Raw genomic sequence first — 72089 nt, 5'->3', positions numbered from 1 at the left:
AAAAGATTGTATATGCTTCACCCCATGTACAGTGCATTGTACACAGTAAACATTCGATAAGCGTTTGTAGAATGAGTCAGTGAATATACATTTGGAAATCTCTGACATGCCATCAAAACATTTCCCAGCCTTCTCTAGAGGGTGTGAAGCTAATGTAAACGTGAGCAGAAAACTCAGCAAATGTCAACAGGCTATAAATAATCACTTGGTCTATCAGTGCAGGGAATTTACATATACAGACATTTCCTTTGATGAATGCTACAGCTCATCATGAAAAGGAACATGAATTTAGAAAAATTAAACAACAGAACTAATACAGTGAAAAAACATGGGTTTTGGATCAAAAGCCTGGCTTCCCATCTCAGCTCTGCCAGTTTCCTCAGACACACTATGAATATTTCTGAGCGTCTGTTTCCTCATTTTGAAACAGGCTTAATAACATCTCCCTCACACGATTATTGTGTGGGGCAAATGAGATAATGTCTGCACAGTGTCTTTGGACACATAATAGGCACTTATACTGTCACTTCTATCATTTTCTTTTGTAATTCATGAGAGTACTATTAAGGTTTTTGCTTTTTTTTTTCTTTGAGATGGAGTTTTGCTCTTGTTGCCCAGGCTGGAGTGCAGTAGTGCCATCTCAGCTCACTACAACCTCCGCCTCCCCGGTTCAAGTGATTCTCCTGCCTCAGCCTCCCGAGTAGCTTAGATTACAGGTGCATGCCACCATGCCCAGCTAATTTTTGTATTTTTAGTGTAGAGACTGGGTTTTGCCATATTGGCCAGAGTGGTCTCAAACTCCTGACTTCATGTGATCCACCCGCCTTGGCCCCCCAAAGTGCTGGGAGTACAAGTGTGAGCCACTGCGCCCAGCCCAAGTTTTACTTTTTTTTTTTTTTTTTTTGAGACAGAGTCTTGCTCAGTTGCCTAGCGTGGAGTGCAGTGGCACAATCTCGGCTCACTGCAAGCTCCGCCTCCCGGGTTTACGCCATTCTCCTGCCTCAGCCTCCTGAGTAGCTGGGACTACAGGCGCCCGTCACCTCGCCCGGCTAGTTTTTTTTTTTTTTTGTATTTTTTAGTAGAGACGGGGTTTCACCGTGTTAGCCAGGATGGTCTTGATCTCCTGACCTCGTGCTCCGCCCGTCTTGACCTCCCAAAGTGCTGAGATTACAGGCTTGAGCCACCGCACCCGGCCAGTTTTACTTTTTAAGAATCGACAAGTCTCTGAATTGATCCAAATATAAGATTCTCGATATGCGGATTACAAATCTAGAAACTTTAAAAAAAAATTATATTAAATTTATTTTGGATAGCTGATAGCTCTTAAACTCTGATCTAAACAGTAACAGGACTCTGCCCAGGTGGAATCCTTTGACGATGATCTCAAGACGATGAGAAAAGAATAAGATGCGGTCCCTTTTATCAGGAATCCAATTTGGTGCAGGATGAGGGACACACATGTGAGAATTTGAATACAACAGGGTAGGTGAGTGTAGCACAGAACTATGGGCAGCGTGAGAAAGGGTTCGTAGGTGGAGGTCAGTAAGGTTGGGAGAACTGTGGATGGTATCTCAGAGACTGTAACATTTGAACTACTTTAGAAATGTATTTCGACTTTGTTCTACCTGTATAGAAATGTTGGATGTGAATACCAAAAAATGTGATTTATTCCAGGCCCCGGTTGGCCTTGCCTTTGACCCCAAAATGCTCAGTTGTTGCCCTGATTTCTTGCACATGCTTCAGGCCTCCTTCCATAGCCGTGTTGGCCTGTGCTTTACCTTTAGTGTGTCACAGCCCTTACTGATGATATGTGGAGGGCTGCTGCCTTGCTTCTCTTACTCCCAACAAGTGAGTATGCCTCACAAAATCTAGTTTAATAAGGTTTCTTCTTCAAAACTGACCCTAGATAAATCTCATTTATCTGTCATCTGTCCCTGGGATGTGTCAACTCAGATACTAGCACAAATCTGTGGCCAAGGTGGTCTCACTCCTGCAAAGTAAGGTTGACTAAACTAACTCAGAAAAATTGCATCAAGGAACAAAAAGTCCAGGGCTAACAGTTATTGCTTATTGATAATATATAAACAATAACTATGGTGGGGGGGGCGCAGGCTATTCTTAGTTCCTAGTGTGTTTTAGGCAATATTATGTGGACATTTAAATATATATACATTTCATTTGATTCTTACCACACCATTAAACAGTATTATTACCCATTTTACAGGTGACAAAGGTTGTGCAGAGGTAGAATCAGGAACTGAACAGAAAGGTCTTTCTGATTCCAAGGTTCATGCACTTAGTTCTTAACCATGATACCTGCCTTCAGGATCTTATTCAGTCTCCTACCTCTCATATCATATTTTATAGAATTTGTCAGAACTTTTTGATGGCCAATTTATGCCTCTCTCAACAGTTCCATAGTTTTGAGACTCTTCTGTTCCATACTTGCTGAAATTTATGAGTGTAGGGCTTCTTGTCACTCAAATTTCTCCTTCAAGTTCCTCTGTATTTGAGGATCTTAAATTCTTTCCTAGTCTCTTGAGTAAAACCAGCAATGCCTATATACGCACACTTAATAATATACATATTTTGATAATTGAATACTCCATATAGAGAGTGGACCATTATACTCTGAGCATCTTGAGGGCAGTGACTGGAAGAAGGGCAAGAAAGAAAGAAGGAGGGCTAAATCACTGTGGAGGCATGGGAGTTCCATCCCTGTGGTTAATTCACTGCTAGGCTAATTTTGCCTCTCATGTTTAGATACTTCATTGACTCACCATTTGAGTCAAGTATTTTAGTTCTCAGAGTGGCATTACAGTTTAAATGCTTTAAAATGCTTTGAAAGAAAACCCTACTCAAAGAGTTTGACTCATAATACAGGGAAGCCTAGAAGTAGGAGTAGTACTCATCAAAATATAAGAGACAGATACTCCATGGTATTTAAGTGAGTCAGACACTCCAAGGTATTTCCAAGGACCCAGTTAACTTCTGTCTCTCTGCTCTGACTTCCACAGAATCAGCTCTATCCTAACGTCAGCTGCCATTGTGGAAGCAAAGATGGTTGCTGCAGGTCTAACCTTCATATCTGCAAACCACACAGTGCAGAAGGGGACAGAACATTTTGTTCCAACAGTTTCCTCAGAAGCCTTTAGATTTCTCCTCTTATGTGTCACTGATCTAAATGAGGTCATATGCCCTTTCTTAAGCTACTTTCTGTCCAGCTTGGCCAGAGGAGTGCCATGAGTGGATTGGCTTATGTCTGAGTTATCTGAACCATTTAGACAACCTAGACGTAAGGAGAACAGGACTTTCCCGATTGGTCTGGACTAGCATGTGCCCAGTCCTTAGCTGAGGAGAATGTCATCTTATCCCAGATTCTTCTGGGTTAAGAAGAAGCTTTGAGAAGGAGGAACTTAGGAAGGAGGAAGAGGGGAGCAGACACTGAGTGGACCGCCAACAACCAACAGTATCCACTTAAATAATAATAAACAAATTCACCACCACAATACAAGAAAATAATTATCGAGTCAATACTCTCGATAACTCAAATGTGAGTCTATCTCTAGGAAGAGCATATTGAAATTCTCAACATGTCTACCAGCATTTTGTTCGTGGTATATGCTTTTTATACATGTAGTCCAATTCTCTCAAGTTTTTTAGAGGAACAAATCCCTTCTGTTCTCCTTTTGGATTCTTCCCAGCAATGAGCAAAATATCTATCATTATTGACAAAGGAGAATTTTTATATAAACTTCATTTTTAGTTTGAATTGCCATTCATTCATTTGTCAAATATTTTTGAGCACTTAAAATGTCCCTGAAGTTGGGCTAGAGTCATGAGGGAGATAGACAGAGAAGATACAGTGACTGAGTTTGAAGAGCTTATAATTTAGTAAGGTTGAGAAGACGTGTTTTTAAATGCAGGTGGTCCCTAATTTACACTGGTTCAGACTTAATGCTTTTTCAACTTTACTGTGGTACAAAAGTAATTTGCATTCAGTAGAAACTAAAAGTGCCCATACAACCATTATTTTTGTCACTTTCAGTATAGTATTCAATCAGTTATATGACATATTCAATACTTTATTATAAAATAGGTTTTGTATTAGATGATTTTTCACAACTGTAGGCTAATGTGTTCTGAGCATCTTTAAGGTAGGCCAGGATAAGCTGTAATGTTTGTAGGTTAAGCATATTAAGTGCATTTTCAACTTATATTTTCAACTTATGATGAGTTAATTGGGACATAACTCCTTCACGAGTCAAGGAGCATCTATAATGGATTTAAAGCAGAATTGGCATATGTCTTAATGTAAGTACAAAGTACTCTAAAAGTCCATAAGCAGACAGGTAATTTCTGGCCATCTGCACTAAACAGAATTTGGAAGAGTAATCTTTCTGAATCTGCATGCTAACCAACGAAAAAGGAGGCATAGACTCATTGATGAGCCTATGTGGCTAAAGGAATCAGCTTAATGAGAAATTCTGGGTTCAGTCTGCCTTGAGAATAGTGGGATTGGGAGGTGGGATGTACATGGAAGTAGTTACAGTGAATGGATATATTAGGCTCTAACTAGGGAAATAGAAACCACTCTTTGTATTTAAAAAGCGTAAAGCTGGTGCCAAGCCTTGTTCATACAGTAATCAAGAGGTGAGATGCCTAATGTGAACAGTAATTGAACGTGCATGTAAGCATAGCTTAGAAGTGAGGGGCAGAAGGCAGGTGTGGGGTGATGGGGACCAAAGGCCTCAGTCATGAAGGAAAATCTGGTATCTTAGAGGACCTATCTAGAGAGAGCTGGAGACAAGGAGGTGATGCAGCTTCTTCTGGAGGTGCTGCCCAAGACAAGGGGAGGGGAAGAAATACCTCAGTTTCTCCTTCCTTCTCCCCAGTCTCCCTCCTGTGTTCATTGGTCCAACCTGCCCGAATCCAAGTAATGTGGGGGCTGTCGGCTCAGCTGCTTGTGGTATGGGGCAGAAGAGGGGAAAGTTGGGAAGTCGAGGAGTGGCCCTCAGGGTAAACAGAAATGGCATGGCAGGAAAGTGCAAAGCCAAGCCACTAAGCCTCTGCCAATAGTGACCTCTGTAATAGATGACTGAGGCCATTTCACTGCTCTAAAGAGGGTAAAGGCATAGATCATCATGACTGGAGGCTGCATTCATGGAGCGAAGTAAGATGAGCTGGAGAGAAAGGCTCCTCCGTAATTGTTTAAATTAAACAGCAGCTGAGGAAAACTGATGCCCCCTTTCAGGAGGCAGATGTCACTATGGAAGAGCCTGGAACTGGAGCCAGAGGCTCACAACTTCTCAAAGAAACCAGTTGATGGAACTGGTCCAAACACAACAGCCACTGCACGATCTCATATACAGCCTTTTTTTTTTTTTTTTTAAGGTGGAGTCTCTCTTTGTTACCCAGGCTCGAGTGCAGTGGTGTGATCTCAGCTCACTGCAACCTCCACCTCCCAGGTTCAAGTGATTCTCCTGCCTCAGCTCCCCAAGCAGCTGGGATTACAGGTACCTGCCACCATACCCGGCTAATTTTTATATTTTTTAGTAGAGACAGGGTTTCACCATGTTGGCCAGGCTCGTCTCGAACTCCTGACCTGAAGTGATCCACCTACCTTGGCCTCCCAAAGTGCTGGGATTACAGCTGTGAGCCACCATACCCAGCCTCATTTCTGTGTCAAAAGATAAAAGCATATTGTACTATTTACATTTAATCACATACTTATGGAGTCCAGATTAGGTGGAGTTTCCATGTCACAGTTTCCCATTTCCCATTGAATCAAGCCAATGACTACATTTCTCATTTAGGGCATAATCTAAGGTCTCAAAAGCAGCTCTCCTACCATGACGAGATAGGGCAAGTGTTCAAATACAGCTAGAATATCAAGCACAATCCGAAAGGCCAAACCGTATTGTCTAAGTCTGGCCATATTTCATAAGAATGGTTGCTATAAATACAGTGGTAAGACTGGACTAGGGCAAGAACAGATGATGCAATGCCTATAAAACAACCCAAGGGAATACAAATGAGTGCACATATCAGTGTCCGAACCCCAACAATTGAACAGCTGTGTGCCTTCTCATCCTTGTCCTCGCCTAATCATTCAGGCTCTTCCTGTGTTTCTTATCACTCCAGTGCTTTTAAGCCTCATCCAAAGATTAGTCTATTTCAACAGATTCTTTCAAATGGCTACACTTGGTATAATGTCTTCAGAGAAGATGAATGCTTCTTCAAAACAATAACACTGCTTTTGGGGATGATTGTAACTACCTAATGACAGATCAGTCATATGACTGACTACATACCCCAACTCCCCTCTTACGTTGGCAACGCAAAGAGAAATAAAGGAGGCTTTTCAGCGTATACTTCATAAGCTATAACTCATATGAGATGAAACCCCTATTTATTCATCTCTTTTAGTAGCATGCATTTGTAAGTTGCCTGCTCTGTGGTTTATAAATTATTTTAAACTCTTATGCCACTGCTAAAAAATATAAATGTGTGTGTTAATGTTGTAGACTAGAACTATGCTGCTGATAATACAAGGGAAATTTAACTAGCTTATAAATGTTAAAATGTAAATGCAAAGGAAGTCTTGCTATTCATCTTCTCTGCAATATTCAGACATTCATGAAATTGAAAGTTAATGTACCAGGGACTTTCATTATCTGACCCATTCCATCCTATCTATTAGATTCACAAAGCACTGGAGACAGAGGACCAATATGTCACCAACACAGGACTGGAAAGGTCACAAAAACGAAGCATCAATAAAGCACTACTTCTGAATTAAATTTCACAGTGCTCAGCAGAAAATATGTTCCATGGACTAAGAATATTTGTAAAAATGGTACTGATAGCTAGACACAAATTGAAGAAAATAGAAAAGTATTTCTTGATTGAAAAAATTATGCTAAAACTATGTTTACATATACAGGAAAAAAAGTACTATTTTATACGCCTAATAAGGAATAAAAAGAACTCTGCATTGGAACCACAACAACGTTTTACAGTCACAGAATTCACCAGAAAATGATACTGTCCTGCAAAAATACTCTTCTCTGTTTCCTTAAGCATTTATAGAAGGATATTACAAAGGGCTTCTCAAATCAATGTGTTTTTTGATACCTTTCCATAAACATAGTCTAACGTATGATTTAGAGTTTATCATAATTTGGCTATTTTTACTGTCTGAAATACACAATTTTAGTTCCCTTAATATGAACTAATCCATCCAAATCCATGATTTCTTTTAGCTCCCCAAATTTGGAATAATTCTGAATACTCAATTTTTCAACAAGCATATTTTTGAGATTTGCTGTCAACATTGTAATCATAAATAGGTGCCACAAAGAAGAAGAAATAAGTATAAAATGGGGCTCTAAATTAGCTGCAGGTACAGGCAAATATGTAAGAGCATAAAGAGCCACACAGCCTCACTGAATGGTCAATGAGTTCTACAAAGTTACAGGAGGTCTCCAGAGGGGACGGTTATCATGGCCCGCTGGGGATGAATTGTCAACCAGTGGTTCGCAGGCACTGGGATTTCAGTTTCAGAAGATTTGAGGGACTGGTATTGAGTTGCTACTTTATTAAGAAAAGTAAAAACAACAAATCTGCTATTTAAAACCACTGTATTTTATTTCCATAAAGGAAATTCTAGCACCAAAAATTAAAGAGAACATTATCTGAGAACAAAAATTATCAGACAAGTTGAGCTTAGTGACTAGCTCACAACATTCTTATCATTTTTTCTTTTATTCTGGGGAAAATTCTTTTACAAAATAGGATTTGGGAGCCTTGGGTTTAATGCTTAGTGTGTATCGTAGTACAGAAGTGATAGAAGACAGTATTCCTGGCCATAGGAACTTACACTCTAGAGGAGGAAGCAGCAAATATTGATGTGATAAAGTAATTAGGTAGTGAAAAGGTTTTTTCTGTTTTGTTTTTTTTTTTTTTTTTGAGACGGAGTCTCGCTCTGTGGCCCAGGCTGGAGTGCAGTGGCGCGATCTCTGCTCAATGCAAGCTCCGCCTCCCAGGTTCACGCCATTCTCCTGCCTCAGCCTCCCCAGTAGCTGGGACTACAGGCGCCTGCCACCACGCCCAGCTAATTTTTTGTACTTTTAGTAGAGACGGGGTTTCACCGTGGTCTCAATCTCCAGACCTCATGATCCGCCCACCTCGGCCTCCCAAAGTGCTGGGATTACAGGCGTGAGCCACCGCGCCCGGACGGTAGTGAAAAGTATTAACGATGCAATAGATGAAATACAAAAGTAAGTAGAGTCATCAGAGAGCCTAGTGATCGAGGTCTGGAATGAGGTGTGACTTCTCTAGAGAGGAGGAAGGAAGGGACATTTAAGCAGAGGGGGGATGCACAGTCGATGGTAGTCTAGAAAGAATCAAGCTAATGAATGGGGTGGACCATCAGGAGACTAGACAGATTGCAGGGATAGTTTTGTGGGTAGAATATTGCGAGAATTCTCCTAAATGCACTCTTGTCAGTAAAATCAATTGGAGTTAAGTACACATAAAAAGACAAGGACATTCACATCGTTTTTATTTTTTATAGCTCTGTCAATAAAAGGAAACAAATATCAGTTTAGATAACAATATGAGTAAAATTAAATATGAACACTCATGCCTGTCCATAATAATATTAAAAGATAACTTGGGTAGCATTAAATTAAAAAAAGAAATACGCACACTCTTAAGAAAGGGCAAAAATTCTTACAATTGAAAGTAATCTTTATACCTAATTTTTTTTATAAGTCCCACAGGCATTTATTAACAACGATTGCTTTCATCCTATGTATTATGTTTTTCTTCCTTTTTTCATGCCTGAATTATTTTCTCTTCCTTGCTTTTTCTACCATATCACACAATTTAAAATATTTTAATATTAGCCTACTGATTTGGCAATTGAGATGCCACTAAAACTTAAAAAAAAAAAAAAAGGAGTAACTTCTTGAAAAATGTGGTGTAAGATCATTTCTTTTAGATTTTAACAAAAAGAGATTAAAATCATAGTTCTTTGAAATAAAGGAAGACACAGCCAGATATTCTACCAAATCAAGAGTCTTGCTCCGACAGTCAAAATGTCATTGAGCTACATAATGCATGATGCCTTAAATGACTTGGTCCATTAAATTTAAAAAAAAAAATTCAGCTGAGCAATTCAGTGTACACATTCAATAATTGCTGTCCTAAGTGATCACGTCCTTTCTGGATCTTCAACATGTAGTTAGTTGATAACAAACACTCTGAAACATCCACCAGTTTTCCCCTAACTTGCCTTGGGAATGAAGATCTTGTAAGATATTTTAAAAATAACTCTTTCTCTGTTTCCCTGAACACAGGGCTGCCACGTTTCCCAAGCCTACGGGTCTGTTTTAAATTCAAATGGAATCCGAGGATCTTGACAGAAAGGACCCCAGAGAGGACTTGTCCAATTGACAACAGAGAATCCAATAAGTCTTTTCATCTTAAGCCGTGAGACGTTATGTTGGGAGAAAAAGAGAAAAGCAGGAGCAGAGGGAATGCTAATAACTTGAGCAGGTTTGGGGTGGAAAGTCTTTTTTCTATTCCTCGCCATTCACATATGCTCCAATATACCACGAAAATTTTTCAGTTAATAAATGTGGTGGTACAAACAGGAAGAGAAGTTTTAGCTTCCCAATGCGACCTTTTTAATGGATTTGGAGCTTTGATAGTTTTATTCCATAATAAATATCTTTTTTTTGTTTTATTCTTAAGATAAAAACAATTTGCATTCACCTTTGACTTTTGTGACTTATGGTTTATTTCAAGACTAGGTATGCAATCAGATCTAGATATTTTTAACTTTATCTTCACACCAGACCAAAAGTGAACATTTTCTACATTTCGACAGGAACCTCTGTTCCTCTTACATGTGCCAGGGGCTGAAGCTTTTATGTTTGTAAGATGTATGTAACTTCATACTTGAATAATTCCTTGGTACGTAGACTGTATATTCCATTGGGAAAGTGCTTTGTAAAGGTTAGAAGAGGTAACAATAGCGTGGAAAAATTGCCTAGCAAGAATCTATTTAACATGTTTCTTGTTATTATTCCCAGTGACTGTTAGTCTGGTTTAATTAGATCTTCCTGACAAAATTCATTGCAGAAAATCCTGTATTAGTGAAGAAAAAATAAATGCAGCTCATTCATAACCTATTAGTTATTTTGCTATTAAGCAAATAGAATAATTTTTTCCTTTGTTTCTTTTCCCTTATCTAGAAGACTAATGTTACAAGTAGTAAAAGGGGAACATATGAAAGCAGGTAGAAAACAAATAAACAAAGTTCCCCAATCTGCCTGTCTCTTATTAGCAACATCCTCTGCTTATGACAAAAGAAGTGCAAATTAAAAGAGCTTATTTGGGGGGCTGGGCATGGTGGCTTATGCCTGTAATCCCAGCACTTTGGGACGCTGAGGCAGGCGGATCACTTGAGGTCGGGAGTTCGAGACCAGCCTAACATGGTGAAACCCCATCTCTACTAAAAATGCAAAAATGAGCTGGGCCTAGTGGCACACACCTGTAATCCCAGCTACCAAGGAGGCTGAGGCATGAAAATTGCTTGAACCCGGGAAGTGGAGGTTGCAGTGAGCCAAGATTGCACCACTGCACTCCAAACTGGGCAACAGAGTAAGATTCACTTCAAAAAAAAAAAAAAAAAAAAAAAGGAAAAAAGAAAGAAAGAGCTTATTGGGAGGGAGTAGAAGATAAAAATAGTCCAAAGCATCTCCCATCCTTTCTCTCCAATTCTATTGCCACTGTTGTAAATTCAGGCCCTAATTTTTTTTTTCTTTCCAATATTAACAAATCACTTCTAACCCCAGAGATCTCTTTGGCCTCACTCTTGCAACGAATCCACTTTCCACCCAGCATCTGGAGTGAGCATCCTCACACACAGATTTATCATGCTTTTCTCACGCTTGAAAGTCTTCAATCGTGTCCCATTACCTATGAAATAATGAACACAGGTATAATAGAGCATCCCAGGACCCCGATTATCTGGCATCTATTTAGATCACCAACCTTATTATGTTTCAACTCCCCTTCCTGGCACAGCCCATCTTCACCCAAAGTTCCAGCTGCCTGTGTAGAACCATCTGCAGTTCCTCAGAATGGAAACCACACAGGCAGTTTTGCAGCTGTGAGTATGAATTCACATGGCTGCCTTGACCTGAAGTGTTGCCATCTCCATGTCTATCCACCTGGAGAACACCTGGAAATCATAGGGCTCTTGGTAGACCACTGGGAAATGCTGCCCTATTGATCTAAATGTGCATGCATGCACACATGCACATACTACATAAACACATGTAATATTCATGTATATGCATATATATTCATGTATACGTGCACACAAACTTTGGTGCCAAATTATTATCTACCAGATTTTAGCAAAAATAAGCAGTCATTTCAGAAAAAAATCCTGAGAAAATTTGCCTCTCCCCTTAGTAGGTTGAATTGTAAAGTCAGGTACTGAAACTGAGACTACGCCATGCATGAAGCCCATTGTTTGTGAATTAGGAGAGGACCACTGGTCTAACTTAGCGTAGAACAACCCTCTATCCAGGGGGCAGAGCCTATGAGCCCCAGAGCTTCTCCTCGCATTCTCAGGCACAGTTGCCAGGTCACACACAGAAAACAGCTGGAGGCAGGGGCCCTATCACCGGACTACATTTGCTGCACTGGCTTGAGTTTTAAATATCCAGTTTATTCGAACACTGAGAGTAATTAACCATATTAGCAACTACTTCCTATGTTAAACAGGACTTCCATTTGACCTAAACTTACCTCTCTGAAGTTGCAAGTAGAGTTGGTTCCCTTGTAATAACATTCCAGGATTAGATGAACAAATGTGTGTTCACTATATTCATGTTCCTTGTTGGTTTTAGACTTTGATCGTAGCTCCTTGAGACTCCATATTGAAGGGGTAAAGCCCTAATGGTTTCATCTCTCCTCTTCTGGGATGCCTGGCCGGCTCCTATTCACTTGAGCGTTCTGGCTCCTTTTATAGTGCCTTTCTGTTTTCAGCTTCCCTGGGCTTTAAGGCTGTTATCTTCCTTTGAACTTCAGTGGCCCAAATTGCACAAAATCTCCCAGGTGTGGCCAAACTCTGCCGCGTTAGTCAGTGTTCTCCAGAGGGACAGAACTAATAGGACAGATGTATATATAAAAGGGAGTTTATTAAGGAGTATTAACTCACACCATCACAAGGTGAGGTCCTATAATAGGCTGTTTGCAAGCTGAGAGCAAGGAAGCCAGTTTGAGTCCGAAAGCTGAAGAACTTGGAGTTCAATGTTTGAGGGCAGGAAGCATCCAGCACGGGAGGACGATGTAGTAGGTTCAGGAGTTAAACCAGTCTAGTCTCTCCACGTTCTTCTGTCTGCTTTTATTCTGGCTGCACTGGCAGCTGATTAGATTGTGCCCACCCAGATTGAGGGTGGGTCTGCCCTTCCCAGCCCACTGACTCAAATGTTAATTAATCTCCTTTGACAACACCCTCACAGACACACCCAGGAACAATACTTTGCATCCTTCAATCCAATCCAGTTGACATTCAGTATTAACCATCACACCTGCTTTTTTTGCAAGAGCAGGGCCAAGGTTTATTTTGGGTTACCAGCCTTCCCGATTATTCACATGGAGCATTTCTTTGCCATTTTAGGAAAAGAATTCGTATGGTCCATTTTAATTCAGTTCAACACAAGAAATATTAATTGAGCAATGATCATGAGTTTAACACCCTCATAACTATACTTAAACAATGGTTAAAATCCATCATTTTATAAGGTTAGCAGAGACAGGGGTATAGAATGTCATGTTAGGTCAGGCAGAATTTAGGAAATCAGCAATTCTGTTAGTTTCAAAACTTCCTATAATTCGGGAAGCATTTTCTTCTAATACAAGCTCATTAGAGCACTCATAATATAAAAGCAGAGTTGTTCTAGTAGAAATAGCTGTTCCAGAGACAAGAACCCTTCCCGAGAGCCTTTGCCACTGCATAGACAGATGCATTCACAGAACACTGAGTTTCAAAATCTTGGCTCGGGCTCCACTATTTAATTTAGAAAAGCAACTGAGGTTAGATGAGGTGGAAGACCAAGATTGTCTGACTCCTGGTCCAATACAGGTTCCGCTCTATTGCTTGTACTTTCCCCTCATTGAAATTCACCTGTGATTTTTTTTTTTGCCCATCCCTTGTAGTGACATTTTTCTCAGTTAACTTACTGAGTTTATCATTTCACTATGCCTATATTTATTATTCCTTCCTTGTTCCCTTCCATTTTCCCTTCCTTCCTTCCTTCCTTCATTCCTTCCTTCCTTCCTTTCCTTCCTTCCTTCCTCTTTCTGTGTATATGTGTGTGCAAGGCACAAGATTTTCGCACCTTCCTGTATTTAACTTTCCAAGGCCTTAAGCTGGCAGAAGCCTGACCTCACAGGCTTCTAACTTATGCTTCTACTCAATCAGACAAAGCAATCTCTATTTGCACTCTGAGCTAATTTGTCATAAATGTATTCTGAATGCATTTACTTGTTCTAATTCCTTTAACCTAACTAATTTACCTATATTCCCTTCCCTGATCAAGGAAGATGATCTGATTAGGGTTTCTGTGAAAGCAGCCCTGTGGTCTCTAAAAGTCCCTTTGATATCCTTGCGGGTGTAGGATGATTGGCATTCATAATAGTGCCCATTCAGCTCCTCTGTAGGACGTGAGCAGCCTCTGAGGCTGCTGCAAAACCCACTGCTGCATGTTTTGAGACCTGCCAGGAACAGCGACATGCCAGCATACCTGCAACAACAAGAGCACGGTCCTGATGGATGAGGATACATATAACAGTGGATAGGACCATAATAACACCACAGTGGTGACCCTAGATGATCTCTTGCAGGGCAACAGCACACTCATCCCACATGGCCTTACTTACAAATGTAGTATGACACACATGAATGATGATCAAAGGAAGAACCTGGGCCACTTTCATTTAAGAATTGTCAACTTTTTAATGCTGAAAGTTAATATAATAGAGAGACTAGACACCAGATCAGAAATATGAAAACGAATTCTCACTTCATCCTCGTCATGCTTTGTTATTGGATCTGGTGCTCTTCCGAGGAGTAAAGTATACAGGAGGAGGTTGAAGAAGCATTAGTAGAATATTCTGTAGCGTTAGAGGCTCCCAGGATTGATGCTGCCCTTTTAAAGAGAACCTGCTGAGCTTGGCCAGACATTGTGACACGTCTTTTTCTCACAGTTTTGCATGATCACAAATGGTTATTCTGGAAATGCTGACCATTGAGGGTTACTTCACCACACTCTAGGGTCAAATGAGGAGAGCACGGAGAGAAGGAAAAGAGGCTAAAAATTGCTCTAATTTCCTGATTCAATGCATTGTGACTACCAAACTCAATAGAAAGCTCTTCACTGCAAGGCCCAAGGGGCCACCTGTCTTTCTAAAATGCCCATTAACTATAGTAATACCACAACTCTCAACACACATATTTAAAAGAGACTCGTAGCATATTCTTCAAGTTCTATGTTCCTTGAACAAAAATGTTGCCATGGAAACCTCTACCATAAGGCAGGTGTAGTTCTGCAAAGGACTATGGGCTGTGAAATCAGGTTCCCATGGCAACATTTTTGTTCAAAGCCTGAAGAATCTTAAATACATGTGCCAATACATATTATTACCCAGCAGGAAGCACAGGTGGGATTAATAAAGTCTAATATTTGCTCACCTAAAAGTTATAATCGTGGTAAAAGTAAATGAATTAAAATCAGTTCCTATGGATAGCTTATATAAACAGAGTTTGGAGTTGTAACACTTTCACATGAGTGAGTAAATCTATGTGAAGTACTAGTAGATGACTTTCTTTCATTAAATTCACAAGGGAGAGAAATCTTCACAAAAATTATGGGATTTTAAAATTCTGAAATATATCTCCAGCTCATAATTCATTGATGAGATTAAATCACTCAAGCTTACCAAAGGAAATTAAGATCATAATACCAACCTGTAATAGAACCAATTCTTATGGTGACCAAACAGTAAAAGAAAAAATGCCAGGTTGATTCATCTACGTTATATGAGCTCGTGCTGATAAAATGTGCCAGCTGGAATATTTATGATAATTGCCATTTCTGTAGCCTCAAAACATCCATATAAATATGCCAAGAACCAAACTAAGGAAAGCTTTTCCCTTTATCTTTTACAAATAATCCAGAAAATAATAATCATTCATTATAATAATGTATTTTAGAAAGTGTGTAGAGAAGATACACTACAAAATGCAAAGATATGACTACACGGAACTAAGTTTTTTTGTTGTCATTGTTGTTTGTTTGTTTGTTTTTGAGACGGAGTCTCACTCTGTCCTCCAGGCTGGAGTGCAGTGGTGCAATCTCGGCTGACTGCAACATCTACCTCCCAGGTTCAAGCTATTCTCCTGCCTCAGCCTCCCTAGTACTGGGACTACAGGTATGCAATCACGCCTGGCTAATTTTTTGTATTTTTAGTAGAGACAGGGTTTCATTATCTTGGCCAGGCTGGTCTCGAACTTCTGTGACCTCAGATGATTCACCTACCTCGGCCTCCTAAAGTGCTGGGACTACAGGCTTGAGCCACCACACCCAGTCCTGAGTAAGTTTTTAAAGAGAGAACTTTCTTATTCATTGCCACTTTACATCTACTAGTCCCATAAAACTTCAAAACAAAATTAATAAACACTACAGCGCACAATCTAAGAGGTCAGAGACTGCACTCACCATTGCTTTGCATGATGCCTGGAACACACTAGGCACTCAGTAAATATGCACTGAATGAATGAATGAATAAATGAAGCACATTAGTAATTTAAGTAACAAATAATCTTAGGTTACTAAAGGTGTCTTTCACAAAATTATTGTATATAAGTAAAACTGGGGTGATTTAAATGAACTTTCTCCATTAAATTTTAAATTTACACTTAAAATTCAGAAACACTTTATCAACCTTTTTGATTGTTTTGTAATTAGTATTGATTCCCAAACCTTTGGCAATTTTTCCTCTTTTTTTTTTCCCCAGCCATTTAACCAAGTGGTTAATGATCCGCAATCAAACATTTAAATGCACTGGGAGAGCTGAGCACATCAAGGGGCCCTGAGGACCTTTTTATAAAGTAAAAAATCCACTTTTTAAAATGCAATTAAACAATTCCTAGTTTACTTGTTTTGTGTCATTTTCTCTCCGTTAGGTTTTTAGAGTGGCATGCCTGTAAACATTTGCATATTGAACTCATCGTTTAAAAACATTTAAGCCAAACTTCATGGAATTGATCATAGTTCCCCTAAGATGCTAAAAATATAGTCTTTAGAATGTGACCACAGTTATCAAATTTATGCCCACAATTTCATGCATTAGAATTAGGTTCTTAAGACAGATCAGTTTATCACAACTTTCCAAAGCAATATGCCAGCTGCAACTTAAAGATAGAATTTAAAAGCTGGCAGACTACTCCGAGTTGCTAAAGACTTCCAGGTACCCAAGTGTTGAAGATGGCCAGGCTCTGAGCACTGAGGAAATCCATTTGGCTCAGGGGATGGTCTGCATTCTCCTCCATCTCTGCTTCACTGAGAGGTCTTGGGTAAGTCAGAGTCCTTTCTGAGCCTCAACTCTTCACAATTTCATAATTCCATAATTCAAATGGAAATTCATGATTTCAAATGGAAATTCATGATTTCAAATGGAAATATAAGTCTCAATGAAGACAGGTTTGATGAGAATCAAATGAGATGAGGTACGTAAAAAGTATACCCTGGAACTGTATTTACCTCTAAATATATAAATGTAAGTTAATGTTGTTGGCATTACTGTTTTATTAAAAGCTCCTAAAAATTAAATAAGCTAAGAAATAATTAAATGCTTATGGTGGAAAAAGAAGAGATAAAATAGCATTTAGCGTTAGCTTACATCTGTTTCTCCTTAGCCTCACATTCAGTTCTTGTAGTGCCTAATTCTCTTCTTTATTTTTTGGTACTTTTTAAATTTAATTATTTTATTTGATTTTACTTTAAGTTCCGGCATACATGTGCAGCATGTGCAGGTTTGTTACATAGGTATACGTACGCCATGGTGGTTTGCTGTCATTATTTTCTAAAAGGTAGGTATCCAGGTACGAGACTGCAGGTTCTGTTCCTGGTATTTAAACCCTGAAGAGTTACAATTATATTTTTAGATTTTGTGTTTTTTTATGCCACTGGAGTTAAAATGCAGTATTACTAAAGAGTTAAAGCAATTCCAATAGTTCTTAATTTTAGGAATCTCTTAAGTCCTGGGAGAATTTTGTTGGGGGTGACATGATACCCTTGGAGGAGTAGTTAGGAAACTTAAAGTTCTCCCAAAGCTTACTACAGGCAAATACTTGTAGTATTTTTCAGAAATCTGCCAAAGAAATATTAAGTTGTTAAAGAAATCCAACTTTATTATTTCCATCAAATCAAAAAAAATAGCAAAACATAAATAAGTCAAGCACACAAGGATATATGCTGGCTTGTATTTAAATAATATTCTAGGCCGGGCTTGGTGGCTCATGCCTGTAATCCCGGCACTTTGGGAGACCGAGGCAGGTGGATCACTTGAGGTCAGGAGTTCGAGACCAGCCTGGCCAACATGGTGAAACCCCGTCTCTACCAAAAATATAAAAAATTAGCCGGGTGCGGTGGTGGGCACCTGTAATCCCAGCTACTAGGGAGACTGAGGCAGAAGAATTGCTTGAACCCGGGCGGCGGAGGTTACGGTGAGCTGAGATCATGCCACTATACTCCAGCCTTGTTGACAGAGTGAGACTCTGTCTCAATAAATAAATAAATAAAATAAATAATATTCTAGATCAGGCCACATTAATGGCTTTGCATTCAGTCACTCACTTGGAGTACATTCACTGCAGTGTTTCTTAAACCTGGGGGCACGAAGGATGAGAGGGATAATTGCTGGTTTTGCAAATCCTGGGAAATATTTAAAATTGCATCACCCGAATGACTTCTTATAACCAAGGGTTGACACATAAATAAAATTATCCAAAGTTTTTAGAGAGAAAACTCCCAAGAGTATTGAAGTCTGACAGGGTGGCATAGCATTGAGAAATTCAGAACACCCTGCAATGGTCATGAGCACCATATTTATGTTGTGACTCGGATAGACCAACTTTATATACGTAATTTATACCAGGTATAGAAGTAAACATGCAATTGAGAATTTTCCACATCTGGTATTTTAAAATAAATATTATATTTTGAGGTGATCTATTAAACTAGCATATCAAAACAAATAGTGATTTAAATTCCCATTCACCATTAAAGGAATAATAACCAAGACAACGATGATGGTTCAAATAATTGAGAATAATTGTCAAATAATAATATACTCAAAATTGGAAGACCCAAATTGGCAAGTGGAAACAGATTGTTAAACATTGTAAGAATTACACCAGTTTGGACAAAACATCACCTGTCACGTTACAATAATGTCAGTGCCAACTGGATTGATCATATAAACTGGTATGCACTTAACATGTATATTTGGTCTGGTCTCACTGTAGAAGAGTTTGTCTATAGGTGTTCATACCTAGTTAGTTTAAGGTTATGGACATGGTGCAAACCAATAATATTAGATAATGCATTTTTGAGTTAACAGTAAAGATGCTCAATTTTTTTCTTCTTTAACTTTAAAAAATATGTTTCTATTACTTCATTCTGAAAAAAATATCTAGACATTGCACTAGGCCCTAGGGATATAAAGACATCTAATACCTGAACAGACTCTTCTCTGGAGGAACATGTGGTCTGGGGCTGGAAATGGGGACATACTTATAAAATACAATGTGGTAGGAAAAAGTCAGAGTCTCACAGAGCCTTTTTCAGTTTTGTAGCAACCAAATGAACAAAAGTTAATGCCGTTTTTAAAGCCACTAACAAGTATACTGCAGGGTAACTTGCCCAATCATCTTCTGTTTTACTAGAAAACTAAAGTGAAAACTGCAATCCGTCTGCTGTAGAACACACCAGAGCATAATCTCAAACTGATTACAGACTTGTAGAATTGTATCAGCATCGATTTACAAGGCAGAACCCCGCAGCATGTCAGTGTGGTGCTGCTTCTTAAAAGTAGCACTTGGCTCTCCTATTTGATTCTGGGGCAAAACCGTGAGAGCTTTTGTTTGCTGCCTTTGTGACAATCAGGTTGCTGCTTGGAGCCTTCAGAGGTTTCACTGCAGAACCACGTGGAGGGGTCTTGCAGGACACTGGGGTTCTTCACTGAGCTAAAATGCCGTTAAGGGTGTAACATCATCTAATGGCTGCCTACATTGCAAAATGGTATTTCCAGTCTTACAAAGATATCTACTCAAAAACAAAAAGTAACTTTATATCACATCCACGGAAGAAGACTATGTGTTAATTTTTACATTACAAGAAAATTATAGAATATAAATGTTTTTAGATCAAAATATGTCAAGCTTCCTAGACTGGTATGATTAAGTCATACAATATTGCATCTGTTGCTTAAGAGACATTTGGTTCATTTGTTACTCATTCATTCTTTAATAAAAATGCCTATTTACTGAGTCCCTACTGTTTACCTGGCACTGCAGTTAGATGCACAAGGAAAAATGCATTAACTGATAACTAGAACTTTAATAAAACTTCACACATTAAGAAAAAGAAGAGTCCTAATTCCAAATGAGATACTTTTTTAGTTACAGAAATCTCTTGCTGTTTCCTAACCAAATCAGTTAAAAGATGCCCATGCTTTGCCAGATTTTAGTTGACAAAAGTAATAATTGAGGTGGCCACAGAGCGAGCCCATTGTGAAGCTTCACAATTTCAGCTCCGACACTCAGGAGACATTCCTTTCCTTTGACCTTCCACCCGGCAAAGTGATAGAACTCCCAGGCACAGAGCACAGGTCAGACATCTCTAACACTGCACAAATATCATTCAAGAGCAAACACTCTGTCGCCCAACTTGATTACATGGAAATTGGTTTTGTACAATAGAAGCCCTTTTGTTCAGACTACTATGGTCTCCTACGGTGTAGCTTTCTTTACAGAGTTAATAGAGTAGGGATGGATTTTGAATTTCACACACATACACAAAAGCCTCATTACCATTTGCATTTGTGCATGGCTAACAAAAATTAGCAGGAGCTACCTCAAATCATTAAGACTGAAAAATGAAATTGAACTGAGGTGAGAAAAGCCTGTTTTCTTAAAGCTCATTTAGTATGGATTAAAGTTAATTATAATAGGATATTCCAACAATAAAGAATAACTGGGCTTTCTTTTTCAGATGTTCAGAAAAATAGATATCATCATTTAATTTTTAAGTTCTTTTTAACGTTTGGATATCAGGGTGTTGGTTTGTCAAACATTCACCTCTAAAACCTAAGTCTGAACTTAAAAAGTTGATTCCAACTTGAAATGAAGCAGAAACACGTTTAAAGCAGGTGAATAAGAAATAATGGAGATAAAGGAAGGGATATAGAAAAACTCCAGGAGTACCTAATTCCTCCAACTCAAAGCATAAAATCAAATAAATTCTGATCCACTCTCAGTAGGCACAGAGGCCACCTTAATCCCCCACACCCGACCTCCCACAGACTTTGGAAATGCTGCTGCCATACCTGGTCTCTTCTGTCCTCTCCATTCAAATCCCATGTTTCTGACCCACTCAGCCTCCTGGTTCCTCCTTTCTCTCCTGCTCATGTGCCAAGATGTGTGGTGCTGCCCCATGACCATGGGAATTATGTGTATACCTGCTGACACCCTACCTCTCCTTAGCTGCCTGTTTCTCAGGCCCTCTCTTTTCCCACATTCTTTTCAACTCTAGCAATTTTTATTGTCACCTCCTTGAGCCCCAATCCCTGCCTCGGCTCTCAGGCTTGGACCTACCAGGTACAGATCTGGGGAGCCCCTATCCACGGTCCAGGGCTGGGTAACTTGGAGACACATTCCAGTCTCCATGTGGGGAAAGATGGGACTGGAATTTGTCTTTTTCTACTGCTAAGAGGCTTCTCCACACACAAGTCATTGACCTTTGTTAAAACTCACTTGGAATTTGCAAACTCTTTCTTTTTTACTCTATTTCTACAATTTTGTCTATATTTCTTGCAGTGAGTAGCAAGGAAAGAATATATTCAGGAAGCAGCTAAAAGTAAATTAATCTGATTTTTTTGTGTGTTTTTTAACTTTTATTTTAGGTTCACAGGTATATATGCAGCTTTGTTATATAGGTAAATTTGTGTCACAACCTAGTACTCAACAGTTGTTTTTTTTTTTCTGCTCCTCTCCCTCCTCTCACTCTCCACCCTCAAGTAGGCCCCTGTGTCTGTTGTTCCCCTCTTTGTGTCCCTGTGTTCTCATCATTTAGCTCGTACTTATAAGTGAGAACATGCAGTATTTAGTTTTCTTTTCCTGCGTTAGTTTGCTAAGGATGGCCTCCAGCTCCATCCATGTCCCTGAGAAGGACGTGATCTCATTCTTTTTTATGGCTGCATAGCATTCCATGGTGCATATGTACCATATTTTCTTTATCCAGTCTACCATTGATTGGCATTTACGGTGATTTCATGTCTTTGCTATTGTGAATTGTGCTGTGATGAACATATGCATGCATGTGTCTTTATGGTAGAATAATTTATATTTTGAGGGGTATATACCTAGTAATGAGACTGCTGGGTTGGATGGTACTTCTGTTATTAGCTCTTCGAGGAATTGCCACACTGCTTTCCACGTTTAAATGTAATGGTTGAATCTGACAATTAAATGCATTAAGACATAAAATTAACCATGTAGGATTGAAGGGTCACAAGGGATAACTGTAACTTGCTGGTGTCACAGTCATTATTGTGCATTCTGGATTATAATTATTTCCTAACTTCACCAGTGATGAGACAATTTGCTATCTCTTTCCAGACCAGAGACAGGTCCAGGCCATGGGTATTCTAGACACTGAATGGATACACACGTGTTTAGCACAAAACTCACCTACTATTAGCCATTTTCCTATATCCTGGAAGGAGTGTTGGATGATTACAGAAATAATGCATGTGGGAATTTGCCAGGTTAACTAACACATTGGCATTTGTGTTAGTTCACTACCAAACCTCTTCCTGTGAGGTATGTGGAGGGGCCTTCTAGTCCTGCACATTAAAATTGTGTTTTTTATTATTTAAGTAATAAGTACATACAATAACTGCATATATTTATATTTAAAGTATACAATTTGCTAAGTTTTGACACATGTATGTCCCTGCGAAACCATCACCACAATCAAGACAGTAAGCGTATGTGTCTTTCCCAAAAGTTTCCTCATGCTCCTTTGATCAGCACACTAAAATTTTGAGTATTCTTGCAATGGAAGAAACTGTCAGCCTCATTTTCCAAAAGAGACCACAAGTAATACCATCAGTTCAATTCTATATGGCATAACCATCCACTGGAAGTCCCTAGAACTCAAGTTCCCAATTGTCCAAGGCTCAAAATGGTTTAGTTTATTCCACTGAAGAAGGTGTATGACAGCATGCATGTGTGTGGATGTGAATGTGTTCACATGTGTACATGCCTTCACAATATACCTTAATGTGATATGCACTAGAAGTAGTGATTTCTTCCAAAAAAAATAAGCTACCCTTTTAACTAAAGTAAATTTTCAGAAAGATTTCTTTTCACTGAAATGTGTCTTCTTTTCACCATATGGAACCAACCTTTCTGGCACAGTCTATATACAAGCTTAGACACTCTATTATTAGAACTCCAACTGGCCATTCAGATGAGGATAAAGTACTCAACTGCATGGGGTTAGAAGGACACAAACAGGATCCAAAGAATTAGCTCCTGTCACTCTTGCTGTGTGAAAATTGAATGATAACACTCACGATGGGGGCATGGGGATCTGTGAACCAAGAGTGTGGACGCTGCCACCCATGCAGTTCCTGGATCCCACATAAAACTCAGGCTCCCATGGAGATTGTAATAATTCAGCCAAACCCTCCACAAACAACTGTTTTCTGTGTTGCATCTTTTTTTTTTTTTTTTTGCAAACCATAGAGCTGTGGTTTAATAAAGGGAAGTGTCTGTCTTTCCATATTTCTAAGAGTGATATTATTTTCCTGCCTAACAGGTGCATGACCTCATGATAGAAAGGACTGTTTGTTAAGGAAAAAAGACACTGTGATGCATGTCAGAGGCTACTAACTTTATGAAGAAACCTCTTCCTTTGCCACATGGCATTGGGAAGAAGCATCAATCAATCAGTACTTGCTGAAATCAGATGTAGTCATTTTCTTTCACTATCAGGAAGTTGTCAGATTTATAAAACAGTTTGCTTGAGCCTGAAATGAACTATTTATATTACAATACTGCTGTATGCATAGCTGGACCATTCACTTTCCCATGAATATGTACTGAATTTCTACTACATGCAAGGTATTGTGAGGTACATAAATATGAATATGACATAATGTGACCCTCGGGGAATCTACATCATGGCAGAAATGCATATGGCACTCAAGAGAACATTTAAGTCTGATGATGATGAAAAAAGGGAAGCCTGGCAGGAATAGAGCAAAGGCTTTCAGACCCAAGAAAATTCATGATGAACCAGGTAAGGTCTCCATTTTAATTAACCACTTTCTCTTAGTAACCTGATCAGATACCTTTTATTATACTTGTAATGTGTCCTTGCCTGTTTTTTTCTACATGTCTCTTACCTGAACTAGACTACAGGACCTTCGAGGCCATGGATAAACTTATCTTTTATAGCTTGGTATCAGCACATACGAGGCTGTCTTGTTGGTGAATGAATGAACAGAGTAGAGATTGTATCATTTTCTGTGCAACAGTTTGAGGCCAGCCTCATCTTAGAAGATGGTCCTCTAGGGATGGCTAACAGTATCCCTATTGTCCTTTCCTGAAGGAGGACTTTTTTCAATTCGTTACCTCCAAAATTTATTATAGAAAAAAAGAATATTTTCTGTTTATATAATGAATGCAGCTTCATTGTATAGTTTTGCAAACACACAGAAAATCATAAAAAATAAATAATTATCTTTTTGTAATACAGTATCCAAAATAACTATCACTAAGATACTGGCCTATCTGCCTGCCTTTTGTATGTGATAATATTACATAAGTACTCTGTAGATACTTAATAGTCTACACTCAAGATATAGTCTGTACATGTTTAATATTTAATACCACTTCTAAAGATGTATATTTAACCAATACTCTGATTCAGTAATTTTTCTTTCTAAATATATACATATATTATATATATAATATATATATATAATATAATAAAAAATATATATATATATTTTTTTCGAGATGGAGTTTCACTCTTGTTGCCCAAGCTGGAATTCAATGGCACGATCTCGGCTCACTGCAACCTCCACCTCCTAGGTTCAAGCGATTCTCCTGCCTCAGCCTCCTGAGTAGCTGAGATTACAGGTGTGTGCCACATGCCTGGCTAATTTTTTGTATTTTTAGTAGAAACAGGGTTTCACCAATTAGCCAGGCTGGTCTCAAACTCCTGACCTCAGGTGATCCACCCGCTCGGCCTCCCAGAGTGCTGGGATTATAGGCATGAGCCACCGTGCCCGGCCTTCTTTCTGATATATTTTTATTAGAATAGTCCCATAAACAAGAGAAGCATAGTAAGCTTAAATTCCAAAAGGGGCTCATTTTGTTTTAATCCGCTATCAAGTATACTCATTTTTGGAATCATCTATTTCAAAATGAAATTGAAGCCAGATTGAATACTCTGTTACAGGTTCCATTTGGAGGATAACTCATAGGACACTGACCCATCTGACTCCTGGGAGGGGACTCATTCCACCAAGATGGCAATATTTCCATCTGGGACATTTTCTGTAAATACCAAATACCAAGCTCCTGATCCCTAATAGACACAGATAACTCAGAAGAAATGAGAACGCTTAGAAAAGCTCCAAAGGGCTCTGTTGAAAGACAAAGTTATTAAACAAAGAAAGCATTAGAGCATGTCAAGTGGCCCCCAGGCCTGTCATGCCTCCAGACCCTTTCTAGAACACTTGTCCCTGCTGTGTCTGCCTCAGGAATCACTTCCACAGTAAAATCCTTCCTGACCTCTAATGCTACATAAGGTAGAACACAGCACTTCCTCCTTGGGGCCCTCTATTCCTATATTTGCTTTTACTACCATGCCACAGACACCTGGGCACACTGATTGGGTTTTACGCCTTTCTGCTCTTCGACAACAGAGTCTCTAAAGGGTTATACTATCACATTTATTTTCCTATTCCCATTGTCCAGCATAGCGCCTGGCACATAGAATGTGCAACTCATGTTTGTCGAATGAATGACTGATTGAGCAAAGTTCTAAAGGGTGGATAAGATTTGGAAACAGGGCAGTGAACGAGGCTGGTAAGGGGAGACCCTCTGTGTGATCAGAGTCACTGAGCTCCAAGAATGATCTCTTTAACAACCCTTGGCATGAGATCTTGCTTTACTGCCTTATTTTGGGATTGAACTCAAACAAATTTACGAGAAAAAAACAAACAACCCCATCAAAAAGTGGGCAAAGGATATGAACAGACATTTCTCAAAAGAAGACATGCATACAGCCAACAGACACATGAAAAAATGCTCATCATCACTCGCCATCAGAGAAATGCAAATCAAAACCACAATGAGACACCATCTCACACCAGTTAGAATGGCAATCATTAAAAAGCCAAACCATTTTCTTAATGTTCTTCTAAATCAGTAACTGTCCCCAAAACCGGTCTGTTGGATGGCACTCAGCCCCTCATTGTCCCTTTCAATGCAAAGCCTGGCCCCTGTCCTAGAGCCTCTCCTTAGATCTGGTACCTGTCCTCAGCAGGGGGTCCTTCCCTCAGCCCTTCCTTTCTCCATGATTTCTCCCATTTCCCCTTGAATACCCAAAATTTGGGGGAAACATTTAAAACCTCCATTCTTGCCAATTACATTTCCCTCTGGCCTATTTACTACTAAACATTGATATTTTCAGAGCAAGGTTTAAAAGAAAAAAGAGGCTAAAGGAAATTTGCATGGCAAAGGTACACAAATCATTTTAGGCATGCAAATGATTGTTTTTGGAAGAATAAAAGGCTGTAAATATTTTGAGAAGTGGGCCCCTAGTGCCTCTTAAGTATTCTAAACTACACGGTGTGCTTCATAATTATGTAATATATAGAATACCAGCTGCTTTCAATGGTGCTCTGGAGGTTTGGATGGTAGCGGAAAGCTCTCCTCCCCCAGTGAGAGCCATAATGAAGGAAGCATACCGTAAAGCCAGAGCCAATTGACATTGAGTTGCAGGATTTTAACACACTTTAAAACAGATGTTAAGTCTGTGTGGTATGGTTGCAGAGGAACATATTTTTTGCCTAAAAAATAGAGAATCTTACAAAGTTGTATACCTGTAACATATATTAATATTTATCATCTCATTAACATCTGTCTAAAGGGAAACATCGATTGCATTTGAATATGCGTGAATATAATTATATAATATATATTTAAATATTTATGTCTTTTCATTCAAATACACACATACATTTACTTAAAAAACAAAACCCTACATGCTTATTTTAAACTGTGACAAAGAATAGAGACACATCTGAGTTTCTGGAAGCAAAAAATGAAGCATACCAATGTTTTCCATTGGATCCTATGCCTATGTAGGCATCTTTCTGAAGTCTTCCTATAAGGATAGATGAACTATACATAGTCTTAAAAATCTCCCTCCCAGTTGCATAGACCCTGAAAAACATGAGCCATGTGACAGCTTTAACTACAAAGAAAATCGATGGAGCAAAGAATAGAGTAAACACAACTTCTCTTTCTAGGAATTCACACATGGCCAACCCCAATAAGGAAATGGTAATTTAACAAAATTGTCTTAGAAAGAAAGAGGTAAAACATTGAAAGTCCCATAGCCTTTACAATTAAAATATAGACATGGATCGGCAACCATAAGCTTCCCCTTGGAAATCACAGGTACTCAGTTCAAAGAGTTACTCCTGCCATTACTTTTAGAAGAACAGAAATCTAGCTGTCCCCACAGGCTAGAGCAAAGGAAGGTATATTGTTACTTTAGGAAGCTTTATTCCTGAAAGTCAATGGAGCAAGTTACTCAGGCTTTAATTTGGCTAAAGCTGCCTCAAGACACAGGCATTGGGGTCAGACTCTATCACATTCCAGCCGTATAACTAAGTAAACATCTGACGTTTAGTAGGCTGTGTGACCTTTCTGAGCCTCAGTTTTCTCATCTGTCAAAGGGCAACATTACCTTTCTTAAAGATATATATACTTACATAGCTCTTGCATTTGAAGAGGGAATGAAAACACAGACAAATCCATAGATAGGTTTTACTACAATTTCCCAACTTGGTAGTCACAAAATACTTTCAGCAATCAACCAGTCTGTGTATCTAGAATTAAACTATTTGTGGTCTCAATTCTATTTGAGTTTGAGCAGAACAAAGGTACTTTGGAGAAGTCAGAATCTGATAAGTAAACAACCTGCAGAAAGTTAAAGAAATTACAGAGAACCGTGAACTGGAACATCTCCGATGCACCTACTCACGTGCATCTCTACCTCCCTCCTTTCCTATCGACCTGCGTCTTGTGGAAAGTCCATGGCCTGGTTTTAATTTAACACAAGCAGAGAAATTTGACAATTTTAAAATGACATTACAAAGAACAGATAAGGAGTACTTGTCTCCTGATTTAGTGGAGTTACTCTTGAAGTTCTAATCACTACTAATTTTCATCGGTGCTGATACAATAACAATACTGCAAATGGATCTGCATTCTGTCACCATTATCAGTGGTGTGAAGCCAATCATTTTAATAGGTGATGAGAGGCCAATATTGACAAAGGAATTAAAAATAATACTCTTGAATGGAAATGTTTCATAGTTTAATTTACCAGCATTTTAAATTGTCATTTATATCCACAACATATACTATCATAGCTACATCAAATTAAAGACCTGTGTTTCTGCCTGTCTAAAAATAATCTCCCCACAGTCTTGTTCCTCATTCAACAAAGAGTTATCTAATGCCTGTGGTAAGCCTGGCACCTTACTAGAGCTGCTGTCTCTCTTGAATCCATTATCTGTTCCAGAGAAGCAGGATGCAACTTCACGGGCTGTGTCTCACCTGCAGACAGGCTTTATTTGGCTTGGACAGGGGTTTTAAAAATTTGGGCCAAGATTTTTAAATATACAGATCCCACTTAAAAAAAAAAAACAAAAACAAACAAACAAAAAAACCAGATTGCCTACTTCATTTGAAAAATCAAAACTGCTGGTATGACTGGGCTCATATTTCCATATGGCAACAATTAATTGGGGCTGAAAGAATGCCCGAGCCCTGCCGCTCCCCATACCCTTCCTCTATGCACATACTACACACAGAGAGACACACCCACTCACTCACACACAAACACACACACTCTTTTTTTTCAAAAACTGACACGACCCTGGAAATTTCCAAGGTGGGCATGTGAATTTGCTGAGCCTTTTCCATATAAGCACTGGAGACTTTTCCTCCAACATTCATTCCTTACCACAGTATTTCCTACTCCATCACAGAACAAAACATCTTCTCTTAACAAAAAAATACTCTGATTGTCAAGTCCCATGACTAGCCCAATTGGTCGTCCTCAGCCTCTCTGAAATAGCTGAATCCATTCATCAGCGCTGCTTCCTGGAGTCACTCTGTCCTGGGCTTCTGAGACTCTCCTTGGTTCTCGGCTACCTCCCTTCTGCCCTCCTCTGCCCCTTCAGGCAGGACTGCTTGTTGATCCACTCCCCTCTCCCCCCCCAAAGTGAAGTCCTTTATCCTTTCTCCAGTTCCTTCTACCACATCAACCTAAACACCTTTTGGTTTTTTGTCTCTAGCTCAGATTTCTGTTCTGGAAAGGAGATGTTTGTTGCACGCCCCAAACAGTTGGCACCTCTAACTCAAGATGTCAAAAGTGAACTCATTAACCACCCCTGCAGCTTATATTTGAGTTTTCTGGATCTTCATTGTTGCTACACAATCCTTCCAGGGACTCATTCTCAGTATCTAAAGTTCATTTGTTGATATTTTTTTGTCTTGAAACAACTCCCTCCTCTACCGCCACTGGATCAGTCAATTCCATCATCAATATGACCCCCCCTCCCCTCTTCTCTGGCACTCTGGTGGTCATCAGCACCATCAGCCCTGCCTGTGTTCTCCAATGCAATTGCCTCCTGGTTATGCCCTGGAAGCCTCTCTCCTCCAATCAAATCCATCCTGCATCTATGAATGGAAGACAAATCTCCCTAAAGCACTGCTACTCTTCAAAAGCTATCCATGGGTCCACATTGCCTAATGAAAAGCTCCAAATTCCTTAACCTGAGGCTAATGTCATGATGTGACCTCAGAACTTACCTTTTTACCTTTTCTTCTGCTATACTCTTTCTTGCCATAAATAAACCTTAGGATTTTCCTATTTTATGAACTCCCCTGTACTACACTTTTATTTATATTATTTCCTTGAGAATGGGTTTCCTGTTATCAGATGTTTAAGTGTTGCCAGTCCTTCAAGCTTCAGTTAAAATCATATCTCCAAGAACTCTCTGGTACACCCAAGTAAAGAAACGTCTCATTCTGCTCTTACTCTACTACTCTATGACATTAGTTAAGTACTTACTATACCCGAACATTGTACTCACAGCAACCCCACAGGTGGGTGTTATTATTTTGGAGAAAACACGTTTAGGTAAGTTAAATACCTTGCCCAATGTGGCACAGCAAGCAACGCATAGCACCTTGTCTTTCTTCTTCTATGGCATTTAACATGTTTCCACTTGCTACTTTGTGTGTTAATTATCTCTTCTACCAGTTATATATCAGCTTCTTGAGGTCAGGGAGAATGTCATGTATGAATACACTATATTCTATACACAACACCCAGGGTAGGGAGTGCACTCCAATGATGTCTATTGAATTTATCGATGAACCTCTCTGTGCCACTATTTTCTGTAAAATGGGGACAATAATAGTGCATTCTTTGTACCATTAGAATTAAATGAGTAAATCCAATAGAGTTCTCAGAACAGTGCCTGGCCCTGTTGCCAGTGCTACCTAAATGCTAATTACATTAAGAGCTGACACGATGATGGCTGCCTATTTGCTCCTCTTAAAAGGCCAAGGGTGAACCATGTTGATGGCTGCCTATTTGCTCCTCTTAAAAGGCCAAGGGTGAAAGTGTCAGCCTTAAGAAAAGAAACACTTCAGCACTATGTTTCATTCCTTTCCTGGCTTTTCCACTGTCTCTATTTGCTGCCTCTATTTCCTCCACAGGTGACTCAGAACTGTCACATTCTCCAGGAGGTACCAGGACCAGCCCACTATTGTGCTGCCTCACTGGGGCAGGGTCAAGCCCGCACCACACACAGCCAAAGTGCTCCTGGGTCACAGGCTCCTGAGGGCCAGTTGGAACCAAAAGGACCAATGTCCTTTCACCAGCCTTTCTGGAAGACACATGACATCCCTTTAATAGAACCAGACTTTGTTAGGACCATGGCATCCCCAGAACACTATGCCATGAGGAAAGAATAATAAAGAAACTGATACTAATCTCTCCGAAATTCACAGGAATATACCTGTGCAGTATAAATGTATTATGTGATTATAACTAATGAAGAAAAGGGAATTAATAATTATATGAAACTTATCATCATCATAATAAAAGGTCTCCTAGAAAAACAAACCAAAATACCTATCATTTTAAAATAAACTACATACATATTGACATATTCAGATACCAAAAAAAAAAAAATGGTTACATACATAGATGCACCAGTTTCATCTTTTCAGTCATTCAATTGACATTTACTAAGTAAATGCTAGAGCTAGACATGGCTAGGGACCAGAGTTACTCCTGATAATCTGAATCCAAAACTGAAGGTGAAATCAACATCTACAAGGCCATTGCCAATGGAAGAAACGATGAACACTGCTCCACATTTAACTTTCTGTTATTCCACCCAATCATTGATAAATTCTCTGAATCTTTTACCTTTATGTTTGTATTAACTGCATTTGTTCTTTAAAAAGAAAATAATTTGAAACATTATTTTCCCTGAGGTTTTTTTTTTTCTTTTAATTTTCCAAGTGACAATAGCTTCAGAAAGCTTGTTTCATGGAGTGTCCATGGCTGAAAGGTACAGCTGTGTGGTCCGTTCTCCACAGTGCCACTCTGTGCTCTCTTCTTTTAAGCTGGGGAGGAGGTGGAGTCACCACGCCCAGGCTACAGCAGCTAGAAATCTGTACTCTGTCTCAGAACTGTCTTTCTGGATAAGATCTAAATTTTCACATAAAGGAAAAGCACTGATATTTTTAAACTGTGGAAATACCATCTACTGTAGAGAAACGAACACAGAGAAAATATGTAGAAGGAAAAAAAAAGAGGCTCCTTTTGACAAATGGCAAAAAAGATAAGCACAGGTCTCCAGGTTCTACTTTTTCCCATAACTCACTATACATGCAATTCCAAATCCATTAAATTAAGCCCTAATGTCATAAACTTCGCTTCTGTCTGTTTATAAATATACAGCATAATTATTAGATGGAATTATCATCTTCTTTCAAAAGGATTGCTTAATATGAGGAAATTGGGCTTCAGTTTAGGCCACAAACATTCTAAAAGGAAATGGATTATTGTGCCTCGCTGCCCTTGTATGTCTGTAAATCCACAGCTCTGCTTTTAAACTGCTGACACAAGCAGAGCTGCCTCAAACTCAGAGATGAATGGGTTTCATATACAGCTGATGAAATAACATTAACAGAACTACGAGGATTCAATATATTATACATTCAATTCATTTTTTTAAACTGGGAAAATAAAATAGCTGAACTTTTGCCTAGAACAAAACTTTAAACAAGATATTTTTCCTAAAACAGATCCAATCCTAAAGATACAAAGTTAATTCTTATAATTCCTTGGAAATATAATACCCTCTTACTTCTAGTGTCACGACAAGCTAAGACCGAGTCACCTAGAGGCCATAGAAAGTGCTGAACCAGGCTGGGTGCAGTGGCTCACATATGCAATCCCACCACTTTGGGAAGTCAAGGTGGAAGGATCACTTGTGGCCAGGAGTTCCAGAACAGCCTGGGCAACATAGTGAGACTCTGTCTCTACAAAAAAAAAAAAAAAAAAAAACCACTTAAAAAAATTAGCTAGGCATGGCAGCATGTATCTGTAGTCCTAGCTACTCAAGAGGCTGAACTGGGAGGATCACCTGATCCCAGAAATTCAAGGCTGCAGTGAGCTATGATTGCATCACTGCACTCCAGCCTGGGTGACAGAGCGAGACCCAGTCTCCAAAAAAATAATAATAAATGCAAAAATGCAAGACCAAATTTATAGCCACAAGTTGTTCAGTAGTTGGCCTCCCAAAGGTTGCCTTTCATGAAATTGACCCTAGACCTCAACAGGTTTCTCCTAAGGATGATGCTAACAGCCTGTCTAGACTCTCATTTTGAGGCCTCTCAAAAGTAGTGTCTCTTCTTTCAGAAAACATTCAATATGGCTGAGGAGCAAATGAGGATCAGATTTTTATTTATATTTTTCTGCTTACCTTTATATACATCACTAAAATATGATAAAAATGTATTACAATTAGATACTATCTAACAGAAGCCACGTGTCTGGTGTTTAGCTAAGTGCTATATTATTGAAAGTCAACAGACTAAGTTCTACAGTCTAATGATATAGAAGCAACTTGGATACACATGCCCTTATGCAAATACATTGAAAAAAGATAAGTCCTGGGTAGAAATGCAAGTAAGACCCACAAACAGTTCTAAATATGGGATGTTTAACCATTGTCTAAGCTTGTGGTCCTCAACATCTTACTCATAAGGATGATGGATAATTTAAACCTTAGCTCTATTTTAGTAATGATATGTTTAGTATGAGGGTGGGGCAAACTATCCAATTTTTAATGCAGTACTGTGTGGTGAAAAGAGCAAAGTTTTTTTTTTGTTTTGTTTTGTTTTTTCAGTAAAATGGAGTACTTAATAACTTCTAAGAGTGCTTCATTTCTCTGAGTCTTGTTTTTCTCATTTGAAAGTTCCTCTCTGTATTCATCTGCTTGGGTTGCCCTTAAAAATTACTACAAACTGTGTGGCTTAAACAACAGAAATTTATTTCTTGCAGTTCTGGATGCTGTGAAGTACAAGATCAAATGTTGGCTGGTTTGGTTTCTGGTGGGGACTCTTTTATTCCCCTGCAGATGGATACCTTCTCACTGTGTCCTCTCATGGTGGAAAGAGAGAGCGAGCAAGTGCTTTGGTGTCTCTTACAAGGCCACTAATCCCATTATGAGGGCCCCACCCTCATGACCTCATCTAAGCCTAGTTAACCAAATACAATCTTCAAATATGATCCTATTAGATTTGAGGGCTTTAACATATGAATTTGGGGGGATATAATTCAATTCATAGCACTTTCAAAGTTGCTGAGAGGATTTCATGGTGCTTGGCAGGGAAGGATCTCAAAAATTAGTGCAGGCAAGAGGTGCAAAAAACATTAAGAGCAAGAAATGTGGCAAAAGAAAAATTTGGCCAGAAGCCGACAATCAAGAGGGTTCTAGTTCAGTGGTATAGGCAGGCAAATGTTTAGAAATGATGAACCATGCATGTGCTAGAGGTCAGAGCATGCCGGGAGGCTCAATCCCAGCAGGTACGCGGGAGTTGGTTCCAAAAACCATAGCAATGAGTCAAAACAGGTACATGGCTCTGCCAGAAAGATGTTGTGACTCACGCAATTGACACATCTATTGTGTTTTTACTCTGACAGGACCAAAGATAAGGTGTGAGGGAGGTGACTGGAAGTAGCAGAAAATGAATCACAATGAGTGTATGTGTGTGTGTGCGCATGCGTGCACTCATTTCTGAAGTGGATTTCCCTTAGTGTCTCTGTTGATCTAGCTGCACAGATTATCACTCTTGCCAAAGGATGTCTCTTTAGCACAAACATATCCCACGGATTCATCCACCAGCCGACTAAGTAGCCCTGGAAGATACCATGCGTCAGCCCCATTTCTGTAGCTGAATTTCTCACAGATACGGCTCCAGGCCACACACTTCTTGTGAGTCTTCCTGGTTTCTCCCCTTGGCTGCTGTCAAATCTCTAGCACACAAATGGTTTCCTGCTTGCTGTGGTCCCCAGGTGAACTCTGAAACTGTTCTGATGCAGCTGATCATAATAACGAAACCTAGAGTGAAGGGTATGCTACCCAACAGCATTGCAAGCTCATTGTTTTCCTTGCAAATTTCAGAACTTTAAGTGGATCTGTTACCTTATATCTCTTACTTCCTCCAATTGATGAAGTTGATCAATCTCAGGTCAGTGAATTGTGAATGCCTCTTCAATATTCTTAATTTTGTTCCACTTGCACTGTACCTGGTGAGAAATTCCTAAACATTTTTAGATCTCGGCCAATACTCTTCCTTAATTTCTGATGCGTTGCAGCTTTTACTCTATCTTGCTGAGATTATTGAAAGGAAGACCCTATATTTTAATCTGTGAATTTGTGTCTTCAGGATGGAATCTTCAGGATCTAGCATAGAGCAGGACACACAATTCAGTGTTCAATAAATGCTTGCTAGCTTGAAACAATACATTTATTTCTTTTTTTTTTTTTTTTTTGAGACGGAGTCTCGCTCTGTCGCCCAGGCTGGAGTGCAGTGGCCGGATCTCAGCTCACTGCAAGCTCCGCCTCCCGGGTTCACGCCATTCTCCTGCCTCAGCCTCCAGAGTAGCTGGGACTACAGGCGCCCGCCACCTCGCCCGGCTAGTTTTTTGTATTTTTTAGTAGAGACGGGGTTTCACCGGGTTAGCCAGGATGGTCTCGATCTCCTGACCTTGTGATCCGCCCGTCTCGGCCTCCCAAAGTGCTGGGATTACAGGCTTGAGCCACCGCGCCCGGCAACAATACATTTATTTCAAGGTTGTTTTTTCTTTTCTCTTTTTCTTCTCACACGTCCATTATTATTGGCCAATTTCCCCATACTAGGTCTTTTCAAATCAGTTGTCATCATTTCAATAAAGGAAATTGGATTTCCATTACTATGATGTAACATAATGAATAGAACTGAGTAACATCCTGTATGTAAACATAGCTGAGATCAGATGGGGCAATGGGTGACACTGAAAAAGACACCCACTGTCAATATTTACAATGAAAATGGAAGACTCATGCTGCACTTGGGCATTTCCAAGCTGCTGCTATTCACATCTGATGCATCTGGTCTGTAATTAATATTAACAGAAGCAAAAGAAAATTCTTAATAAATATCACATAAGCAGACACTAAAGGTGTTAGACTTATGTAACTGGGCTAGAAATTGTTAAACTCCATACAACTGATTCTCCTTTGCAATAAACCCCATTTGAAGAGGATAAAAGAAAGAGATTGTCGTGGGTATGATTAAACTTCACTAAGGTCTATGTTTCAGTTCCCTCAAGATTGCAAGTATTTAATTTTCTATGTTCACTCATGGAAAGATGATTTTAACTCACCATAGGTAGTTACTGAATACACCTTTTTAATCTCAGCTTCTTGTTTGTAACAATTCTTTCTTTTTCATTTCACTCTAATCAAATACGCCATTCAAGGTCTAGAATTTTATAGAGACATAACAGTAGTTATTTATATGCTAGGAGCAATCCATTTTTGAACAGCTGGCAAAGCAGCTTAATATCTCAGCCAATCATTTTAAGCTCTAAAAAATTAAACATTCTCTAGTGCTCTTAAAGAGTAACCTCATAATGTTACTCAGCCTAAGAAACAAGATACTACCCCTCCCTTTTTTCCTCTTTTTGATTTGTTTGCACTTTTCAGTTGAGCTTTAAACTGTTTTATAACTGTCTGATAAATAAGTTACAATGGCAGGTCAAAATTAGGCAAAAGAAACTTTGATGCTAGATTATCTGGCGGTAAAACATTCATTAAACAAGCAGTTGTTATGAGCCTTCTTCTCTGTACGTTAAAGGCTGGGAACAGCAAAGATGGGGAGGTCTTCGTTCTGGAGGTGCTCCAGTGAGGGGAGAAAAACACATAAAGGTATCTTCAGGCTGGGCGCGGTGGTTCACGCCTGTAATCCCAGCACTTTGGGAGGCCGAGGCAGGCAGATCACGAGGTCAGGAGATTGAGACCAGCCTGGCCAACATGGTGAAACCGCATCTCTACTAAAAATAGAAAAAAAAAAAAAAATTAACTGGGCGTGGTGGCGTGCACCTGTAGTCCCAGCTACTCGGGAGGCTGAGGCAGGAGAATCGCTTGAACTCAAGAGGTGGAAGTTGCAGTGAGCCAAGATTGTGCCGCTGCACTCCAGCCTGGCCGACAGCAAGACTTTCTCAAAAAAGAAAAAAAAAAAAGATATATTCAAAATAAGAAAAAATAACAAAGACAAGAATGGGCCCATGGCCAACATGCTGTGGCTGAACAGACCTATGGGTGACCTGGAGGAGTCTGGAAAAAGCTTTCCCAAGGAAGTAGCACCTAAATGGGAACTTGAACAATGGAGAGTCTGCAAGGCGAGAAGGAGCAGGAGCTTCAGAGAAAGCCATGGGAGCCAAAGGATGGAAGTGTCAAAGAACACAGAGGAGCCGGCTGTGGATGGAGGGTAGATGCCCAGGGCTGGAGGAGACAAGTTTGGGTAACAAAGTCTGGAGGCAGACCCTAAAAAGAGGCAATGTACATAGCACATGTGTATCTGGGCTCTGGAATCAGAGAGCATAGCTTCAAATCCTGACTTTACTACTTGCCAGTCACGTGTCTTTGGGCAAGCTGCTTAACAGATAGGTCTAATGTCTTGTCTATAAGCTGGAGGTGAATGCACTCACTGCACAAGGCTGTTACACAGATAATATGGGATTATAAACATAAGACATGCTGTCTACCACATTCTAAGATTACCTTCATTTTAAGTGTAATTATGTGCTATAACACATGGGCATGTGGACAGTGGTAACTACCGAAGGTTTCTAATCAAGTGAATATTATCATCATATTAGGATTTTAGAATAAGTCTTCAGCATGAAGGAAGAGAGATGAAAGAACTGACTAGAAGCAGGAACATTGTGTAGGAGACCAATGTGATGTCCAGGCAAGAGATGACGATAGCTGAACAGAAGGCAAAGGTGAGGGAGTGAATTGCAGACATGTTTTACAAGTGGAACGATCAGGATCTTTTAAACAACTGAATTTGGTAGAAAAAAAAATTCAAAGGTCTGTGTGAGAATCAATGAAGAAACATATACAATCTACATAATTTATATAGTAGCTTACTCAACATGATCTATGTAAAACACACACACACACACACACACACAGAAAGGAAGGTCAAAAGTCTTAGATCTTATAGAGAAAATAAGTATTTAGTGTAGGTCCATTTGTCAACATTTACTGATTTTCGAATTGAAATATGATTTATATACAGTGAAATGTACAGATCTGAAGTGCACAGTTTGAGGAATTTCAGCAAATGCTACATTTGTGTGATACACAACCAGTCAACATACAAACACCCTCAGAAAATTCCTTCATGCCCTTTCCTGGTCAAATGGTGCCCCTTGCCCACAAAAGGCAATTATCCATGTAAAGTCCATTAAAAACTGTGTCATATTGCTCACCGTAGAACTTTGTATCAATGGAGTCTTATGGTCTATACACTTGTATCTGATTTCTTCCACTCAGCATGTGTTTGAGTTGTCTTTGTGTTGCGTGTGCTGGTAGTTTAATTTCTTTTTATTGTTAAGTACTTTATTATATGACTATACTGCAATTTGCTTATACATTCTCTGATGGACATTTGGCTTGTTTTTAGTTTTAGGCTTATGAATAACGGTACTACAAAGATTCTTTTACAAATCTTCTGTGAACATAGGTTCTCCTTTCTTCTCTTTCTACCCGGGGGTGGAACTGCTGAGTCATAGGGTAAATGCGTGTCTAACTTTGTAAGAAACTACTATACTACTTTCCAAATTGGCTGTACCATTTTCACTCCTACAGGCAATTTATGAGAGCTCCAGTTGTTCCACATCCTTGCAAAAATTTGGTGCTATTAGTCTTTTTAATTTTAGCCATTCTAGTGTTTCCACAGTGATATTCATTTGGCTCTTTCTTGCATTTCTTTAATGAACAACAATACTGAGCACTCTTCTGTGCAATTACTGGCAATTTGTATATTTTCCTATTGTTAAGTTTTTGTGTAAATATTTTCCTATTTTTGAAAAAATCAGGTATTTTGTCTTTGTACAAGTAAATTATAGCAGTTATTTATATATTCTAGATACACATCCCTTGAAAAATATGTGTATTGTAAACCTTTTCTCTCAGTGTGTGATTTACCTGCTCATTTCTTAATTGTGTCTGCTAGTGAACAGGACATTTAATTTTGATAAAATGTAGTTTATCAATTTTTTCCTGTAATGTTAGAAATCCTATGCCCTAGGAAATCTCTGCATGTCCCAAGGTCATGAACATAGTCTATTCTGTTTGCTTCTAGAGGCTTTATAGTTATAGCTTTTATGTTTAGGTTTATGATTAATCTCAAATTAATTGTGTCATACAGTGTGAAACAGGGGTCAAGGTTCTTTTTTTCCCTATGGATATTTAGTTATGCCAACACCATTGATTAAAAAGATTTTCCTTTCTTCATTGGGTTTGTCACCTTGCCAAAAATTAATTGACCATATGTGTGTGGGTCTAACTCTGTACTCTCTATTCTGTTCTATTGATGTGTTTATCTACTTTAATGCCAATACCACAGGCTCCTCTGTCTTTGGGCCCCATTTTCCTGTGATGCAGTTTGGGAAGTCCAGGCAGAAGCCAGGGTGAATGTGGAGTTTTCCTTATCTCAAGGACTACAGCCCTGTGCTACCTGTTGCCCAATGTCTGAAAACAGTCGTTTCATTGAGAATGCCTGGCAACAACTTCTACACTGGGCCAATGTCTTGTCCTTCCAAAGAACAGCCTAGGGAGAAAAGAAGGCTTCGGGGAAGGCTTCCCTTTCTTTCCCCTTTTTCCTTCTTGGTGGTTCCTAAGTTGGTTCCTGTGTTTACCTCTGTCATTCTAATACAGGGTTTTCAATCTCTGTTTTTATCTTCATCTCTACCACTGAACATGAACTCCTTGAAGTATTTGTTTTCGTGTGACCAGGACCAAGCAGACTGACAGGCACAAGTGGAAGCAAACTAAAAAAAATACACCTGTTAAATGAGTGGGTACAGTCACTTAATGCTTTAATAGTAATAAAATTAGGATTCCATAAAATAAAAACATTTCTTTGCCCTGCAATGTCTGGTTTGTCAGAATTTTTAATAATAGTGTGATGTGTGAACCATATTAATCCTTGTGCTATGTCAAGCTTCAATTGTAGGTGTTTTAGATGTTATCTAAAGGAGCACTGTATATAGAGAACAAACTTCTTTCTACTAATTACATTAAAAGCAAGAATGTTTTCTCAATTTTAATTGATATAATAAAATACACGTATTCTAATAAAATTTAATATTCAAATCGAATATAAAAATATTTAGTTATACATATTTTTACATGCCCTTATCAATAAAATATATTTTTATTTCAACAAGGTAAAAGCTTGGTTAGAATAGTTTCCTTTCATTTTACGAAAATGAAGGTATTTGTTACAGAAATGCACATATTTTACTTAAATAATGTAATTTTTCATTAATAGGTTCTAAACATTATGGATTTGATTCATCATGAAAACTATTATTATTAGTGCTATTTTAAAAACAGTAATAATTCATTAGGCTTTTGGAACTAACCATTAAACCACTAACAATCTTATTTCAAATAATCAGACAAAAATCTTTTGAGATCCCTCTTTAAAAATAGAAGGATGGGATACATAGTATGTACTCATTCTTTTTTCTTTCTTTCTTTCTTTTTTTTGAGACGGAGTCTTGCTCTGTTGCCCAGGCTGGAGTGCAGAGGCGCTATCTCGGCTCACTGCAAGCTCCGCCTCCCAGGTTCAAGCCATTCTCCTGCCTCAGCCTCCCAAGTAGCTGGAACTAAAGGCGCCCGCCACCACGCCTGGCTGATTTTTTGGTATTTTTTTAGTAGAGACGGGGTTTCACAGTGTTAGCCAGGATGGTCTCGATCTCCTGACCTCGTGATCTTCCCATCTCGGCCTCCCAAAGTGCTGGGATTGCAGGCGTGAGCCACCGCCCCCGGCCCATTCATTTTTTTAATGAGTCCTCTTAACAGATTTCTGGTGTATAGTACATACTCTTTGATTAAATAGATTTTATCCCTTATCTAGTGGTCCCTGTCTGTGTAGGGTCTTCACTCACCAGAAAGGATCTCTCACTGTTCATCTTCCCTCTTCACCACCATCAATGCTTTTGGTATTAGCATTACCAGGAAAGTCAAATAACAGGCGAGCCCTACAATGACCTATTAAAAGGGTAAGTCTTTGCAGGCTACTGTACCTAGGGGCATTGGCAGACATACTGTACATCTGTTCTTTATGTATTATTCTGTGCCTCAAGGGCATTCAGTTTTTATGCTTCCTATGCCTTACCCCATATGATCATATCATATGAACTCGAATAATCAAATATTGAATGGAGAAATCGGTAAAAGTTCTTAATATTCATAACTTTACCATCTTTTTAAAGTATATATTTACATAGTCTCAAAGTTATGCTTTTTACAAAAATGTAATACTTCTAAATCCATTAGCTTTAACATTACAAATGTTTACTGTATCCTAGGGTGAAATTAAATGCATTTATATGGAAGTCTTTTTATATAATGCAATATTGTGCTTTAAATGAGTATGATGTTAAACAATAATTAAAGAAATAATAAGTCTTATAGTAGACAATTATGTGAGTTTATATCCTGCATAAGGCTTTTTGTAATGAGAAAATGGGTTAACTATAAGAAAAGAAATATTTATTGAATACTTTTGAAGCTCTAAACATATTTAAATCTTACTGGCTCACCAATTTAACTCTGCCAACAATCCTGAGGGTAGGTGTTGCAACCATTGTATAGTGTGATATTTATCAAATAAACATAATAGGATTTGAATATCTTAAATATTCAAATTTATTCATTCAAATAAGTGCTATTTATTAACGAAAATGCCTTGGGAAGACAGATGCATTTTTTCCCACTTGTGTTGCAATTGCTCAAATATTTTGAGGATGAATATCCTCATATTGGAGGCAAGTTTTTAAGAGTGAAATTGAATTACTGGAGCAGTAAACAATTATTTAGAGTCTGGTATGATTGAAGAAAAGAATCATGACCAGTAAGCTGTGTTGTAGGTATCAGCAAACTGACTCTAAAATTTATATGGAAAGGCAAAGGGATTAGAATAGCCAACATAATACTGAAGAAGTTAGAAGACTCACACTATCCGATTTCAAGATTTACTGTAAAGTGGCATTGGTGAAAAAGTAAACGACAGAACAGAACTTAGAGGCTGAATGCAGATTCACAGAAATGCAGTGAACTCTTTCTTTTTGTAAAAGTGTATGTATTCACCATTGTCAAAAAGGGTAAGAAATAAAATGGAAACAACCTAAATAGGTACCAATAAATGTATGTTTCCTTATGCATTCCACTACTTCCATCCATACAATGAAATAATACCTAGTTGTTTAAAAAAGACATAGATCTATGAACACTGGCATGATACTAGCTATATGTGTATTTAAATATATATGTATATACACTTGTTCTAATTAACTGAAGTCTATACTTTATTCATATCTCCTTGATTTTTATTTAATGTCCTTTTGATGTTCCAGGATTCCATCCAATACAACATAATAGTTAGTCACCATGTCTTAAGAAGCTCCTCTTGGCTGGGACAGTTTCTTAGACTTTCCTTGCTTATACTGACCTTGACAGTTTTGAGAAGTACTAGTTAGGCATTTTGTAGAATGTCCCTCAACTGGGATTTATCTGATGTTTTTCTCATGGTTAGAGTGGGATTATGGATTTGGGGGGATAAGGTGCCATAGAAGTAAAGCTCATCTTCACCACATCTTGTCAACTGTACCTGCTGGCAACATGACTCACTGTTGTTGATGTTGACCTTGATCACCTGGCTCCGATAGTGTTTGTCAGGTTTCTCTCTGCAAAGTTATTCTTCTTCCCTTTCCCATACTGCACTTTTTGGAAGGAAGCCACTATGTGCAGTCCACACTTAAAAGAATGGGGATATATGCTCTACTTTGAGGGTAAATTATCTCCATAAATTATATGAAGTTTTTTGCATGGGAGATGTATCTATTCGTCTCCCATTTATTTATTTAATCATTTATTTATGTCAGTATGGACTCATAAATTTTATAATTTGAGTTACAATCCACTACTACTTTATTTTCTTATTCAAATTGTCCCAGTGTCAGCCGTCGGGAGCACTTTCAGATGGCCCCTGTGTTCCTTTGACACACATCATCATTGTTGTTGGTTTTTGTGGCTGTTGATTATGTTTCTTGAGTACTTCCTTACTTTCTAGTCCTACAAAATGCTACTGGCTCATCTTGTGTATTTCCTGCCCCAGTCATAGAATCATCCATTTCTTCAGGGATCCTTGATTCCTTTTATTAAAGGATGAAATTGGAAACTAAGATCTGGGCACTAGGTGTGCTTATTACTAGTAAGGTGTTGTTGCTTCTGGATTCTCTCAGCTGACAAAGCAAGGAAATAGTATATGAATCTGTATATGCACACATATGTATATATATTTCTATATATACATCCATATGCAACTATATTAGCTAAACATTAGTTCACAAACAGTGTCTGCATTCCTAATCTGTTACCAAACGGAGCATTCTAGCTTTCTCCCTTTACTTATTTGTAACCTCCTACTCCAGCAAGGAAAACATCTGACTTCCGCCACTCACTATTCATTTGCTTAATTGTTCAATTTTAGTATATTATTATAGTTGTTTCAGAACTGGCAACCTTTTATCAACCAGAATATTATGCTTATGTACAGTTACTTTTGCATTTAGCAATACAGTCTCTACTCATTTCCAAAGTTACTTATGTTTGCAATTTTTCTCCCCACTCCCTTCAATAAGATCATTTCATAAATTTATAATAAATTCCTTTCTCATTCTGCATTCCATCCTGAGATTTCCCCAATCTCCTTAATACTTTTTAATTTGCTATAGTATGAGGCACTCTTTGTGCTATAAAGTTCTATAGGTTTTCACAAATGCATGTCATATATAGTACTATACAGAATAGTTTTACTGCTCTAGTAATTCCCTGTGTTTCACCTATGCAATTCTATCTCCTCAAGTCCTTGACAACCACCACTCTGCTTACTGTCTATAGTTTTGCCTTTTCCCGGAAGTCATATAATTGGCATTATAAAATATACAGCCTTCTCAGACTGGCTTCTCTCACCTAGTAATATGCATTTGAGGGCAACTGATCATAATCTGGAAAGACATAATCTTAATCCCAAGTATTGAAATCTGGAAAGATCAAAATCCCAAAAATATAATTCTGTGGAAAAAATTTTTAAAAATTTAAGGATATTTATTTACACTTTTAAGGGGGATTTATTTGAGAAATACAAAAATACAATGGAACACTTCACAGGCAACTTTACACAATAAAACAGGCAATAACAACATATTTTTGCAGGCATAAATATTCAGGTATACTAACGACGGTCACATAGGTCTAACAGTTATGAGTAGACCAGCTGTATTCATAAAGAAATAGGTCAAAAAGTGAAAGGTATGAACGTATATCACTATGGTCAGTACATACGTGCACCCAGCTTTATAACTGTAGTCATCTGAAATACCATGACAAACAACCTAAATCTTTGATGAGATCTATCAAAAATCAAGATGGGTCACTACTGCGTAGACAGTCACCTAAAGAGCCGAGATCTTTAGAAACTTTATCTTCCGTTTATTTATTTATTTATTTGAGATGGAGTCTTGCTCTATTGCCCAGGCTAGAGTGCACAGTGGCACAATCTTGGCTCACTGCAACCTCCGCCTCCCGGGTTCAAGTGATTCTCCTGCCTCAGCCTCTCAAGTAGCTGGGATTACAAGTGCGCACCACCATACCCAGCTACTTTTTGTATTTTCAGTAGAGGTGAGGTTTCACCATGTTGGCCAAGCTGGTCTCGAACTCCTGACCTCAAGTGATCCGCCCACCCCAGCCTCCCTAAGTGCTGGGATTACAAGCGTGAGTCACCACACCCAGCCTATCTTTCACAGATGCAGATGTGCAGAAAGGACATCTCGGATGTTTTTACAAACACACACAATACCTAACACAAAGTCAACGTGATAATGCACTTTCATAGAGTCAAATTTCTGATGTCCAATCTGACGTCCAAGGAAGCAGATGGAAAGTTTGCCTCAGCTTTCAGAGAGAGAGGAGATAGAGAAAAGAGAGAGAGAGAGTGAGCGAGAGAGAGAGAGAGAGAGAGAGAGAGAGAGAGAGAGAGAGAGAGAGACTGACCAATTCATCTTTTGCATTTATTCTCTCTGGGCTGCTGATTGAATGGTGCCCTCTAACACCAAAGGCAGATCTTCCCCAGCTAGTCCACCCATACTCACACACAAATCTCTGGAAATGCCCTCACAGACACACCTGAAGTGATGCTTTACTAAGTATTTGTTAATCCAGTTAAATTGACACCTAAAATTAAATCCACAAGTCACCACTTGTCAACTTGGCATCCATACACATCTTTTTAAACCACACTTAATTTCCAAACAAAGATAATAGCAAGGTAATAGTTCTACCTAATATGATGCAATTATCCTGTGACTGTGATTTTTCCGGGTTTTAGATATCAAGGACTTAGACATGAGAGGTTTTAATCATTAGGAATTTTGATGTTTTGGGATTTCAACATTTAGCATATGGAATTTGTGATCATCTTTTGGGATTACAATTCTAACCTCCATTTGAGATTCATCTCTGTAGATGGATGGATAGCCCATTTATTTTTATCACTGTATAATGTTCCATTGTATAGATATACCACAGTTTGTTTATATATTCATCTACTGAAGGACATCTTGCAATTTTTGCTGATTATGAACAAAGCTGCTAGAAATATTTGCATGCCATTTTCTTTGGATTTAAGTTTTCAGATCAATCAGGTAAAGACTCAGGAGCACAATTGCTGGATCATATGGCTACTCTATGTTCATTTTGTAAGAAACTGTCATACTGTATTTTAAAGTGGCTGCATCATTTTACACTCCCACCAGCAATGAATGAGAATTCCTATGGTTCTGTATTCTTGGCAATGATTGGTATCGTCAGGTTTTTGGATTTTAGCCAAAAAATCTAATAGGTGCATAGTGGTACCCTGCTGTAGCTTTAATTTATATTTATATTTATATTTATATTTATATTTCCTTAATGAGCAAACGACCACACATCCCAATTGAAGGACATTTTGTTTACAAAACACCTAAACACTACTCCTCAAAACCGTCACAGTCATCAAAAACAAGGAGATCCTGACAAACTGTCATAGCTAAGAGGAGCCTAAGTAGACCTGATGACTAAATGCAATATGGTGTCCAGGGTGAGATCCTGGAACAGAAAAAAATTAACAAAATCTGATAAAGTATGGACTGTAATGCTAATAATAATGTATCAGCATTTGTTCATTAATTATAATAAATGTGTCAAAACATGTAAGATAGTATTAATAGTGTCACTAGCCATCAGAGAAAAGGAAATCAAAACCACAATGACATACCATCTCACACCAGTTAGAATGGCAATCATTAAAAAGTCAGGAAACAACAGGTGCTGGAGAGGATGTGGAGAAATAGGAACACTTTTACACTGTTGGTGGGATTGTAAACTAGTTCAACCATTGTGGAAGACAGTGTGGCGATTCCTCAAAGATCTACAACTAGAAATACCATTTGATCCAGCCATCCCATTACTGAGTATATATCCCAAGGATTATAAATCATGCTGCTATAAAGACACATGCACACGTATGTTTATTGTGGCACTATTCACAATAGCAAAGACTTGGAACCAACCTAAATGTCCATCAATGACACAATGGATTAAGAAAATGTGGTACATATACACCATGGAATACTATGCAGTCATAAAAAAGGATGAGTTCATGTCCTTTGTAGGGACATGAATGCAGCTGGAAACCATCATTCTCAGCAAACTATTGCAAGAACAGAAAACCAAACACCGCATGTTCTCACTCATAGGTGGGAACTGAACAATGAGATCACTTGGACACAGGAAAGGGAACATCACACACTGGGGCCTGTTGTGGGGTTGGGGGAGGGGAGAGGGATAGCATTAGGAGATATACCTAACGTAAATGACAACTTAATGGGTGCAGCACACCAACATGGCACATGTATACATATGTAACAAACCTGCGCATTGTGCACATGTACCCGAGAACATAAAGTATAATAAAAAAATAAAATAAAATAGGAGAAATCCATGTGGACCATATAGAATAGCACTCTTTTTGCAACTTTTCAATAAATCTAAAAGTATTTTTAAATAAAATGCTTACTTTACATATCATCCTCCTAAAAAATAACTCTCAAAAATTAAAAAAAAAAATCTCTGGGCTGGGAGGTAGCAGAGGCATGAATATAAAGTGCTGTTATAAAGTTATAGCACTTGTATGTATGTGTTTATGGTAGTGTTTTGGGTTTTGGCTGTGTGTGTGTGTGTGTGTGTGTGTGTGTGTTTCTTTTCTAGAGAAAGGGTCTTACGCTGTCATCCAGACTGGAGTTCAGTGCATGGCATCATCATTGCTCACAGTAAGTTTGAACTCCTTGGGCTTAAGCAATCCTTCTGCCTTAGCCTCCCAAAGAGCTGGGATTATGGGCATGACCCACTGTGCCTGGCTGGTGGTGGTTTGTTTTTTTGTTTTTTGTTTGTTTGTTTGTTTGTTTTGATACGGAGTCTTGCTCTGTCGCCCAGGCTGGAGTGCAGTGGCGTGATCTCTGCTCACTGCAAACTCCACCTCCCGGGTTCACACCATTCTCCTGCCTCAGCCTCCTGAGTAGCTGGGACTATAGGCACCCGCCACCACACCCGGCTAATTTTTTTGTATTTTTAGTAGAGATGGGGCTTCACCGTGTTAGCCAGGATGGTCTCGATCTCCTGACCTCGTAATCCACCTGCCTCGGACTCTCAGAGTGCTGGGATTACAGGCATGAGCCACTGCGCCCAGCCTGGTGTTGGTTTTTAATGGGCCTCAAATCAAAATTTATAAAATAAATTACTTTTGCCATTCAGTGGAAAGCATCATTACACCTCCATTAGCCAAGAGCTAATATTCACATAGTACTTAATATTTTCTGGAGCTATTCTAAAAACTTCACTCATATTCTTAACCACTATGCTATATCAACTATTGGAAGTGACTACATTGACTGGGAAAATCTTATTTTGAAAGTATATATAGATTTTTATACATAAAAGGATCACCTCCTGTAGGTATAAGCACAGGTGTGTTTCTATATTTAAAAAGAAAAATCTTTGTATTTTTATAGCCACACTTAAAAACATCTATAATCCTCATGGGAAAAAAATGCAAATACTTCATTATTAATTTTGTAGCCAACTTTCAATTTTCTCTCAATATTCAAGTTCATGTATATGATGTTTTATTCAAGAAAGTAATATGCCAAATTCTTCAGTAATTTCTGTTTACGTTTTATTAGTGGTATAAACTCTATGTAGCTGTCACTGGCTTTCAAAATAATGTAGGCAACCTTAATTATACAGGCAATATGTATACTGAAATATCCATAGGATTCTGTTTCAATGTAAACATTTTACCTTAAATATTTTGAAAACAAAAGATTTAGAATTGTAAACCTTCAGGGCAGACATCTGTCAGTTCAGTGTCTGCCATTTCCAATAAACCCACCCATGCAACTCCAATTCCTTAATCAAATAGCAAGCTCAGCTGTTTGGGTTGACATCCAAGCAGACTTTTTCAAATTACTGTCTCACATTAAAAGAAAAGCCTTATTAACCATTCATTGAATACTTATGCAACCCTTGATGTAAGCCAAATATGTTCCCCTTTGACAGCTGACAAGCCCAAAAGATATCTTTCAATGGCCAAGTGAGCCTTGGTGCTATCGAGCTACTGGTAGTACATGTAACTCATTCTGCCTTTACTGTAAAAATGTTGTGTTGGAAAAGGATACGATGACACTTTGCAGTTCAGTGCCAATGCATCTTTTCCAAATCTTTTTTTGGTACTCTGTGCTTGACCAAGCGGAGAAAAAAAAATTTGCATCACACAGAAGCAAGAACAAGGCTTTCATGTATTTGTCTCATGATAACATTTCATCTTTTTTTTTTTTTTTTTTTTTTTTTTTTTTTTTTTTTTTGAGACGGAGTCTAGCTCTGTTGCCCAGGCTGGAGTGCAGTGGCCGGATCTCAGCTCACTGCAAGCTCCGCCTCCCGGGTTTACGCCATTCTCCTGCCTCAGCCTCCCGAGTAGCTGGGAGTACAGGCGCCCGCCACCTCGCCCGGCTAATTTTTTTTGTATTTTAGTAGAGACGGGGTTTCACCGTGTTAGCCAGGATGGTCTCGATCTCCTGAACTCGTGATCCGCCCGTCTCGGCCTCCCAAAGTGCTGGGATTACAGGCTTGAGCCACCGCGCCCGGCCAACATTTCATCTTAATACAAATTGTCCACAACAGTCACTGCAGAAAATTGTTCTCTGTTTGCTGCCACCACCAGGATGCCATCATTACTGACAAGATTGAGAAACCTGTCAATGACAATTCAGGACTGAGTCCAATTGTGGTATCCATGTGAAATGTAAGTGGATTTTTTTAGGGTTCTATTTGTGGATCTCTTTAATTCTTATTCATGTCCACTGGTCTTTGACTTACATGGAAATTCAATGCAATAAAGGCTTCAGCTCAACTTATTTCAATTTCAGAAATTATCAAAAAGATGTATAATTTTTAAAACTCTCCGTGACTACCCCAGGTGAGAGAAATGAACTTTGAGGACTTCGCATCTGCGCTATCTAGAGGCACTGTCCTGCTCCGTCATGGAGGACAGCCATTCTATTTCAAGTTAACGAGGCTTAATTCCATTTCCATGGATAATTGGAAAGAAAAAAATTAGCCATTTCATTGAGAGCTTTCTGTAACAAAACTCTTTATGATTGGAGCCCACCCCACAGATTGTGACATGCAAATGTATTTTTCAGGATAACTTTTGAAGGTTATTTGTTTAACATTACATCACAACTTCTGGCTAAATTCCTTATACTTATAGACTTCCTGTTGTAAATTATTTTTCTCCTCCAATGCACTTTAATGAAATTACTTAATTCTGTATGCGAAGAATTTAATCAAGGTGAAAGGCAAATATCCTTGCAAATCTTTTAAATGTTGGGAACTCAAAATTCTAAGAAATCAATGTGACTACACAGTGTAGTTGGTCACGCCTCGTAGTTAAACTATCAAGTCAAACATACTAGAATATTCCAGTCCAGCTGATGCTCAAGGCAATAATCCCTCACCCCCACCTCTCGCTTTGGAAAAGCTTAGGAAAGAGTGAATGATTTCAAAATAAATTAGAAAACCTGGCAGCAATATGGATAGCATCAAAATGAGCCCAACTCCTGTAATTTAGGACAATCAAATGAAACCATGTCAACCATATGTTAATAGTCTGCTGTTCTCTGCACCTGAGAAAATTTTCCACATCAGCCCCTGTCCTTTAAGTAAGTATAAAGCCAAGGCAAATACATACTTTGCCTGATGAAATTCAGAAATGACAAGTTTGCTTCAAGGTCCCTTAACTAGGTATGCACAATATATTCTGAAGCAATGAGAATATTCATCTAAATTTACCACAAGGGAGTATATGAGCTTATATTCGCCTCACAAAATGAAGTTTTGACTTTCCAGATGAATAAATTAGACTGCAGATCACTGTGTTCATCCATATGGAAATAACATCACTATAGTACAAGCTTCCAGTGGAAAAAACAGTGTTTTCCAAGGATAATAAATTATTATAGAATGTTTACAATTAAATAAACAGAAGCATAGGCAATAATTGTACGTCAAAACTAGGTATTTCACATTTTAGTTGATATAAATGTCATAAGGCTATATAAATCTGCAAAAACAATAGTCAGGCACTTGGAGAATATGTTAAAAACAAGAACGCTAGAGATGAGTAGGCTTAGGAGACATTTTGCGGAACTCAGAAGTCTTAGTTTCCTAAAATATACACTCCAAAGTAAACAGAAAATGTGAAAAAGTGAGCATGCCTTCCTGCTGTAATTACAGAGGGGGATTAACCAGAGTTGAGAAGCAGCTAAGATATTCATATCACCATCACCGCAAGAACCAACAGGAGAATTTCATGTAGTGTGGACTACATTTGTGTGGCTAATTCAAGAAGCGATTGTTATATTTGATTCTCAACTCAGAAATCAGGAATTTTCAAAAGTCATTGTCTGGCATGGATAAAATTAATAATCTCTTCAGACCTTCCTGTAGTAACACTGTTAATAACCAATGCTTTGTTATTTTCTTCATCATTTGCCTCAGTATTCGGAGAAGTATTTCTTTTGAACCTTAGCATTTATACTTTTTGTCCCTTGTACTCATTAAGCATTCCCTCAAATGTCACCACACTATTTATATAGTTAACTTTATGTAAGAGTATGGACATAACTGTAAGACATATGTGCACACTTCTAAAAATCATCTTTCCCATCTAATTCTCACTATCAAAGGGAAGTCTGGGCTTGGGTGTTGACCCAGAAGATTCATGCCTGGAGAATGTCAGAACTAGGGCTGACTGGCGATTTGGCTGGTGTGGCCAGGACTTTCAGAGATTAGACAGAACTAGGAGGGTTTAGGAAGGAAAATCAGGTGAATGTCAAAAACCCAGTAAGATGTGGTCCCTACCAAAGGTGATCTAAGCCAAGGGGATCTGGCTGGGGGCAGTGGTGGGTAAAGCACAGTGTCTGGGACATCAAGAGCTGGGAAATGGAGCTTATGACAATAAGGAGGAGTCCTAGGACAGGATTCCAGTTCTGGAAGAAGTGAACCAGGTAAGGAAGGAAGGCACTCTGACACGGGGAGCCTAACAAGTACTTTTCATTTTCTAACTGGAAGCCAGCATGATTCCATAACTGGAGAATAAGAGGTATGTGGGGAGCTTAAAGATTTTTGGATATTTGGGTGGAAGGAATGACGGTCAATATGTTCATACCCCTTTTTGAGAAATAAGCAGATATAATTAGAGCATATGGATACAGCAAGAGATGCTTAATTCTCACAATAATCTGGGGCCATAACTTTATAATTTACTTAGAGAATTCATTGAAAATAACAAATACATTATCATTTGATAATATATTTGCTAGTTTATCATTTGAATGAAATTAACAAGTTAAAAAGGAAGCTTTCCCTATCTTTATCACCCTCATTTTAGAAGAGATTTGTAATTACAGATACAACGCAGTTTGTTTTAGCTAGTGCTATTGATTTTAAATACCAGACTGTGATTCATTTGATTTAATAAAATTCAGGGGAAAAAAAATCTAAGTTTTCATTACCAATTTCCTTCAGTCTATAAAAAGAAAGCCACCATCTCATTATGAACTTTGTATTTATTGGAAAGGACTTGGCTTGTGGCTAGTTATCACTGGCATTAGACGGCACCATTTGTATTGTCTTGAAGGAAAAATTCAGGACATTATCTCTAAAATTCAATTCACTGCAGTAATTGTTGCATTTGCAAATTTACCAGGCAGTTTCATGTAAACTCTATCAATAAACTTAGTAGGGTCTGGCAGTAAACAAAACATATATCGAGATATCATGGAGGTTAATAAGAAAATTTTCAGCTTATACGGGAAACAAATGATAAGATGGTATTATTTGGGCAGATAACCCAGTAAAGCCATAAGTGGGTCAGAACAACCTTTCACATGTGTTTTAGAAAATGATCAGGAAAGCAGAGAGATAATATTTTTAGAATGGTAAAGTGATTACATGTGTGTGTCATTTAACTAGTCACAGTTGACTATTATGTACAAAAATACCATCCATCTGTGCTTCCTACGGGTAAGAAAAGAAACTAAACATCTTTCAGCTTAAAAAAAAAAATCCCCTTAATTTAAGAAAGTTATTTCTGTTTCAAATGGAAATACCTTTAAAATAATTTTTCTCTTCTACCACCGTTTGCAGGAGTAGGTGGTGGCTCTGAAAGGATTCAGAGACAATCGAGGCAAAATAAATGAAAGCAGTAGGACAGAAATGAGTGCTTTTTCATCCATGCCACTGGGCCTGTGTAATCTCCCCGTCCTGAACCTGCCATTGCCAGGACAGACCACTCCCTGCCCTGAGGACTCTAATGGCAGGCACAGGTACAGCCCAGAAGACTCAAAGGAGAATTTTATTTCAGATTCCACCTCTTAATCCACTAAGATGCTATCAATAGCATCGATTCAGTAGCTCAACAGAGAAAATTTGGCAAATCCTAATTCCTAATTTTTCCTAGGAAGAAATGAAGAAAAAGATCTCAGTGGAAACACATTTCTGGTAATTAAATCTCATTACAAGCTAGCCAGAAAGTGAAATGGAGAAATATTATAAAATGTATTTTCTGGTGAGGCACGGTGGCTCACACCTGTAGTCCCAGCACTTTGGGAGGCCAAGACGGGCAGATCACTTGAGGTCAGGAGTTAAGAGAGCAGCCTGGTCAGTACAGTGAAACCCCGTCTCTACTAAAAATACAACAACAAAATTAGCCAGGCATGGTGGTGGGCATCTGTAGTCCCAGCTTGGGAGGCTGAGACAGGAGAATCACTTAAACCCAGGAGGTGGAGGTTGCAGTGAACGGAGACTGCACCACTGCACGCCAGCCTGGGCCACAGAGCGAGACTCCATGTCCACCCACCCCCACCCCCCCCACAAAAAAATGTATTTTCAACATAGAAAATTTCACAACGGAGTAGAGTTTAGATCAGGTCTGATGTATTTTGAGGCCCAATGTTGGTTGATGTTTTTGTATACTACTATCATTGATATTTTTAAATACTAACAGTGGTTGTAATGGCCAGATCCTGAGAATTTTTCAAATTTGAGATCTTATATAGAGAGTATAAGACTTAATAACTGCCATCAAGTAATATTTGGGTCACACAAAACACTGCAATTTCTGTTATGCTTATTGTTTTAAACGAAGAAAACAAAAAATAATATGAAGATTTGTATTATTTGTAAAGGGAAATCTTAAAGATACACTAAAATGAGAAATCTCCAGTCATCACAAGAATTAAACGCTCTTTTAATCTTGTTGATTTATTTTAGTATATGATTAAGTTCCATATTTTAGACTTCAATTACAGACACAAAAAATAATCTCCCTAAATAACCAGCTAGAATAAAACAGTTCCAGCAGACCCTGGATTAAAGAAATGCCAAAACACAATGGGAGCGCATTACTAGAAAATGATTATTTAATGCTAGCTCAGAATTCATCAGTAAGGGACCGTTTTCTGGATCAATATTTTAATTTTTGAATAAAATGCTTCTTCATAAAATGGTATAATACCTTTTAGACTCTTTTCTTTAAGCTCCAGGAAGTCAGGGCACATGATTTTTAAACAAAGCTTTTGCTCTCTGCCATTAATCCTTCCTGAGTAAGCAAATAAGTAATCCTTTTAATCGCCAGTGCCGATAGTACCCTATTGGTGAATCATCAGATAGTCCCCTGCCGACTGCAGGAGAATAATTTCCACAGTCAGGGAGAAGTGCAGGATAAACATCTCCATATAGGATGTCATGGCTGAATTAAAAAGCACTGCACTAGGAGCAGAGACGGATTATGATTTTATTGCATTATAATCCATGGCATCATTAACTTGGATGGCATGTTCATATAGTCATATCCTTCTGTCAAGTTGCCGTTGTGTGCAGATAACTGGCACTCATTTATACGGGATAGATGAGAGTGAAGAAAAAATGTATCTGAATGCAACTTTAAGCATGAAATACTGTGCCTGCCATGAAGTGTTGGAGCTTTGTCATATTCTCTAAGTGGAGCCATTTAAATTAATCTTTTTCAACCTTTAGGCCTAGTCCTGAACATATTTATTTTCTTTGACCTCCAGCAAAGTATGACTTCTGGTCATTTATTCTTTTTAGGTTTTTTGTTTTCTTTTTATGATCTCAAAGAGCTCAGAAAGATTTTATGAAATCGAATCGTTAAACTGGAATGCATTGCACCACCAGCTCCTGAAATGACTTTTTTAAAGAACACACATATGCTTTGGCAATAAAATTAAAACTCACTTCCACTGCATATTATCTACCACTGTACATTGTCCCTTTACACATCATGATACATTCTTAAAAATGACAAAACATTCCTTTAGTTCCTTTTTGATATCCTGGGAGGCTGAGGACCACCACTACCACAACCACCATCAATTTTATAGTTAATGTTTACAGAGCACATATTAAATGGTGGCACTATTTCCAAGCTGTGTGAGCTCTGTGTGTGTGCACGCACACAAATTATATACATTATATATGCAAATTATAATACTATAGTAGTATAGTATTATAGTATAATACTATAATACAATATTATACATTGCATATATAATACAATATATGTGCAAATTATCATACTAATGCAAATTATAATACTATAATAATATATGCTAATATTTTAAATGTATACATCCATTTAATCCTAATGTGAATTCTGTGAGGGTGCTTCTGTTATTATCTCTATTTACAGAAGAAGAAACTGAGGCTCTGAGCAACTAGGCTCTTGCCCAAGGTCACAGCACTAGAAAGTGGCAGAACTGGACTGGAACTCTGTCAACATTTGGTGGAATAAGGAAGGCTCTGTGAGTTTGCTTCTCAGTAAGATGAACATCATTAAGCTAAATAAGTCAGCAGGAGCTTCCAAATGGGTTTCAATTGTCATGATGTACCTAGATTTAAGTAAAACAGGGAAGTCTGCTCTTCAGGTCTCGGAGGCAACATTAAATGTAAGGCACATCACCAGCCTGGAAAACATATCATGACACCCTGTCTCTACAATTTTTTTTTTTTTAATTAGCCAGGAATGGTGGCATGTCCCTGTAGTTCCAGCTACTCAGGAGGCTGAGGTAGGAGGATCACTTGAATCTGAGAGGTCAAGACTGCAGGGAGCTGTGATCAAGCCATTGCACTCCAGCTTGGATGCCAAAATGAGACCCTGTCTAAAAAAAAAACAAATCCAAAACCAAACCAACCATTGGAACAAAAATTTAAGGCAGATGACAAAATGATTTTTCATTGCCTAAAATTAGGAAAATTAAAAAACCAGAAAACTAAGAAAACCTTGAGTCTGTATACTGTATGTGTCTCTCCTTTGCTCTTTGCTGCCCAGCAACACTTAAATTATATTTTTTCTTTTCCTGAACTTAAATAATGTGAATTATTTTATTACATGTAACAAAGGCTAAACATATTTTATGAATAACAATGAAGTATCTAAAGGGTATTTGAATAAATCAAAGAATTAGCATGTCAGGCTCAGCAAAATCTCAAGTCCCATTAAAACAGGTCATCAAGTTTTAAAAAGTTCAAAAAACAAATTGTTATATTGTTCCATAAGTAGCTTCCACTTTTTAAAAGACATTTATTATATGAAAAAGTTAAATTATTTTTAAATTTTAGTAGCAAATATGTCACTCTAGAAAAATATTAATTAAACCTATCTGAACGTAAGATTTCCCATTTCATTAATTTATTGAATTCAATAATTCCTCAAAAATTACTGAGTCAAACACTTTGGTTTTAAAATATTGATCCATATTTCGCTCATGGAATATTTCCTTAAGAAGTTTTAAACTTTAAAATATAATTCAAGAATTAAGTTTATAGGCCCAGCACAAAGGCTCATGCCTATAATCCCAATACTTTGGGAGGCCAAGACTGGCAGATCACCTGAGGTCAGGAGTTCGAGACCAGCCTGGCCAACATGGTGAAATCCCGTCCCTACTAAAAATACAAAAATTAGCCAGGTGTGGTGGTGGGCACCTATAATCCAGGCTACTCGGGAGGCTGAGGCAAGAGAATTGCTTGAACTTAGGAGGCAGACATTGCAGTGAGCCGAGATCTACCACTGTGCTCCAGCCTGGGGGACAAGTGACAGAGCAAGACTCTGTCTTGAAAAAAAAAAAGAATTAAGTTATAAATTGATGGCAATTCTGAGAGAATCTTTACGTGAGGATACTGTGATCTAACAAAAATAAAGTTGAATGAGACAAAACATGCAGACATGCCTGGCTGAATGTTCAGCTCAGTGGCCGGAAAAGAAGGAGCTCAAAAGCTTATTTAATTTGACCTGAATCAGGCTTAAAGTATGTGTTTATATTTTCTATTACTCTTTTATTCTATGAAAATGAAACATTATAAGAACAGATGTAACAACAAGAACAACTAATATCTATCACAATTTATAATTTACTTACTATAGGACTATAGGTCTCCTCTATGGAAACAGGAAATGCTGAGAGCCTTATATTCCTTTTGTTACCAACAGAGAAGTACTTCACAGTGTCAAAAATTGTCAAAAATGATTTCCTCAAAGCCACACAGCTGGCAAATGCCAGACCCTGAGCCCACATCTGTCTTCCCTTCAGTATACATATAGAGCTATCTCTCCAGGAGGGACAAAGAGATAGTGTAATTGTCTTGTGCTGAAAATATTTGAAACCTTCAGCAATTATTTAGTGAGCATCTATCCCTGTAATCCCAGCTACCTGGAAGGCTTAGGCAGGAGAATCGCTTGAACCCAGAAGGCAGAGGTTGCAGTGAGCTAAGATTGTGCCATTGCACTCCAGCCTGGGTGACAGAGTGAGACTCTGTCTCAAAAAAAAAAAAAAAAAGGATGACTTCAGGCATTGAGAAGAATGCGGAGCTGCTGAAGGCATTGTTTTGCCTTCAAGGAACTTTCAATAGAATCTCTAATGCTAAGAACATTTTAAAAGTTCTCTGGTCATACTAATACAATTATTTATTATTTATATGTGATCAATTTTTAACTCATAAAATGCATTTCGTATTATAGCATTTCACCCTCTCTTAGGACAAAATTCTTAGCAAACTAGCAGCAGTTTCAAGGAAAAATAACTGCATATGAGGAGGGCCTCAACAAAAATGGATTCTATACAATTAAAAGTAGCCACAGCAGGCTGGGCGCTGTGGCTCAAGCCTGTAATCCCAGCACTTTGGGAGGCCGAGACGGGCGGATCACGAGGTCAGGAGATCGAGACCATCCTGGCTAACACAGTGAAACCCCGTCTCTACTAAAAATACAAAAACTTAGCCGGGCGAGATGGCAGGCGCCTGTAGTCCCAGCTACTCGGGAGGCTGAGGCAGGAGAATGGCGTGAACCCGGGAGGCGGAGCTTGCAGTGAGCTGAGATCTGGCCACTGCACTCCAGCCTGGGTGACAGAGCGAGACTCCGTGTCAAAAAAAAAAAAAAAAAAAATAGCCACAGCAAAATAATGTGTGTAATCTGTGTGTCTCTATATACATATATAAATAAAATAGCAACACTAACTTACTAAGAAGTTTGCTCAATAGCCTGTCTCAGCAGGAAAGTGTCTAACATGGCAAAAACACTTTCAACTCAAGCAGACATGTTTTGGTCACATGATGAGGTAGGATTTATTTGAAAAAAAAAAAAAATCCATTTTCCCTGAAAAAAATCCAAGGGGGCTTCCTGTTTTTAGTTGCTTCTTATATAGAGTCTTGATTTCATTGCTTCCTCAGGGGCAGACACCATATCTTCCACTTATCCTTTAATCATCCATTCGACAAATTTTTTTTTTATTGCAATCAGGCAAAGGAGACAAACCAGAAAACATACCGAATAAGTTCCTGCCCTCACATGATGGTGCAGGAGATGAAACTTCAATATATATGATGCCAAGTACTCTGAAGAACAGAGCAGATAAGGGAATGGAGAGGGAGGGAGCAGGGGCTGTTTGGCTTGGAGAGGTCGTCCCTCTGCAGGTAACATTTGAACCGAGACCCAATCAAAGCTCTGAGTTTATTTTGCAAGTAGAACAAATTTAATTTGCTGCTGTATGTAGAAAGGAAAAGAGAAAAGGAAGGGATGAATCCAAGGTTTGGAGCCTGAGAACCAGGCAGAATGGAGATGCCATTGACAGATAGGGACAGTTTGTGGGAGAACCAGGTTCATGGTGGGCAAGGGATGAGGGACTTGGAATTTGCCTTCAGTTTTGGACATTTTAAGGTTGAGATGCCTATTGAACATTCAAGTAGAAATGCCCACCAGGCAACAGCATTGACGAGCCTAGAGCTTGGCAGGAGGTAGGCGCTAGCAATACACATCAGCACGTCCATGGTATTATTTAAAGCCAGGGGGCTGGAGATCACCAAAGGGATAGAAATAGATGGGAAAGGGAAGACAGGGAGACTAAGTTCTCAGGTGCTTCAGTCATGACAAGTTTGGAAGACAAGATAGAACAAACGAGGAGAACCCCATACCCTCTAGGTTGGCTACTATAAAAAAATAACAATCGTTAGGATGTACAGAAGTTGGAACTCTAGTGCATTGCTGGTGAGAATGTAAAATTGTGAAAAAGTAAACTGTGGAAAGCAGTTTTGCAGTTCCTTTAAAAACGTTAAAAATATCATTATCATACGACTGAGCAGCTCTACTCCATTTATACACCCATGTTCATATCAGCATTATTAACAATGGCCAAAACGTGGAAACAACCAAATGTCCATCAAGAGATAAATGGATAAATACGATGGGCTATATACATACAATGGAATACTATTCAGCCATAAAAAGAAATGAAATTCTGGTGCATGCTACAACATGATGAATCTTGAATACATTATACTAGGTGAAATAATCCAGAATTAAACACGCAAATATTGTATGATTCCACATATATGAGGTATCTAGTATAGGCAAATTTCATAAAGACAGAAAGAGAGGTTACCAAGGGCTGGAAGAAGGAGGAATGGGAAATTATTGCTTAAAGGTTACCGTTTCTATTTTGGGTGATTAAAAAGTTTTGAAAGTAGACAGTGAGGATTGTTACACAACATTGTGAATGTACTGAATGCCACTGAATGGCACACTTAAAAGGTTAAAATGGTAAACTTCACGTTGTGTATATTTTACAACTTTTTAAAAAAAGACAGCTAAAAGAAGAGACTGAGAAGGAGTGGCAAATGAGGCAGGAAGAAAACCGGGAGAGAGTGGAGGCCAAGTAAATAGTTTCGTGGAAGGAAATAATCAGATGGGTTAGGAACTTCTGAGAGGGCAAGCGAAATGACAGAGAAATGACAGTGGAGTGGGTGGACGGATCAGGAACCCTTATATTATTAACATAATTAAAATAATCCTTGCCCTTGAAAGACTCATTCAGTTTCCATTAACCAATGTCATCGGCACAAATCTTGGTATTATTGGGGCATGATGTGAGTTATAACTAATTGCTGCAGAGTAGCAGAAAGTGCAAGAGAAAAATGAGAGAGAGAGAGAGAGAGAGAGAGAGAGAGAGAGAGAAATGTCAAATACTTAGCACAGACACCATTTTTTACTAGGCCTAACATTCATGCTTTTATTCTCTGACCTCACAAGTATGAAACTAATCTATTTTAAAAGAAAATAGGGGACAGGGTGCTGATTGAAACTAATCAATCAAGTTGGGGAGGTGATTAATAGAAGGCAGTCTTGTATGTGCTGCAGGCATATCTACAATGCAGGTTGAAAAGTGGTCATTTTATAGTTCATTACATATCTGTGTGATGTTATTTATTGTTTACTTAAGCAATAGCAATTGAGGCACAGGCCAATTCCTGGGAATTAATGACCCACTGGGAGAGACCATTACCTTTGGACATTAACCCCAGTCAGTTCACAGCTTTTCCAGGAAAATTCCTCTGAAAAACTATTTGTTCTCCATCCCTCGTCACCACATTTAAAAACAATACTTTAAGTATTCTTGTGATGTAAGGTCATCGAACTATACTAACAGTTCTACACTTTGGAAAGCAAAAGTTTCTTTAAGATGGTAGGGGAGAAAAATCTACAAAGACCACCTCTTCATGGCCTTTCTCAGTTTATCCCGCTGTGGATAGCAACCCACAGAATAAAAACGGAAAAGAAACACATTTCCATGTTTCAATGGGCCTATTTTTGAAACCAACATTTTAATTTAAGTATTTTCAGGGCTTGCAGACTCCCAAACATCTCCAAACCAGAGTGCGAAGGAGCTCATAATTCTAGTAATTTTTTTTTTTTGATGAGAGTACAAAGGAAAAACTATAGAAGTTGTTAACAAGAAGAATTAATGCAGTTAAAATACTGGCCCATGAGCTGTAATCTGTAAGTAGCTAGAAAATGGGCTCAGAGGTTGAAATAATTCCTAGGGTTATGCTTGTAAAACTTAAATTCTAGCTTCCTGTTACATTTTCCAAAGCAACTAAATAACCAATATTTCCTGAGCAAGGCTTGATCCTGATCATTACCAAGACAATGATTCAGAGCATGTTAAAGCTGGAGAGAGCTCCGTGGTCCCCGAGGCTAGGAAAAGTAGCCTCAGGACACAGAACTTCCCTCAGGACACAGAACTCATGTCTTCTCAATGTCTAGCCTATAGTTACTTTGACTTCAGCTTTGCAGATACTACTATGGTTTCCAGCACCTGTTCTGGACATTAAAAAAATTAAACAACATTTATATTCTGTTTATACACAGTACTGATGTAAATGTCTTCTAAATATTAACTAATCAAGTCCTGCTAATAACACTATAAAATATCATTATCACCATCCCTTCTCTGTAAGAAGGCAATTGAGGCCGAGAGAGGTTAGGTAACTTGACTTGTATCACACAGCTGGGAAACTGGAGAAGGGATTTACATTCAGTCTGGCTCCAGAGAAGGTAAACTGGTCAGTATACTCAGTTGCCTCTCTTCCTCAAAGTCCTAAACACTCAAACCAATGATCCTTCTACCACAATCCTCTGTCTCTTTCTTATTCCATTTCCCAACTGACTCCTGATACTCCTTGGGTATCTGATCACCCATACATAAAAGGACAAAAGAGAACAGAAGCATTTCCAGACCATTTGAATATGTTGAAACAACTTCCACTGATTAATATACATTTATTTGATATGCATGTTGGGTAGAGGTAAGACAAGGAGAGAGTGATCAGAGAGAAGGAACACTGATGGTGTGAGTACTAACTCCAGTGATGACATTAATAGTTAACATTACTTTATTAAAAGCTTACCTTAATAAGCTTAGCCTGGTGCTATATAAACACTCTATACTCATGTAGATTATTGCAGGTAATCTTCATTACAACCTTTTGGGTAGATGCTATTTGTATTCTCATTTAACCGATGAGAAAATTGAGGCTGACAGGGGTTAACTAACTTGCCCAGTGCCTGCAGCTAGAAAATGGCAAGAGTCAGGATTTGACTCCAGTCTGTGATCTACACACCTGGCCTCGTGGGGACCCAGTCAAGGTTCAAGCCTGCCCAGTGAGCCTAGGGGACTGAGAAGCACTCACATAAGCCCGATATAATCAAATGTCAGGAAGGACAACACCCCATCCCCTCCAATTTTACTCCTGAGATATGCCAGGACTATTTAGGCCAGGAGGTCACCCCTCCTGGCTTTGTTTAGGAACTTCATTTTGGGCCTTCTTCCATAATCTCAAGGCTTTAAGTAAATGAAAGGAATTGTGTATGTTGGTTGTTTCTATGTCTTTGCGTGTTATTTTTAATCATGTGTGTGTGAAGGGGAGGTGGGTGTGAAGGGAAGGAGTAGTTTGGTTCAAATTCAACCGTAAAATTGCAAGAAACATCATTGAAATTTATAGTCAGGCCTCCACATCCATGGGTTCCACATCCACAGATTCGACCAACTGTAGATTGAAAGTATTATCTTAAAATCCATAAAAAATAACAATACAACAATAAAAATAATATAAGTAAAAAAGACCAACACAGTACAAAACTACTTATATAGCATTTACATTGTATTGGGTATTATAAGTAATCTAGAGATGACTTAAAATATATGTGAGGATATGCATAGTTTATATGAAAATACCAGGCCATTTTATATAAGGGACTTGAAAATTTATAAATTTTGGTACCCAAGGGGACGCCTGGAACCAATCCCCTATGGATATCAAGGGACAACTGTACTTTAATTGAGCCTTATTGCATAATTGCACTTCATCCATATTACCTCATTCAGTACCCCTGCAATGAACCGAATGTTTATGTCCCTCCTCAAATTCATATGTTGAAATCCTAACCCTACCAGGTCACGGTACAAGGAGGTGGGACATTTGGGAGGTGATTAAATTATGAGAGTGGAACCCTCATGAATGGGTTAGTGCACTTATAAGAGAGACACTCAGCCAGGAGCAGTGGCTCACACTTATAATCTCAGCACTTTGGGAGGCCAAGGTGGGAGGATCCCTTGAGCCCAGGAGTTTGAGATCAGTCTGGGCCACATGGTAAAACCCCATCTCTACAAAAATACAAACATTAACTGGGCGTGTTGGTACATGTCTGTAGTCCCAGCTACTTGGGAGGCTGAGATGGGAGGATAACCTGAGCTCGGGAGGTCAAGGCTGCAATGAGTCGTGATCATGCCACTGCACTACAGCCTGGGCAACAGAGTGAAACCCAGTCTCTTAAAAACAAAAAGGCCCCAGAGGGCTTTCTTGCCCCTTTCACCACCTGAGAACACGTTGGGAAGACAGCATCTATGAACCAGGAAACTAGATCATTCATATGTTGACATCTATTCCCCCATATGATGCCACTGGGTGGTGGGGCCTTTGAGAGGTAATTAGGCCATGAAGGTGGAGATTTCCTAAATGGGATTAGTGCTGACATAAAAAGAGGCACTAAAGAGCTTGCTTTCTGTCTCTCTGCTCTGCACCAGGTGAGGACACAAAACGAAGACAGCTAACTGCATATCAGGAAGCAGGCCCTAACCAGATACCAGATCTGCCAGCACCTTGAGCTTGAATTTTTTTTTTTTTTTGAGACAGAGTCTCGCTCTGTTGCCCAGGCTAGAGTGCAGTGGCCGGATCTCAGCTCACTGCAAGCTCCGCCTCCCGGGTTCACGCCATTCTCCTGCCTCAGCCTCCTGAGTAGCTGGGACTACAGGCGCCCGCCACCTCGCGCAGCTAGTTTTTTGTATTTTTTAGTAGAGACGGGGTTTCACCGTGTTAGCCAGGATGGTCTCAATCTCCTGACCTCGTGATCCACCTGTCTCGGCCTCCCAAAGTGCTGGGATTACAGGCTTGAGCCACCGCGCCTGGCCTGAGCTTGGATTTTCCAGCCCCCAGAACTGTGAGAAATAAATATCTGTTGTTTATAACCCATCTATGACATTTTGTGACAGCAGCCTGGATGGACTATGATACTTCCCCACACTACTTGGCCATCCTCTTTTCTCCTCTTACAGATGAGAGAACTGTGATTTCAGAGATAACTAGTGCCTTGCTCAAGCTGCAGCATCTGTATCTGATGGGGCTGGTTTTCAAACCTAGTTCTTCTGCCTGGACATCTGGATATCGGCTATAACATGAACTGGCCTGTTGAGAACTGAGATATGAATCATTGTAAAAACAAGTTACTAACATTTAAAGAATGTGTACCCCAAGATTTCCACATGCAGCATCAGGCAGAGCCAGCAACACAGAAGCTGAAGGGTACTGAAAATTCAAAGGAGGGGAGAGCCCCAAGGGTAATGCTGGAAATGGCCAGTGGTTGAGAGTACTGGGTTTGTGAATATCCCTGTCCATTTCATCTAAGACAATGGCCATGTGACTCTATGGACCTCCCTATGAGAGACATGCTATATGTGAGTATCATTCCACCCTCAGTGGATCAAAACAGCATAGTGGGCACTCAGTGCTTACTTACTGCCTATATCATCAGTTTGCAAGTCAACTTCTCTCTTCGACATTGTTATGGGCCATTCTCTTGTTTCTCCCCCAAACTCATATGTTGAAGCCCTAATCCCCAGGTACCTCAGAATGTGACTATATTTGGAGATATGGCCTTTAATGAGGTGATTAAGTTAAAATGACATCCTGATAGTGGGCCTTAATCCAGTCTGACCAGTGTCCATGTAAGAAGAGAAAATTTGGACACTCAAGAGACATAGGTACCCAGAAGAAAGACCCCATGAGGACCCAGAGAGAAGGTGGCTCTCTGTAAGCCAAGCACTGAGGCCTGGAACAGATCTTTCCCTTGTAGTCCTCAGAAGAAACCAATGCTGTAACACTTTGATCTTGGACATCTAGCCTCTAAAACAGTGAGGAAATAGATTTATCTGACTTAAGCTACCCAGTCTGTGGTATTTTGTTATGACAGCCTGAGCAAACTAATACAGACATAAAATTTAATAGCCTCAAAATTTGATTTTAATGTTTAGCCAGAGCTCGGGCATTTAAATGTGAAATATTTTAAAATGCTTCAACATGTCCCCATCTAGGATGGAGATTCTTCCCTGCCCTTTCTTGAAGTTCTGAGCATTCCATTTGTCCAGCTGACTTCTAAAAGTTCTACAAGTGCTCCCTGTTTCATTTGAGACAGACTACTTTTCCCCTCAGGCAGGTTTTTAAATTAAACACTTTCCTAAGTTATCTGGCATATTCCCAAATAATGTATTTGACATTTCAATGCAAATTGCAAGCGAATATTTAGTAGCAATCCCACATCCTGAAACTCAATTACTGTCTTGTGAAGGAGAAGAAAAGGAGAACTATGACAACTGAGGCTCATCACGAAATAAGATTGGATTTTCGAGTCTCTATGACAACAGAATATGTGGACTCTCTTTTTCAGCAAAAAACTTTCAAGTGTCTAAATCAAATTTATTTTCTTTCAGTAAATGTTTATTGAGCACTTAGTAGGTGCTAGGGGCAAGCATATAATATTTTAATGTAGCTGTTATGGCAATGGAGGGATTGGGATTAGGCAAATTTGATTTGATCTTGGTGTCATTTCAGTTAGAAATAAAATATTGCATTTAAAAACTCCAATAATGTTTGCAGTAGACACTCCATTCCTTATCTTTCCTTTTTGATGAACACAGGATGAAGAGAAAGACACCAGTGACCCAGGGAGAGAGTGGAGTTGAGGGGTGCAGGAACAATTTCTAGAATGTTTGGTGATGAGGAACTTCACATTTTGACTGAAGCCTGTCAAAACAGCCACCATGTTATACTGGAGATAAGACAATGCATAATATTGACCTCCCATATGGCCCTTAGAATCTGAAAGATATTGTCACCCTGTGAATCCACTCATTTGAGAGGCACGAATTCAATTTTAATTAAAATAGGAGAAAAGAAGAGACGGAGGAAGAATGTGACATGCTTTATGAGTTACGATTACCAGGGCCTTCATTCCTTTTTATAACCAGGGTGGAGTACTACTGCTTCCGGAAAGGGGATGGGTGTGAGGGAAAGGATAGAGAGCAGGAACCACAACTGCAACCATTTCATGTTTTAGCAGTCAGTAGGGACATGCCATCCTAGGCATACCCACTGCTTATCCTAAGGTCAGAAAAAGGTACAAGAGCAATTAGATAACACAGAGCATCCTTGAGTGCTACTGCTGACATGTTCAGAGACATGTTTCTTACGGAGTTGCCACAAATGGTAGGTTGAGGCTTGGAATCTACCATTTTTCACCCTGTTTTAGGTGAGCAAGCATTATTCAGAAGCCCTGATTTATCCTCAAGGCATTTACCTGATAAAAGGTCATGAAAAAAAGGTAGCAAGATTTTCCCCCCAAAAAGAGCTGCTACTTATAAATAGTTGTAGGATTTTAGAAAGGACATTCTTCCCATTCTACAAGTATATGATGACCTTCAAGTATGCCTGAGGATTTATAGTCCAGGTTTTTATCATCTCTGTAGAATGAACTTAGTTTCACTAGCAATTACTAATGAATTATTGGCATTGTTTCCTTCACTTGAATTGCACAGTAGCTAGTTCCTAAAGTTTAAATAACTTCTCCCAGCCCATTAAGTTAGTTGTCTAAGGTCTGGAATTTATTTTTTAAAAGAGGTTCATTTATGAAGAAATACTGCAAAATAAACATTCAAATGCCTATGATAATTATGAAAAAATAAAAAGCAAATCATCTTAGAATCAATATTGAAAGTCTTTTAACTTCTCTTACAATCTACACCATTTGAATCTACTCCGCTGGTAAAAAAAATAAAATAAAATGAAAAGCAAAATCCCTCAAAGTACTCAAATATTTATATTTCACAACAATTGTAATGGCAGCCCCATTTCATATCAGATTTAGGATTGACATTGCCAAAAAGAATGGTCCATAAAATCATTTCAGTTTTATGCTCAACTCAATCAGTCAATGAATGGCAAAAGAGTCCGATTTCCCAAGTCAGCAGTCTCATTACTTATGCTGATAGTCATAAGTTCATGTGGATTTAGGCAGAAATCATCCCTTTTAATAAATAGCTCTATGATCCAGATGCTTAATCTCTTTCCCTACTTGGAAAGGTGATCCTTTTTTACTGCACAGACCTCAATCTAAATCGACACTAGATTTTTTTTTTTTTTTTTTTAAATTAAAGTACAGTCAATACTAATGGAAGGCAGCAGGGACCAAGATAACCTCAAAAGGCAACTAATCCAAAATGTGTTTAGCTTTGGCTAAATGGAGATTTAAAATGGATAAGCTGGGAGCTGATCTGATCACAATCCCCAGCTACATACCCAAGCATTTCTTTTTCAGTCTTAAAATCATCCATTGATTCCAACTAAGAAACTAAAGCCAAGCCAGTAAGCAGTTAGCCTATTCCCAAAGACTGCATCAATTCTACAGCTTATGGGAAGGACGCTAATCAACAACAGCAGGTGTCAGTTACTCTAACAGCTTCTGTTCCTCAAGTGCCACCGGATTCATGCACACTCTGCGCCATTTCAAACTCACAGTACAATTTGTTCTTCTGTGACACTTTAAGTAGACCAAAGGCAGGGAAAGTGTAATTTCCATTTCTTGAGACAGACCGAGAAAACAGACACATCTGGCCAAATATGACAAACCCATTCTAACTCCCTAATCTCCTTAGGCTGAAAATGTAGGGTTAAGCATGGCAAACAGAGATTTTGTAATGGTAAGTGAAAGCCTATTAATAGACCAAACTGTGTAAACATCATCATTTAGACCTTGGGAACACATTACTGACATAAACCTGAAAAGGTTATGAAGACGCTGCCATTTAGCAAAATAAAATAAACATGTACAAATGATTATAATTTATTAATCTTGCTTTCTCTTCCAAAAGTAAGGCAGCAGAGGAAACTGACATGATACCCAATCCCATTATCGCTGTGTAAGGAAGTTGTTCGATGTGTGCGTTTGGGAGGAATTGGGAGTGGAAGAAGCCAAGCACAGAGAAAATACATAATTGAATGAAATGCCTGATAAAAGTGTAAGGTGCGTACACAAAAAGAAAGGAAAATGAAAGTGAAAAGATGAATTGAAGTGTAGGAAATTAATGGCATTTAAATGAAATAATGGAGCTTCACTCTCTAGAAGCAGCTGGGGAGTACTTGATTTGTTGCAATCTGCTTTTTCAGACTAATATATAATAATGGCTAATACGTACTAGGCACCTACAAAGGGCCAGGCACAGTCTCTTTGCTTTATGTGTCTGAACTTACTTCCTCTGCCCAAGGACTCAGTGAGGCAGGTTAACATTATGACACTCACCTTACAGTGCCAGAGGCAGCAGGTGTGGTGGCTCACGCCTAGAATCCTAGCACTCTGGGAGGCAGAGACAGGTGGATAACCTAAGATCAGGAGTTCGAGACCAACCTGGGCAAAATGGTGAAACCCCATCACTACTAAAAATACAAAAATTAGCTGGCATAGTGGCACGCACCTGTAGTCCCAGCTACTTGGGAGGCCGAGGCAGAAGAATTGCTTAAACCCGGGAGGTGGAGGTTGCAGTGAGCTGAGATGATGCTACTGCACTCCAGCCTGGCAACAGAGCAAGACTCTGTCTCAAAAAAATAATAATAATAAATTTTAAATGTTCTCACCACAAAAAATAAGTATGTGAGGTGATGGATAAGTTCCTTAGTTTGACTGAATTATTCCACAATTTAAATACGCATCAAAACATCACACTGTACCCCATCTAGATATACATTATTTGTTGATTAAAAATAAAATAGGTATAAGTATTAAAAATCATTTGGCACAGTGTTTGGCACATAGTAAGAGTTCAATTTATTACCATTATTGTTATTTTTGTAATTATTCTTTGTTTGTTTTTTCTGTTGTTTTTTTTGTTGTTGTTGTTGTTTTGGTTTTTTTTGAGACAGAGTCTTATTCTGTCGCCCAGGCTGAAGTGTAGCAGTGCGATCTCTACTCACTGCAACCTCCGCTTCCCGGGTTCAAATGATTCTCCTGCCTCAGCCTCCCAAGTAGCTGGGATTACAGGCACGTGCTACTACACCACACTAATTTTTGTATTTTTAGTAGAGACAGCATTTCACCATGTTGGCCAGGCTGGTCTCGAACTCCTGACCTCAGGTGGTTCACCTGCCTTAGCCTCCCAAAGTGCTGGGATTACACGTGTAAGCCACCATGCCCAGCCTGAACCACTGAGCCTGGCCTCTTCTTTGAACATTTGTCAGTGTTAAGATTGGTACACCTAGTTGTGTATGCCATCGCCAAAAATGGCATTATATTTAACACTTTGCTTCCATAACTGGATGCAGTTGAATTGTTAATTTTAAAGTAACTGTTAATTCTATCAACGTTATGGGTGCACATAGCTAAAATCAAGTAATGGTGAATGGCTCATAACAAAAAGAACCTGTTCTTGTTCACTACGCCCACCTTCCTCTGCCAGTTCTAAATGTGTTTGCTGTTTCCTGTGCCACTTACCTCCATATTTCTAAATAATATGCTTTTATTTCTATTTTTGATTTATCAGTTTAGTTAAAATAGCCTTCAATTGTAGAGGGCCACCTTGTCTAAGATCATGATCCCTCCGGTCTTAGTTATGACCCCTCATGCATTAGCACACACCATGACAAAATACAATAAACTGGGTAGTTTTGACAACAGATATTTGTTTCTCACTGTCCAAGATCAAGGTGATGGCAGATTGGAGATTCAGCCCCTGGTGAGGGCTTTCTCCTTGGCTTGCAGATGGTCACCTTCTTGCTGTGTCCTCACATGATGGACAGAGAGAGCTCTCATGTCTGTTTTTTATAAGGGCTTCAATCCCATCATAAGAAACCCCACCCCGATAAACTCATCTAACCCTAATTATCTCCCAAAGTCCCCACCTCCAAATACCATATTGGGGATTAAGGACTTCAACATAAGAGTTTTGGGGAAATACAAACATCCAGTCTATAACATGTCCCTTGCTCAGCTCCAGTGACTGTTAGATTCTGGGGGTATAAAGGCCCAAACACTTTGATTTCAGGCAGTACCACTCTGGGGGGGCCATCCAGCTCTAGAGGGAGATTTTTGTTGTAACTGCATCAACATCACAATTCAGCTCCTCCCCCTGCCCTATCCTGTGCCCTTCTTCCTCCACAGGTGTTGATCTTTAAGACAGGTACTTCTCAGTAAACTTCCTGCACAGTGTTTCTTACAGGGAACCCAATCTCAGATATTATTGTAGACTTTCTGTCATGGTAGTGAATCTAGCATACATGCACACTTCCCTTCTAATCCTCTCAGTATAGTTATGTAACAACTTTTGGTTAAACGGTCACCATTATATCACTATAACAATGAAATACTGCTCACTGCTGAGCTAAATAGCGTCCCATTATTACCATTCCTTTCTCATGTATATTTTGTTTTGTCTTACAATTAATAAAGCTACTGTTTGTTCATCTGCTTAGTTTCTACAAACTTTACTTTCTCCCAGTAAGTCAATGGATCTGTCAAATGACTCAATAAATTTTGCAGATCTCGTACATCATAACTATTCTAGCAACTCTATTTGGCTCTTCGATAATTCTCTCCTGCAGCTCTTTACCCTCCTGCTCTCATAGATACTTATTGCTCTACACAAGTGTCATTCTGTCAACTCTCTTTATCATTTTTCTGTCAGGACTTTGATTTCACAAATCCCATATATGTATCTTTCTTGGCTTATTCCTTTGTTTTGCTGGAGCCTATTCTTTAATAACGTTCTCTAAGACGTGGGCGGTTTATTTTGGAAGTACTTCCACATTTGTTTTTCTTTAATTACATGTTATTGATACTATGCCTGGGCATAAAACTGTTGGCTAAAAACCACTTTTTCTCCAAGTTTTTAAATTTTCTTTTATCCAATGTTAGCAAAAAGTCAAAAGTCATTCTGATACTCTTTTCTTTGGGTATGAATGGCTCATTTTCTCTTGAAGTTTAAGAAAATTATGTTTTATTCCTGGTGTTTTGAAATGTGATGTATTGGGTTAGTCTATTTTTTATTCGTTGGGCTAGGTGCTTGGTGGGCCCATTTAATTGGGTTTGTTGTGTTCTTTTCTGATCTAGAGAGAATTTTTCTTCATTATACCTGATAATTTTCTCATTGTTTCCTTACTTCCCAGGAATTCCTTAAATTGGAGACAATGAACTTCTCATATTGATCTTATAATTCTGCTTTCTATTTATGTTCTCTTTTTTTCCTACTTACTAGAAGATTTCATACATTATTTATGTCCCAATCCTTTTTTCCTGGTTTTTTTTTTCTTCCATTGCTTACCGCATTTTAAATTTTCAAGCATTGTCTTAGTCTCTGTTTCTTTTTTAGAGATTCCTGCTTTCATGGGCATATTCCTCATATATTTGTATATATTAGAGATTTTTTTTCTTACGTTTTCTTCTGCTCCATGAAAAATCCTGTTTCCTCCAGGTGTCAATTTGAGGCTTTCCTAAAATGCTGCGTGATTCTTGACTTTTTATTCTTAACATTTACAACTTAACATTTACAACTTTTTATTCTTAACATTATCCTTGGATCTCACTTTAGCCTTCAACTGGTGTCTCTGCATTTCTCTGGAGAAAAGAGTTCCAGTACCCTCCAGGGAGGATGAGTTGGGGAGAAGACCTGATGTACATCTGTTGTGCAGCCTTCCTGGCAAAGCCTCTCTCTTCAGCCCGTGCCTCACCACAGCCTGTAGCAGTTCCAGTGTCCCTAGGTAAAGTTCCAAGGAGCATGCTGACTCATTTCTTGGTGATAATGTCCTCTGCAGGCTAGGTGGAAATTTCTTCTGCTCTGATAAATTAATTACCATCTGCTTCCTTGCTTCAGTAATGTTTGTTAAAAGATTTTTCCACTGTTGCCTTTTCTCTGGCTCTCTTTGTCCTTGTGAATTAACATATTTTGGCTTTTCTTAATGCACATTAGGTGGCTTTGAAGAGGGAGAAAATACAAGTATGAGCACACTGTCATTTTTAAGTAGAAGCCCTATAAGATGTTTTATTTCCAAATATGCATTTATCATTTCACATGTCTATGATCAAGAATTCTTTCTAACACAAGAATTTAGCCTCTCTATGAGTCTTCATTCATAGAACTTTGAGAAAATGGTTCATTCCTCATACAGAGCTAACAAAGGACAGTTCATACTTTGAAAAACAGAAGAAAAAGAAAAGAAAAAAAACCAAGATTTCCAAGGTAGGGAGTCATAGCTTTTTTGTAAAACTCAGTACAATTTTTAAAATGTGTTCTTAAATATACCTTTCTTTACAGAGCCATTTATTAGCGTAAAAATATGCAAGCAAAATATACATTGTACATTTTGCACAGAGCAGACAAGCTTGGGCAAAGAATCTTGACATGTATTGTTCTATTAAGCAAATCTCT

This window comes from Macaca mulatta, chromosome 4, assembly GCF_049350105.2.
Source record: "Macaca mulatta isolate MMU2019108-1 chromosome 4, T2T-MMU8v2.0, whole genome shotgun sequence".
NCBI classification, from domain to species: domain Eukaryota; kingdom Metazoa; phylum Chordata; class Mammalia; order Primates; family Cercopithecidae; genus Macaca; species Macaca mulatta.
The sequence above is the reverse complement of the archived record's forward strand: the minus strand, read 5'-3'. Positions refer to the sequence as shown.